The sequence below is a fragment of the Pseudorca crassidens genome, chromosome 2 (assembly GCF_039906515.1).
Source record: "Pseudorca crassidens isolate mPseCra1 chromosome 2, mPseCra1.hap1, whole genome shotgun sequence".
NCBI lineage: Eukaryota > Metazoa > Chordata > Mammalia > Artiodactyla > Delphinidae > Pseudorca > Pseudorca crassidens.
The window spans coordinates 90,581,381-90,653,469 of NC_090297.1; the positions used below are offsets into that span (position 1 = coordinate 90,581,381).

Here is a 72,089-nt window from a genome sequence, read left to right on the forward strand (position 1 = left end):
AGCTCTTAGGAAGCATAAAATAAATTACATTTCTATAGTTACATGCTCTTTACCATAGGGACAAATATACACTTAAGTGATGTTTTTCAAATCAAATGTACAACAGATAATAACATACAGCGATATGCAGCAAATTTGGGGCACTGAGGCCTATGTTAGTCCAGGTGAGAGAAACAAGATGGTTTAATGTAAAATGTTTAGCCTCATGAATCCGTCTACATTTCAAATTATGTGCTTCCTCATTTGTTCAGCCACAGAGGATGGTCTGACTAAAATTAGGTTCATGAGGTAAGGAAAAGTAGACTGTCCTATCTCAGATCTTCTCTGTTCTTGGGGTTCAGGGATATTAGGTACCATGCCCAGGATTACACAGTCAGAAATGTGAAGATCTAGCATGAGAGTCTAGGATTTTTATTCCAAACTCTATGTCCTTTCTCCCATCTCACATATCCCTAAAGTTATGATTCAATCCCAAATCAAGCCACTGACCATACTGAAATAAATCACATAGGCTTTAGGACTCTCCCACTCATCTCCCAGTTCTCACTAGACCAAGCATAGGTCAGATTATTGATCTTTCTTATGATTGGTCTCAAAGCCTTATGTTGACACATCAGCAGGCTGAAATCTGGTTTTAAATTCTATGAATTTACTTATTCCTATAATTAAGGCTCATTAACTCTACTGTGGACCATAAAACCAAAGAGAACAAGCCATGTGTCTTCCCTCAAAAAATTCAGAGACCAGTGCAGAGACAGACAATAAAATGGACAATTACAATTAACCACACTAATATAGAAACTATTTTTTTTAAGAAAAGGCAAAAATAAAACTCTACATAAGACTAATAAAACTAATATTTAATGGCTGGCAGAAAAAGGGTAGCTAATGATAGTCACTGCAAAGCACAGAAGAAAGTGCAGAGATGAAGGCAGGGCCAGTAAGCGCCCTGGGACACCTTCTGTGTCCCTTTCTCCATCTATAAAAAAGGAGAGTATGAAAATTCAGTGGGTATGTCTCATCAATGTGTTAATATATATCCAGTTCTTTACAAAGTGATCCATACTGTATTTTATTTACATTATTATTACTCTATGAAATAATGTCCACATGATTTGTATAATTGGAAAATTTGGAATAATGTTTAGATATTTGTACCATTTTAATTGAATTATATGTTAGCAAATAAAACAACTTATCAATATATTATTTTAAAAATAGTATATGTGCATATGTAATCTATAGCCAAGACTATCCCTCAATAGCTATCTGTATTTATTCTTAAGGAGATCACTGTTAAGGATTCTAAAAATGAATTTTCGAAGATTTTTGTTCCGTATCTTTGTATTCTCCTTCTTAGTGTGGCAGAAACCTGAATATTGTGCATATTACTGAGATGTTTATCCTATAATAATATTACCTGGCATTCTCCTCATTTGTCTTTCCAATACTTCTAGTTTTACACATTTGTGGATATATAATAGCTCAAGAGTGTGGGCCAGTGGCTTGCTGCAATGAAAGAGGGAGATAATGGAGACTTAGACTCTAGTCTCATCTCTGTCGATAACTTGCCTAAAATCTTGGGTAATTCTTGGATTCCAACCCAACATTCATTCAATAAATGAGAGCTGGAAGTAAGGCGCTATGATAGGCACTATAAGAGTTGGGCTAATGAGCTGTGGTATTGTCATTTATGAATTTGACAGTATGCAGGGGAGATAAGATTAGCATAAAATAACAAAAATATATATTAAGAGTTATAAAAGCTACAGAAGTAAAATGCCATGAGAGCTTTTTAGGGGTACTATGGTTTTCAGCCGTGGTTACCAGGAAAGGCATGTTAGAGTACAAAACAAGAACACCTCTCTTCATTGCTGAAACACAATACTGAAATATTTTAAGTAATAGAATTTTAGGTAGTGTTACAGAAAGTAGAATACAATTGTTATTTCTAACTACAATAACTATGAAATTGTAAGAATTACCATAAAATGTGTTTTTGTTCTTTGAGCTTATAGAAAGTACTGAATAATGAATGTCAGAAATCATTAGATAGTGTGGATTTCATATGCATTCAAATATGTACTCTCCAATATACCTTAGTATTTCACATTCATCAGCCTATAATTTTTGACCTAAGTATATATACTTTCAAATTATAGCTTGTAAAATAACCCTTTACTTATTTAAGACAAAATTATGATACTCCAACTAGCTATATCCTAGATCAAATTTTCTGCCATTTTTGCCACTTGAAAATAAAGCAGCTACCTTTTCAGAACTGAAAGAATACTTTCTTTTAAAGCCATAAAGCTGTATTAATAGAATCCCAAACATTCCATAGTGGTGGCTCAACATGCTAAAATGTAAGTTCAGAAAGCCCATTTTGATCCAAACTGTTTACTCTGATTTTCAGCAGGGGACACTGAACAAGGGTCCACAGTTCAGTTCTTGAAACTGTGGTCTAGGTAGAGAACCACAGGGAGGTGGACTGGCAACTTTCAGAATGCCAAGGAGACAGGGCAAAGGGTTGTTCCTGACATTTTTCAGATGACTTTCTAAACAGAACTCTTCTATTACAGTGTTTGAAAGGGGGTTTCAGTAGTAGCAGAGAAAGATTCAGAGGTGGGGAAGTTGCTATTAATATGGTGGAAAACTGCATTTTGGTGGATAGAGTCAAGAATGAGAAGGAAAGAGGGGAAAAGTAGACAGAAAGAAAAGGCATTGACTAGTGGACAAAAATGCAAATGGCATTTTTTTATCAAAGCATCTCATTTGATGTTTACACAAAAATCCAAAAATATAGTGGGTTTTCTAAGACAGAGAAAGAAAACTATGTCATTAATCCAAGTATCGAATTTCACCTATGAAACCGGTACAGGGCAGCCATATTTAACAAAATGGTACAGGTGAAGCTTTGGATAGCACAACGGTCCCTGGAAAAGCTGTTCTATTTATTAGCCCTCAATAATACTTCCTTTTCATAGATTGGCAAATAGTCTTGTGTGCAAATTTGATAAGAATTTAATTCTGTTTTCAGTGGAAGTTTGGATTGAAAAAACTTTCTTGCAGAAATACTGATTCTTTGAGAAGCAACAGGCACTCATGCAGAAATAAGTTCTGCCTACCTAACAGAAATGATTTATCTATCTCACCCACCACAAGGGAAGTTCCTTTAGAGAAGACCCTTCCTTACATTATCTACTTTTGACACTCTGATGCTTACCACAATATCTAGTACATAGTAAGAACCCATTAAGCTGGATGAATGGAATTGAAATGTCAATAGTGGAGCAGAAACTACCTCCGTTCAACAGTGACCAGTCACAGACATGGGACTCAACTCCTTGTCTGAAATGCAGAAGATTATAGCTTAAATATAGCCCTTTTGGGGAACTTTCTGAACAATGTTTTTCTTCACAGTCATATCACAAGTTACAAAGTTCAGCTGGAGAAAAATCAAAAATGAAACATCTTCCCTGCTAATTCAACCATGGAAATTCAAACATGGCAATTGAGTTTTGGAAAGCAGAGGCTCTTTCATCCACCTGACTGACATAGCATTATCAGTTGACAGACTCATTACCACATCGTTATCAACTTACTCAAGCAAATGAAAATTTCATGAATACCTAGCTGTTGTGGCAGATGTTAACAGAGGCTGGCAGAGAGATTTAAAACATATTATGTACAAGTTTCTCATTTCTTATTACAAATTGTTTTCACTTTACTGATATGAATTGCAGGAATTGTCATGCTTTTCTCCTTTTGTTGTTTAGATCAGTATTCACTGCAAAACAGTTCTTTGCATTCAGTCCTTGCCAATTTTGATAAGGTGCAAATATTTTTTTGGCCTAGGTGAAGTGGTGCAAAATGAACATTTTTATACTATTTCTGTCTAGAAATGAAATTACTAAAACAGGTCAAAAGTGAATTTAGAATAATATCATAAAGGTGTCCTAAACTAAATTTTTAATAGAAAATCTATTTATTGAGATCTCTGCTGTAAGGAAGAGTGGATATTATTTTGTCATTTTAATGACAAAAGAAATGTTTAGTCAAGTCTAATCAAGACAAGAAAGTGTATTGTTTTCTACATTATTTTGCTTTTTCTTTCTTTTGATTTTTTAAAGTATTTGAACCATCTTTGTTTGAGACAGACAGGTTGAAGGGTTGAGGATGGAGCAAAGGAACCAGAGTTTGAATACATTCAACAGTCATGTAATAAACACTCTGAGCACCTAATGTGGGTCAAGCACAGCAGACATAGCTTTAATTAACCTCATCATTTACGGTTTAAAATGAATAAGACAAACATCTGTCAAAATTCTTACATCCAGATTCTCATATCTCTCTTAGACCAATACAATTAAGATAAGGAACTAATGTGTCTTCATATGGATAGAACATTTCTATAAGTGACAGCTTTTAGTGACTAGCAATCCTATACAAAGAAGGGCCTCACAAAATAAAACTAAGGTTGTAATATTGGGTCCTTAGACCTAATAGTAATTCTGTTAAAGAAAGAAAATACTGTATTTTACTAAAAAAGAAAAGATTTTAAGTTAAATTTCTAGAAGTATATACTTCCATTCATTGAACAGAAACCAAACCATTGATGTACTAATAATGTACATTTTTCCTTTTTTTTAATTGGAGTATAGTTGCTTTACAATGTAGTGTTACTTTCCACTGTACAGCAAAGTGAATCAGCTATACGTATACATATATCCCCTCCTTTTTTGGATTTCCTTCCAATTTAGGTCACCACAGAGCATTGAGTCGAGCTCCCTGTGCTATACAGTAGGTTCTCATTAGTTATCTCTTTTATACATAGTAGTGTACATACGTCAATCCCAGTCTCTCAATTCATCCTACCCCCCTTTACCCTCCTTCGTGTCTATACATTTGATCTCTACTTCTATGTCTCTATTTACACAGATGACCAAGAGGCACATGAAAAGATGCTCAACATCACTAATTATTAGAGAAATACAATTCAAAACTACAATGATGTATCACCTCACACCGGTCAGAATGGCCATCATCAAAAAATCTACGAACAATAAATGCTAGAGAGGGTGTAGAGAAAAGGGAACACTCCTACACTGTTGATGGGCATATAAATTGATACAGCCACTATGGAGAACAGTAGGGAGGTTCCTTAAAATAACTAAAAATAGAACTACCATATCACCCAGCAATCCCACTCCTGAGCATATACCCAGAGAAAACCATAATTCCAAAAGATACATGCACCTCAGTGTTCATTACTGCACTGTTTACAATAGCCAGGACATGGAAGCAACCTAAATGTCTATCAACAGAGGAATGGTTAAAGAAGTGATACATGTATATGATAGAATATTACTCAGCCATAAGAAGGAATGAAATCGTGCCTTTTGCAGAGACATGGATGGACCAAGAGACTGTTATACAAATTGAAGTAAGTCAAAAAGAGAAAAACAAATGTCATTGTGGAATCTAGAAAAATGGTACAGATGAACCTAGGCTGGACACTATAAAACTCTTAGAGGAAAACATAGGCAGAACACTCTTTCACATAAATCACAGCATGATCTTTTCTGACCCACCTCCTATAGTAATGAAAATAAAAACAAAAATAAACAAATGGGACCTAATTAAACTTAAAAGCTTTTGCACAGAAAAGGAAACCATAAACAAGATGAAAAGACAACCCTCAGAATGGGAGAAAATATTTGCAAACTAAGCAACTGACAAAGGATTAATCTCCAAAATATACAAGCAGCTCATGCAGCTCAATATCAAAAAAACAAACAACCCAATCCAAAAATGGGTGGAAGACCTAAATAGACATTTCTCCAAAGAAGACATACAGATATACCATATTGTTTTAAAAGAACTGGTTATCAAGCAGTCCTTAATGTAGCTCTGCTATAATTGGTATTTATGGCATTTTTACACGTTCACTTTTAATTTTGTAGCCATTTATTATGTAATTAGATGCAAACCATAATGAGCTTTTTTATATTTCTTAAGTTAAGGAGATCTTTATTTTTCTCCCCCACTGTGGCAGGTAGAGCAGATGATAAATGTCTCCCCTTCCATCACCCCATGGCCTGGTGTTCACACTTTTGTGTGATTCTGTTCCCTTTAATGTGGGCAGAACCTTGGGCTGCTTCTAACCAACTGAACCGCCAAGGCTGATGGGATGCTACTCCTGTGATTACATCACAATATACAAGACTGTCTTGATAGCAGACACTGGAGACTCTCCTCGCTTCCTTGATGAAGTAAGGGACCATGATGGCACTGCTCATGTGGCAAGGAACTATAGGTGGTCTCTAGAAACTGCAGGAGGCCACCAGTTGCTGAGGAAGTGTTTCCAGCTGACAGCCAGGAAGAAGCCGGGGTCGGATATACAGCCATGGGAAATGAATTATAAAAGCCACCTAAATGAACTTGGAAGTGTGTTCTTCCCATGAAGCTTCCAAATGAAACTCTGTGTGAAATTCTTGAGAAGAGGACCCAGTGAAGCTATGCCTCAACTACTGACTCACAGAAATTTTGAGTTAATAAATTGTGTGTTGTTTTAAGCAGCTAAGTGTGTGGTAATTTGATACGCAGTGATAGATAATGAATACACCAACTATTCAATTCTTGAAGTCTAAGTAAGTATAGTAATTTCTATAAATAAGGAATTCATTTTTGTTTTCAATAAACATTACTTAGTGTCAGCTACTCTTCTAGTTACTAGGCACATGGCAATAAACAGCAAGACACAATTCATATGCTCTAATGGAGGATGTTTTAATGATATTTAAAAGTTATAGAATAATTTTATAATTACAGTTGTGTTAAGTGAATAACAAATGATCAAATAGGGTCATGGGAATTAAGCAAAACCCTTTCCATGGTGTGCTAGTAGACAGTTCACAACAGGCTCTTGGCAATGGTAAGGGAAGGAGTCATGAAGTGCAGAATTTGCCTATTTCTATGCTATAAGTATCCCCACCATGGTCAATTTTAAGATACTAACATGATATCATTGAACATGGAGTTGAGAAGAAATAGATAATCAACTTCTGCAACCTGGTACAGGCATGCCTCCATACACCAGTGGGGTTCACTAAACTGAGTTAAACTGAGTGCTGAAGAATGAGTCTGACTTAACAAACAATGAGGGGAATAAAGAACTATCTAGAAGAGCCAGCTTGTCAGAGGTTCTGAAGCTGGAAGAGTTTCTTTGTCTGAAGAACTGAAAGAAGAATGTGGCTGCAGCTTAAAGGCTAAGGAGACAGAAATTCAAAAGGGGAGAATAAAGAATCAGGAAGGGATCAGACTGTTCAGACTGCCAGACATTATTCTAGGCTCCGGGGTTATGAGAATAAACCGGAGACACATAATCTCTATCTCATGGTGCTCACAGGGACCTTTACGTTAAGAATTTTAGAGTTTGGCCTAAAGCAAAAGGAAATAGTTGAATTATTATTGGCAAGAAAATAACAATTTGTATTTTTAAAAGATAACTGTTCTTTGGATAAATTCATTTTAAAAAGCACATGAATGTGTGTGGAGAAACCAATTCAGACAATGTTACTCACTCATGTCAATTCCTTATTATATAAAATAAAAATAATAGTACCTTTGTCATGGTTGTTTGGAGATTAATTTAATACAGATAAATTGTCTATAAAGGTGGGAAGATCATAGTAAGAAGACAAAACATTTTAAGAAATTTTTCACCTTCTGGTTTTCTTCTTTTACTTTTATTTTTTTCTTATTGTTGTTAAAATACAGGATGAGGTCTGTGATGAAGATGCAAATTTGAAAGTGGTCATCATATGTCTGAAGTCATAGAAGACAATATTGCAGAGAGATAATGGTGAATGAGAAGAGAGAGAGGGCCCAGTTCAATGCCATGCAGAGCTCCAAAATTTAAAGATTGACTAGAAGCAAAGGAACATTCTTCCTCTGGCAGAAAACTTAATGTCATCACGTATGTAAATGACAGGTTCGGTCTGCAGAACTATGCTGAGCTCACATCTGGATTATGGGACTCATTTCTAAGATCATCTTTATTAGAAGTGTGTAGAAAAACTGGATAGAGTTCAAAGAAAAGTAATGAAAATGATTAACGACTTAAGGTTGATGGATTTATGAGGAAAGATTAAAAACCAGAATGGGGTCCAACAAAGGCTGTGGGAGAATGGCTATAATTAATCTCCTAGAGTTTTAAAAGAGTAGTAAACATGGAGGAAAAAAATATTATTTTCCTTAGATTGAGAAAAGAAAAAGAAAAAAAAATTAGTCTATTAGTTCAAACATTAAAAGAGGAAACTGTGACATTGAGAATATAAATTTTGTAGAAAAAAAATTTCAAGGACACTGAAATATTACATTTTGAGACAATAAAAAACAAAACTGGCAAAATAGAATTTAAATTGAGTTCCATAGAACATTTCTGTGTGAGTAAAAATAACCCATATATAACGAAAAATGTTTTGTTGTCTTTACTTCCAGATAAAACAGAGCCTCGGGCTTCCCTGGTGGCGCAGTGGTTGAGGGTCCGCCTGCCGATGCAGGGGACACGGGTTCGTGCCCCGGTCCGGGAGGATCGCAAATGCCGCGGAGCGGCTGGGCCCGTGAGCCATGGCCGCTGAGCCTGAGCGTCCAGAGCTTGTGCTCCGCAGCGGGAGGGGCCGCAGCGGTGAGAGGCCCGCGAACCGGAAAAACAAACAAACAAACAAAAAAACAGAGCCTCCATGAGGGCAGAGATTTGGGTCTTTCCACTCATGTATCATCAGTAGCTGGAACAATGCTTAACACAGAGAAGGTGCTTAAGGTATAGATGCATTAAAAAAAAAAAAGTATCATCAAGATTTAAACTTCAAGATTATTTAATAGAGTTAGGGATGGATTAATGCGTGATCTATGGATAGTAAACAGAACCAAATTGAGACAAATTCAGCTGTGGGTGATAATACTCTCAAACTTCAACCCATTTATTGTAGCAGGCTTGCTGTAGAAAACAAATTAGATTACATTTTAAACAATTTTAAATTCATATATTAATAGGAATCTACTAATGTTTTCAAATATTAATTTTCCACATATTAATAAAATGTTACCATCAAAATATCTTACAGAAATTTAGAATCATAGTAAAGAGAAGAATGCAATTAAATGTTATATAAAAATTTCTTATTTTAAAATATGACCCATATATACTAGTTTGATATACTATTTTTATGGTATGTGTGTATCATAACTCTTTATTATCCCCAGATATGATTATAGAGCAGTATCCAGAAGATAAAAATGTATAATAAAATATTTTCTGTTTATTTTGATGGTTCTTAAATGCATAACCGTTATTAGCCAAAATTAACCTAGATTCAGACTTTCAGCCTAGGTTCAATCTTTCATGATTTGATATAACTGATCAGCTATGTGACTCCAGTTGAATTGTACTGTTAACAATTTTACTATACGGTTGTCTGTGATGGTAGAAACTATTAATAAAAAACAAAAATTGACTTTAGTCTCAACAAATTGCTATTTTTCAAATTACTACCTTAATTTCATTTTTTAAATGTCATTTCAATGAATAAAAATGTCTGTAAAATTAACCAAGTTTTCAAAGTTATTATAGGATCAATCTACATAAAACCAATTGTTAGGGAACGGATTTCATTGGATTGCAGTTTTTATAATAACAAAAATTGTATAGAAAGTAAAAGCCTTGTGACTATTTTAGTAACAAAAGTAGTAAGTAAAGATTCTATAGAAGGAATAATAGGTGAGCCTGTACTAAGTTTCTTCTTGATAACCGGAAATAACTGTGATAGCATCTTTTATGAATTCATTACTAAAATTCTCTTATAAATTTGGAAGTATGGATCATTTTCTATTTATGCACTGAATTCTGTACCAGTCTCACAGATGCCAGAAGCAGAATTAGTAAGGAAATGATACAGTAGAAGAACAATTAACTGTGACTTTAGGAAAACTCTGTCACCAATTAGATATGTTACTAATTTGCAGAGCAAAGTATCAGAGAAAAAAGAAGTCAGTGGAACAACAGCCCCAGAAGTCTACACTGGGATTCACCATGGATGTGTGATCCAGGACAGGACTGCCTATGCACAGGGGGAAGACATGTACTTAGTAGAGGCCTGATATGGGGCTATGAAGTAAGAGGTGATTCAAGAGATTGTGCAGTGCTGGGAGATGTTGAGATCTTGTCCTGACAAAATGGAGACATGTTGCTGAGCACCGTGGGCATTCAGTCAATATATTTTCAGTTTCCTTTATTTTTTGTGAACGTTGTTAAAGTTCAGTCTATTCTCAGTGGGGCAGCCAGATTGATTATTTTACAAGTCAGCCAGATTATATCACTTCTCTAAACCTTCCAATGGACTCACTTCTAATTAACATGAAAATCAAAGTCCATATAATGGCTATATTGCCCTAATTTATCTGATTCTTGTTAGGTCTTTTACTTCATCTGCTCCTGTCACCTTCCCTCATTCTACTCCAGCCACAATTGACCAACATGCTGGCCAACACACTAGAAATGGTCCAGCCACAGGACTTGTGTTATTGTTCCCTCCTGGATTACTTCCTCCATATATCTGTACAGCTTGCACCCTCACCTACTTCAAGTCTTAGATCATATATTACCTTTCAGTTGATCCTCTCCCTGATGAACATAGTTGCATTTTCAAAGTTTCCCCTCACAGTAGTCATCTCTATCACCCTTTTCTCTATAGTACTGTATATTTTAAAGTTGTTTTTTGTTTCTTTTTTCTTACTAAAAATAGGTTCTACGAGGGCAGGAGGGCAGATATTTTAATCTGTTTTGCTTACTGATGTATTTTTAGTACCTAGAATAGTGCCTGTCACATTGTAGGGACTTAATAAATATCTGTTGAATGAATGAGTATTCATATGGGATCAACTGATATTTAAAGTCAAAATTGTAGTAGGAATTATTAGATTGGCTCCTAAATGAGACCCTTTCCTATTTGAAAGTGCCATTAATTATACAAATATCTATTTTTAATAATTTGATCTTTGGATTATTATTTATTATCCAAATAATCTTGTTTAATACATTAATATTAATATATGATTGTAGAGAATATGGAAAATATCAGGAAGTGTGCGGGCAAAATTGTATTACTTACAATATGTGTCATTCATATTTTAGTGTATTTTATTCTAATGTTATACAACTACTTTACACATAGTTATGTGTCCAGCTTTTTACACTAATATTTACATTGTGGGTGATTCCCACATTCTAAAAATAAATAATTGAATATTGAAAATATTTAATAAATATTTGAATATTGTAAATCTTTTTAATGTCTTCAAATTATCCAATCTAATAAATGAACATATTTTAAATTATTTCTTAATGATCTGACCTGTTTCCAATTTTTCATTATGATAATAATGCCATTTATTTAAATTAAAATAGGTTATATTAAGAAATCCTATAATTATGTTGTCATGGAATAAAAAAATGGAATGATTGTATGACACCTCAAAATAATGTAATGACATAGAAAGTTTGTTTTTCTAAACTGAAATGGACCAACACACACACACACAAGAAATGGTCCTTTGTTGTGCCAAGCACATTGTGTGGTCACTATATTTTATAGCCACGAAACAGTCTAGAAAAGATTCAGACAGATCAGCCCAGTAGTAGCTGCGGAAACGGAGACTGACCTTAAAAGAGACTGAACTTTAAATTTGGGAGCTAGACTCCTAGGTTGTTAAAAATATGAGACACACTAACAAAGTCTCAACTGATTGGAGAGAAAACAATCAAGCAGTAAATGACTTTAGTGGTCTATAACTGACTATGGTGAGAAATTAAATTAGTTATGAAAAAGATGGTGTACAAACAAAAGCATTCTACTATGTAGTATTTTATTTTCTCTGTGAATAATTTTTTCAGAGGAGTGAAATATTCATTCACTGCTGTACCCTGAACACCTAGAAGAGTCCTGGCATATTGGAGGTGATCAATAAATAATTTTGGACTGACTGATTCTATATATGTAATAAATATATAAACATAGGTCTATACATAATTTTATACTAATGATTTACTCAGTTTCCAGAGTTAGGATCTGCAAGTCTTTCCAGATAGAGAAATATGAGATATTAAAGAAATTAAAATGATTTTATTTTCTTGGTAATCAACTCTGTAAATAAGACAGAAAATTTCCACACAAAAAGCAGGCAAGGAAGTTTTGAGAATCAAATTGTTGATCTATACAGTTTAAATTGAAGAGGGACTTGCTCCACTTTCATTTGTTTGCTTCTGTAGATGTAGTCACAGACAGCTAATAAAATAATTTTCAATTGCTTTGGGAAAGAGTCAGGAATTTCTTCAAATTTGATTTGGATTTGTCCTCTGCTTTACCATCAATAAGTTACTTAAACTGTTAAGGAGGATTGCATAGCAGTCAAGTGCCATTTATGTGGTTGGAGTGCCTTATGTTGTGTTTTAAAAATGTCTTAATAGATTGAAATGTATTTCTCATGTTGAACAATCCCTAAAGATTTCAAGACAATTATAAATTCACTGGAATTTGTTTATTGTTTCAACAAGTTTCTTCTTTTTCTCACTCAACCATTCCAGTTTAAATGTTTCTTACGTATTTTATGTTTTTCTGTAAATTGCTTTAAATATTTTGGAACAAACTGAGTATGAAAAAAATCAATATTCATTTAATAAATTTTGTTTAGCACTTGCTCAGTGCAAGACCCTGGGATACTTTTAGCAATTTCAACAAAAATCATAAAATAAATAAATAAGTAATTACCTTATAAATCAACCTGAAATAATTCTAAATCATCAGGAATTATAAAATTCTAAGCCATCAGGAATCATAAAATTGGTATCATGTATTATCATCCTTCTGACATTAACTAAATTACTCTGAATAACATTGTTTTAATTCAGACCTCAGTGATTTACATAAAGAGTAAGAGGTAACATACAATAAGATTCACTAAAAACATTAAAAGATCATTTTTCAAAAGAGACCAAGAAAGGCCAAATTCATAGTTATGTAATTACTATAACTGAGCATGAGATTTTGGTTTCATCTTTTACTATTTATGGGAAAAGTATAAAAGATAAACATGTAGAAGGAAATGAGTCTGGATGATTTAAGGCAGGGAAGAGGATCAAAGGATAATGATACATTTATATTTAGATAAAATTTAAAATTATTTTAACCCACATTATCCTATTTATAATTCATACCAAATTACATATTATTGTTTCTATTTTATATGAGGACACTGAGGCTCAGAGAAGTTAAGTGACTACAACATCACTCAATTGTAAGCAGCATGACTGAGATTGAAAAACAAAATTATTTTTAAACTTCAAGCTCAGTTCTCTTTTCTCTACCAGAAAGGGTCTGATATCATTGTTTCAAATAAATATTGTTTAAAACAGACAAAACTTATTTACTGTCTACTGAGATTTTATTTCCATAAACATTTTAACTATGCTTAGAACAGACACAAAGTGACTCTCTTGGCTTAGAACAATTGGATGTAGACTCAAGCAAGGATCATTTACAGGGGTCAAGGCACTAGGCAGCTGGTAAAATCTTCCTGGTCCCTCCCTGCAGAGTTACCAGAAGAGACAACCACAATTTCTTCCCAACCTTGAAACACTTCAATGTCTGGAAAGACTGAATTGCTCTGGAAAGAGGATCTCATGCCTGAGATTTTGTCTTTGATATGGTCACTTGTATTCCCCATTACTTAGTCTAAAAAAAAAGCTGTTGTAGTCTCACAGAAAATAGAGGACAGAACAGTCATTCAGGACTGCTAGATAGCACTTTCTACTAAGGACTTTCTACTGATGTCTATTAAAGATTATCTTGTTGGTCTAGGAACTGGGTAAGTGGTTTGCTATACATGTAGGTGAGTGAAGAGAAGTAGAACATACACATACATATACATGCATATATTTAAAAACAATACATGTGCGTGTGTGTGTGTGTATATATATATATATATTTTTTTTTTTTTTTAGAAAGGGGAGCATATGTTTTTTAGGAAGAAGGAAGCATGGATTTAGCTTCAGGAGATCTGTTTGTTTATATATATATTTGGCATCCTTGAATTTTCCTGCCTTTCCCTATGAGAAGACAAAGCAGCACTGAAGTGCCCTTCTTATCAATGCTTTCACTGCGGTCTAAGGAAGAACCCTGAGTGTCGATGTCTCCATGCGTACACCTTTAATGTTAGTTGACACTAAGGCCTCATTACAGCTGGTTTGAAAGGGAAATTATTTAAAAATAATTCCCTGAGTAAGCGAAAGCTGATTCTTTTACAAGTAGCAAAATTTAGAGTTGACCTGACTCCTATTATTAGCTAGGAGTAGTAGGCCCAGCTGCAGCTAGGGAGCTGGCTGACCACAAATAAGGGGAGCCAGAGTGGCACAGCCAGTTTAAGCTGAACACACAAAGCTGAACTGAAACACGTTTTTGCTTACCTTGGCTGAGCATGAGGTAGGCACCATATGAAAACTCAAAAGAAAGCTTTCTGCTTTGATAAACCTTTGTCTGTGCCTATACCATGGGACTTGGCAGGACACTTCTGGAACCACAAAAGTTAACTGTTAGACCTGAGCAAAAGCCTACACGTAAAAACTAAAGCAAAAACTTAATACTGTTCTTTAGATTGTTCTTAATAGGACATTTATATTACACTAAAATGTTCACTTTAAATAAACACCCATTAAATCTATTAGGCATCACACTGAGTTTTGTAATTATTTAAACAAGTAATGAAATAATAAACAGCAAAAAAATTTTAAAGGTTCTCTCTAAATCAAGTGAATCTTTAATTTTCAACAGCTGATCTTTTTTTTTTTTTTTAAATGATTACTCAGCAGCAAGTTTATACTCCTGTTTCCTTAGACATTTTGGTTACATTTTTGGAAAAGAAAACTATGGTTTTCCAAGACCATTACACAAATCAACATAATTTTGTAAAATGATTTTATTTTCCTACTTCAAGTAAGATGAAATAATGGTAGAGATATTAATGACAGTGTGAATTTTCTCCAAAGTTGATATAATTACAGTATAATAAAAAGAAGTTATCTTTTCAAGTTACTACATGAAAATGTTAAGTAATTTAGCAATTAATACACTTTATTTAAATGTAGCAATACATATTATAATATGTTGACTTTACTATGAAGTTGCTGAAATTTTAACCTGTACATTTTTAATGGCTGCTTTTTACATTAATGGTTATTATAAGTCAATAGACTAAATAGAAATAATTAATAAAACTATTTTTAAAAGCTAACTTAGTACATAGGTAGTGATATTTAGTTCAAATTATATTGGATTACTTAGCAAAAGTAATGGGGTTTTTCCCACTTTTTGAATATTATAAATAATGCTCCTATGAATACACATGTATAAGTTTTTGTTTGGACATATGTTTCAATTATCTTGTCTATATACCTAGGATTAGAGGTCCTGGGTCATAGGGAAACTACATTTAACTTTCTGAGAAACTGTCAATTTTTTTTCTAAAGGCACTGCACCATGTTACATACTGACCAACAATCCAAGAGCATTCCATTTCTCCATATCCTTGTCAACACTTGTCATTTTCCATTGTTAGATTATAGCCATCTGATAAATTTTTGACTTTCATGACTTACAAAGAACTGATAAAACTTGCATGTGGGAGGATGGAAGAAGAAGTTAAAGATGACCGTGAAGTCAGTGACTGGTTTAGGCTGAACACAGACAGTGTTGAACTGAAACACATTTTGCTTCCCTTGGCTGAGTGGATGAATGAATGATGTTTTCATTACTGGAAGTGGAGCATCATGAAGAGCTGATTTCAGGGGAGAGACTAAATTGTGAGATTCTTGAAGTACCTCATCATTTACAATAGCAGGATGAGAACTTGGAACTATAACAGAGTTTATAATGAGTGATTTTCAAACTTGTAGAATTCAAGCAAAGACTCTGGAGCCACATGGTATCGGTTTATAACATTTACTACCTCTATGACCTGAAATACAGTAAATGCTCAAAATAAGTTAGCTATTAAGTTATTAATGTCAGCTATACTTTTTGATAGCCCAAGTATAACAAATCTAAATTATTATTAACAATTAAAATACCATTGATAATATCCATGATTGTCCATTAATGATAAGGAGACAGGTAAAGAACAAAGTTCATATTAGAAGGTTAAAGGAACTGTATTAAGATCCATATTAGAAAGTGAAATCTACATTTATTTAAATAAACCGGTTATATATAAAAAGCAAAAATGGGTGTTCTGTGGTGTGGGAATCAATGGTTTTTGTAATATAGTTACATTAGAAAATGTGGACCTGGATAGATCACTGAGGGATAGAGATAGCTTTGGAAATCAAGAGGCCATTGTAGAGAATTTGTACTCATGTGGCTTGAAAGGAGGGATGAGAACAGATCGGTTCTCATAAACATTACCTGAGAGGGGAGAAAGTGGAAAGCACCTGGTAACAACTTCCCTCACATTGCCACTTTGGCCAGAATGCTGGTGAAGACCAAGAAATGATCTTGCTACATATTTAGGGTGATGAACTTGCCACCAATGTGGACAAATCCTCTGTGCTCCACCTCAAATATTATAGTATTGGAGAAGTCTAGTTTTGGCACAAATTCACTGTGGTAATTATACTGAAGGCCACGTGTGTCAAGATGATGATGGCATAGTTGAGCCTATTTTATATGATCCTTTGAAAGGAAAATAGCAAATACAGAAAGTAGAAAATGGGTGATTTTTAACCATTAATTTTATTTTTGGAAGAATTAGAGTAAAATTTTTTTCTTTTTGTGTTATTGTTATATTAGTTACAGTAACTAGAGATAAGTTTGAACATATTTTTAAAGTTTCTAAACTCTCTGGCATATAATAGATTTTCAGCTAATAATTGACATATGTTCTTGAAATGCTTGCCCTGAAGATGATCTGTAGACTAAACAGAGAATCAGACTGGAATCATTGGTTTTGCTTAGTGAATTGAAGAATCAGGTCTTTGGAAAATCATTCATAAGAATAACAAAATGCTATAATATCTATTGTCATGTTCTTCTGGTTCCTAATGTTAGTTTGAATTGGGGAGAATTGAATTGGCAGTTCAAAAATTTTTGAATTTATATCACTAGAAAAGATATAGCAAAAGCAATACTTTCCTCCACTGAAGGATTTCAGCATGAAGGTTCTTTAGGTCTAGATCCAAGCAAAATAGTGAATTGAAAGTTTTTCTTTCATGATCTCAATTTTCCCTTTTCACCTTCTCTACATGAGTTCTTTCCTGTCTGTATTCCTCAGGTCAAGGAGACATTGCATCTAATCAGAAACTGGCGATATTTGTCTCACTATGTCTCCTTTTCCTTCTACAGTTTATATATTTATACATTAGTTTTAAACAAAAGGACCCATGAAGAATAAACTAAAGGTAATCAGTTCTAACTAGTTGTGCCCAGTATGATGTTTGCTACTCTGGGAATTCTGAATAGATATTGTTAAAACATTAATTTTTTCATTTGTTATCTTATTTCATTATACATACAATTAGCAATTGCTTCTTCTCCAATACCAAACTCTTGAGAAATCAGTGTGTTGTTTATCAAGGTTTAAATGCAAGTTTTATTGAAGCAGATTTTGTCCAAGTCTGTCCCTGTAACAGATTCAAAGCAAACAAAATTATTTTAGAGATACTAGACTTTGTGTTAGATAAACACAAAATAGGTGACACATGCTGACATTTCTCATGGTAAGAATTCTAAGAATTTTTTAATATAATTTTTAACAGATTTGATGAAACAGATTTTAACATCAATGAAACAGATTAATATATGCTCAGAAATTCATCCAAATCTTATAAATTAGATTTATAAATAAACTGATTATCTACCAATATTAGAATTCAGCCTTCATGTACTTACTGGTTGTTAGTGTAGTTTATTGACTATAGCAATCGTTTAAAAAATCATTCTCAGCCAGCTAAACCTTGTAGGAAAGCATCATTTCATATGGAGAAAAAAATGAAGATGGTCCTCTGGGGTTCTCAAGAAATGTTAACAGCTGTTCTCCCCCTCACCTTCATCAGGAAGGTGGCATGGGCAGGAGCCTCCTGAGGTTGAAGGTATGAGAGGGAGGAAGTGATGTGACTGATAGGCTCTGTGTCTCCACTAAGTACACCTAGTGACTATGATTTTTTGTTTCTCTTGCACTTCATAGGCCCAAGGGAAGTCCTGCTTTATATGTAAGTTTATTTAGCATAGAAAATTCTACACTGCTTGTATAATAACTGTCTTTACTGAAAGATCAAGAATAATTAAAATTAATACAACCTGGATACAAATAGTAATCAGTGTGACTCAGCGAAGTATATTGGTATACACTGTTAAAAGAGGCCAATCTGTTGGCACAGCAATGCTATGACCAAAAAAACCCCAAAACAAACAGCAACAAATCACCAAAAAACCAAGACACATACTAGAACCTGTACAGTGAAATCTGTCGTAGTTGGTCCAAGCTAAACGTTTTACCAGATTTTTAGTAAAGCCATGAGTGTCTTTTAGGAAGTGTACTTGCTGAGCATTTCTCTCTGATGTTTTGTCTCAATTACACTCCACCTGCAATGCACTGCTATCATTTTTCCCTTCCCCCATTAGCCTTACACACCACATACTTCATACTTCTGAATTCTCCCTCCTCAGAACCTTTTATTCCATCTCAAAGATTTTAATCTGAGCCTACATTCCTTCTTTAATCTAGCATCTACTAATTGACTTTGAAGTTGAGCTTTTCTCATTCAGGCTTTGGCACTTTCAAGAAAATATTTGGCCACATTCAACTATTTATCTCTTTTCAATCCAGTAATGTTTTATTAAATTATAATGAAATAATTTTAGAAGTTTTAAAAATTAAATGTGATCATTTATTATAGGGAGTGAAGATATCAAGATATATTTTAGTGGCATTACTCTCATCCATATTTATGCAGAGTAGTGTCAGCAGAAATTAGCATTAAATACATAGTGGAATATATTTCCTAATACATCTGTAAATGTGTAATACACCCAAACAGGAATAAACCTAAATAAAGCAGCATTTGGTATTGCTTATCTCTTCCACCTATACTGAATACCAGAGCGTTAAGTGGTTTCTAATGCTCCTATCTATAAAAACATCTAAAAGGATTCTTTGTTTTAGATTTCTCTAGAAAGAAAATGATTAAAAATGAATTATGAAATAAACTATACAATTGAACAGTTAAATATAATTCTTGGTTGTTGTTTTTTTTTAATGCAATTGAAAGGTATTTCAACAAAAGTCTTTTCCAGATTTATTTATAAATTCTATGATCTGTGAACCTGTAACTTGTATAGTGATGTAGGAAATATAAAAAAACAGAAGAGATACTCTTAATTCTCATTTGCACTTTCTGCAAAAGCTGACATTATTGTTCTCTGTTCTTCCTGAACATCTCTTGTTTTTACATCTCCCCAGCATTTGTCTCTCTCTCTCTCTCTCTTTCTGAAGCTTTAAGGAGGAATTTAATGTTCTTTATTGTTTAGAAGGAAAAGAATTACTACTGGATAAATACCTTTTCAAGAAACTTCCTGTTTATGTGAAATCGTTCATTGATTTGTGCACCTGTGAGTGTGTGTGTGTGTTACAATATCAGACATCTTGGATGACAGCACAAACCCATATTTTATCTTTTTCTTGTTTAAACTTGTTATTTCAGTATGTTGAGGTTACTTTGAAGCTTATTTTTTCTTCTATGGCATCATAAGTACATTAACTTTGAGTTTATCATGTAATTATTTCAACTGAGAACACTAGCTTTGCCTTTTAACTTTCTCTCAGGTATTTCTTTTTTTTTTTTTTGATTAATTAATTCATTTTTGCCTGTGTTGAGTCTTTGTTGCTGTGTGCAGGCTTTCTCTAGTTGTGGTGAGGGGGGCTAATCTTCGTTGCAGTGCGTGGACTTCCCATTGTGGTGGCTTCTATTGTTGCAAAGCACCAGCTCTAGGCACGTGGGTTTCAGTAGTTGTGGTATGTGGGCTCAGTAGTTGTGGCTCGCAGGCTCTAGACCGCAGGCTCAGTAGTTGTGGTGCACAGGCTTAGTTGCTCCAAGGCATGTGGGATCTTCCCGGACCAGGGATCGAATCTGTGGCCCCTGCATTGGCAGGAAGATTCTTAACCACTGTGCCACCAGGGAAGTCCTCTCAGGCATTTCTTACTAACCACATTTACTGTGTGTGTGAATTTGGAAAATAAGATGCTCAGTGGACCCTGACAGATTTCTAACCTTTGCTCCAGAAACTTAATGTTCCTTGTGCCTCCCACTATTCATGGAGAGACAAAACCAAATAAGGTATGACATATTCTTAAAAAGTTTAATATATGGTTGGGGTATGTGGAAGGGGTCAAGAGAAGAGAGATAGTGACATTTGAGCTAGATTTCAAAAATTGCTGGATATCCACAGGTGGGGACCATGGGAAGACAATTTTAAATAATGTGCACAACATGATTATTTCTGACGGCACTAACTGGAAACAATCTAAATGAAAAAAAAGAGAGTAATGATTATACATTATTGTATATTCTATTGTAATTAAACACTAACTTAATGACCCAAGAAATCACTCAAAGATATAGTGTGTTTACTAAAGTTTGTAGGCAACTATGAATATTATATATATAAAACATACATATTAATTGCTTTAAAAAGACTTGATTAAAAAACATTGGAAGGTAGGATTGTACAGAATTTTATTTCTTTTTAACACATGAATGTATCTTTAAGTTGTACCTTGTAATTTTTTAAAAGAAAAAATATATGTCTATAAAGAGATGTGTAGACATTTATTTCTGTGAAACTCTATGTGCAATCGTGGAACTGGTGTGAACCAGAATTGGAGGGGAAAATAGAAAGCAGGGAGAGACTACTGTGCTTGTCCAAGTGAGACAAAATGAGGGTAGCAATACCTGGAATGAAATCAAGTGGACAAACACATCAAATGCTGGGGAGAAAATGGAAGAAAAAACAACAAAAATACTTAATTGAAACTAAAAATGAACAGTAAAGAATCAAGAGTACTTGCAAGGTTTTTAGTCTAAACAGCAGGAAGTATGGAAATTCTAGAGATGTGGGCACTACAAAGAGAAGAAAATTAGTGAGGGTAGATGGAGGATTCTCTTATTTGAGATTGTTGGTAGCATCATCATGCAAAGTCTGGCAGAATGTTGAAAATAAGATTCTAGGTTTAGGAAAGGGCAGAATTCTAGATATGTATTTGAGTTGCATCATTATAGGTGCAATTCTGCAGGGTAGAAAGGACAGAGAAGATGTAAGCATAGAGAGGGTTGGAACAGAGGTTTCCAAGTTATTTTGTGCCTTGGAGCACTGACTGTGGACCCCTTCTCAGAATAATGGCTTTACATACATAAAATAATTTATGAATTAATATAGGTAACAATTAGTTTGAAATAGAGCTATCAAAATATTTTTTAAAAAATAATTTAAAATGTGATATATTAATATGAATTGTACTTATTAATATATTAGATAATATATTAATATACTCAATTTAGTGGGGTGTGATAACTGCCATAATTCAAATACAATGATGACTCTAAACAACATTTAAGGAGACCTGAAAAACTTTAATGTGATATAAACTGTCTATGTTTTCCAGTGGTGCCAAAGTCACAGTACTGCTAATACCACTATGCTTTGTAACTACAGTAATATTTTATGGAAATACTAAACTTATGTTTGAAGTTAGTTAGATGCCCTTTCTTATCATGCAAATTCACGGACTCCCTGAATTGAATGCACTGACTCCTTGGTGGTCCATGATTAAGAGCTTCTTTAGAACAGGTGCATGTGGGAAGACATAGATTCCTAGAGATGGTTTGGGACATAGCAGAATATATTTGGTTGTGGAAACTTCCCAGCAAGGGCATGTTTGTGTTAATGTGCAGTAATGCCAAAGAGAGCATTATTTTTAAGATCATAGACTCCAGGCGAGAATGCCAGTTTAAACACTACTTAAACCTTCTGTGCCTCAGCCTGTCTATTTTTTAATCCTCAAAGGGTTATTGTGAGGATTAAATGTATTAGTGTTTGCAGTATGGCCTTGTGCATGTTAAGCACTATATAAAAAGTATTTATCAAATAAATAAATATGCTCAGGTTAATCCTCAAGCTGACTGAGCCATGCAATTAATTACAGGTTGCTTCTAGCGTAAAGGTCTTCTGAGCCAGTGAAATAGACAAAAATTGAGAAGACAGAGAGATAGGAAAAAACAAAACAAAACTAGGAGCATGCAAGTCAGTAGGAAATGAGTTTTTAAGGGAGATAACTCAGAAGAACAGATGCTACTTGGAGGTCAAGTACTAAGCCTGAGAACAGATATCTGGATGGGTATTGGTAATCAGTAATTAGGTCATTGGTAGTCTTCTGGAGAGGATCCAATATATGGACAGAAGCAGATGCCAGACATCAAGCCATTTATTGAATAGGTTGATAGGAACAAACAACCAGTGAATTGGATTACTTTGCTCAAAAGTCAGTTCATGAAAGAAAGGAGATTGAAAATTTATCAGATTTAACAGAAATGACCTAGATGGTACAGGGGAAGTAGTCAATGAAGGGAAAGATTGTAATTGATGGAGAAAGAGAAGGAGCAAACAATTACTAGAACCAGGTCCTGATTAATGTAGGAAAGAATGAGACTTATGTAGAAAGTTTTACCTTGGACTAAAAAAGAGGTCAAATCCTTTTGAAGCTGGGGGCTACAAGGAGAAACAGATGAAGGTAGCCAAGTGTTATGATCAAATTAAAAAGAACACCTAGGAGGCCTCTATGCTGGAGGATCCTTCACCCATAACAGTTGTGGAAGAGATATTCACAAGAATAGAGAGTGTGGAGAAAGATGGAAACCCCCTTAGGGTGAGTGAGAAACTTTTTTTTTTTTTTTTTTGTGATAAGTGGGCCTCTCACTGTTGTGGACTCTCCTGTTGCGGAGCACAGGCTCCGGACGCGCAGGCTCTGCAGCCATGGCTCACGGGCCCAGCCACTCCACGACATGTGGGATCTTCCCAGACCGGGGCACGATCCTGTGTCCCCTGCATCAGCAGGTGGACTCTCAACCACTGCGCCACCGGGGAAGCCCGAGAAACATTTTTGATTGATTGCTACAGGAAATGCAACAAACATCTAATTAGAGATTAATATAAATATTGTCAAGTAGCTATGGGGACTTAGTTGGGCTAAAGAGGATAGTTAGATTTCATCCTAAATATCACTTCCCTAGGTAAATCCACATTGATTAAACTCCCAGCATATGTTTAATTATCCCTGCTGTGTGATTTCATTGTGCCCTGCATTTATATAATTATTTTTTGTTGTATGGCTAGAGTGTAAACTTTTTAAGGGCTCCATTTTGTTCATTCGTATACACATATTCAAAACATGGCACATAAAGGATATTGAATAATTTTTTTGCTTTTAATAAGTGCCTCTTGGGAGATGGGTCCAAGATGGCAGAGTAGAATGACATGCACTCACTCCCTCTTGTGAGAGCACTGGAATCACGACTAACTGCTGAACAATCATCAATGGGAAGACACTGGAACTCACCAAAAAAGATACCCCACATCCAAAGACAAAGGAGAAGCCACAATGAGACGGTAGGAGGGGCACAATCACAATAAAATCAAATCACATAAGTGCTGGGTAGGTGACTCACAAACTGGAGAATGATTATACCACAGAAGTCCACCCACTGGAGTGAAGTTTATGAGCCCAACATCAGGCTTCCCAACCTGGGGTTCTGGCAATGGGAGGAGGAATTCCTGGAGAATCAGACTTTGAAGGCTAGCAGGATTTGATTGCAGGTCTTCGACAGGACTGGGGAAACAGTCACTCTTGGAGGGCACACACAAAGTAGTGTGCACCTCAGGACCCAGGGGAAGGAGCAGTGACCCTGTAGCAGACTAAACCAGACCTACCTGCGAGTGTTGGTGGGTCTTCTGCAGAGGTGGGGGGTGGCTGCTGCTCACTGTGGGGACAGGACACTGGGAGCAGGGGTTCTGGGAAGTACTCCTTGGTATGAGCCTTCCCGGAGTCCACCACTAGCCCCACCAAAGAGCCTGTAACCTCCAGTGATGGGTCACTTCAGGCCAAACAACCAACAGGGAGGGAACTCAGCCTCACCCATCAGCAGACAAGTGGATTAAAGTTTTACTGAGCTCTGCCCAACAGGGAAACACCCAGCTCTACCCACCATCAGTCCCTCCTATCAGGAAGCTTGCACAAGCTTCTTAGATAGCCTCATCCACCAGAGGGCAGACTGCAGAAGCAAGAAGAACTACAATCCTGCAGCCTCTGGAACAAAAACCACATTCACAGAAAAATAGACAAAATAAAAAGGCAGAGGACTATGTACCAGATGAAAGAACAAGATAAAACCCCAGGAAAACAACTAAATGAAGTGGAGATAGGCAAACTTCCAGAAAAAGAATTCAGAATAATGATAGTGAAGATGATCCAGGACCTCGGAAAAAGAATGGAGGCAAAGATTGAGAAGATGCAAGAAATGTTTAACAAAGACCTAGAAGAATTAAAGAACAAACAAACAGAGATGAACAATACAATAACTGAAATGAAAAATACACTAGAAGGAATCAATAGCAGAATAACTGAGGCAGAAGAACAGATAAGTGACCTGGAAGACAGAATAGTGGAATTCACTGCCGCAGAACAGGATAAAGAAAAAAGAATGAAAAGAAATGAAGACAGACTAAGAGACCTCTGGGACAACATTAAATTCACCAACATTCGCATTATAGGGGTCCCAGAAGGAGAAGAGAGAGAGAAAGGACCTGAGAAAATATTTGAAGAGATTATAGTTGAAAACTTCCTTAACATGGGAAAGGAAATAGCCAGCCAAGTCCAGGAAGTGCAGAGAGTCCCAGGTAGGATAAACCCAAGGAGAAACATGCCAAGACACATAGTAATCAAATTGACAAAAATTAAAGACAAAGAAAAATTATTAAAAGCCACAAGGGAAAAATGACAAATAACATACAAGGGAACTCCCATAAGGTTAACAGCTGATTTCTCAGCAGAAACTCTATAAGCCAGAGGTGAATGGCATGATATATTTAAACTAATGAAAGGGAAGAACCTACAAGCAAAATTACTCTACCCTGCAAAGATCACATTCAGATTTGGCAGAGAAATCAAAAGCTTTACAGACAAGCAAAAGCTAAGAGAATTTAACACACCAAACCAGCTCAACAAAAAATGCTAACAGAACTTCTCTAAGTGGAAAACACAAGAGGAGAAAAGGACCTACAAAATCAAACCCAAAACAATTAAGAAAATGGTAATAAGAATATACATATAGATAATTATCTTCAAAATAAATGTATTAAATGCTCCAACCAAAGGACATAGGCTCATTGAATGGATACAAAATAAAGACCTATATATATGCTGTCTAAAAGAGACCCACTTCAGACCTAGGGACACACACTGACTGAAAGTGAGAGGATGGAAAAAGATATTCCATGCAAATGGAAATCAAAAGAAAGCTGGAGCAGCAATACTCATATCAGATAAAATAGACTTTAAAATAAAGAATGTTACAAGAGACAAGGAAGGACACTGCGTAATGATCAAGGGATCAATCCAAGAAGATATAACAATTATAAATATATAAGATCAGCTCAATACATAAGGCAAATGCTAACAGCTATAAAAGAGGAAACCAACAGTACCACAATAATAATGGGGGACTTTAACACCTCACTTACACCAATGGACAGATCATCCAGACAGAAAATTAATAAGGAAACACAAGCTTTAAATGACACAACAGACCAGAGAGATTTAATTGATATTTATAGGACATTCCATCCAAAACCAGCAGATTAAACTTCTCAAGTGCATATGGAACATTCTCCAGGATAGATCACATCTTGGGTCACAAATCAAGCCTTGGTAAATTTAAGAAACTTGAAATCATATCAAGCATCTTTTCCGACCACAAAGCTATGAGATTAGAAATCAATTACAGGGGAAAAAAACGCAAAACAAGCAAACACATGGAGGCTAAATAATATGTCACTAAATAACCAAGAGATAACTGAAGAAATCAAAGAGGAAATAAGAAAATACCTAGAGACAAATGACAACAAAAACACGATGATCCAAAACCTATGGGATGCAGCAAAAGCAGTTCTAAGAGGGAAGTTTATAGCAATACAATCCTACCTCAAGAAACAAGAAAAATCTCAAGTAAACAATCTAACCTTACACCTAAAGTAATTATAGAAAGAAGAATAAACAAAACCCAAAGTTAGTAGAAGGAAAGAAACCATAAAGATCACAGCAGAAATAAATGAAATAGAAACAAAGAAAACAATAGCAAAGATCAACAAAACTAAAAGCTGGTTCTTTGAGAAGATAAACAAAATTGATAAACCTTTATCCAGACTCATCAAGAAAAAGGGGGAGAGGGCTCAAATCAATAAAATTAGAAATGAAAAAGGAGAAGTTACAACGGGCACTGCAGAAATACAAAGCACCATAAGAGACTAGTACAAGCAACTCTATGCCAATAAAATGTACAACCTGGAAGAAATGGACAATTTCTTAGACAGGTATAACCTTCCAAGACTGAACCAGAAAGAAACAGAAAATATGAACAGACCAATCACAAGTAATGAAATTGAAACTGTGATTAAAATTTTTCCAATGAACAAAAGTCCAGGACCAGATGTCTTCACAGGTGAATTCTATCAAACATTTAGAGATGAGCTAACAACCATCCTTCTCAAACTCTTCCAAAAAATTTCAGAGGAAGGAACACTCCCATACTCATTCTGTGAGGCCACCATCACCCTGATACCAAAACCAGACAAAGACACTACAGAAAAAAAAATTACAGACAAACATCACTGATGAATATAGATTCAAAAATCCTCAATAAAATACTAGCAAACAGAATCCAACAGCACATTAAAAGGATCATACACCATGCTCAAGTGGAATTTATTCCAGGGATGCAAAGATTCTTCAATATACGCAAATCAATCAATGTGATATACCATATTAACAAACTGAAGAATAAAAGCCATATGATCATCTCAGTAGATGCAGAAAAAGCTTTTGAAAAAATTCAACACCCATTTATGATAAAAACTCTCCAGAATGTGGGCATAGAGGGAAACTACCTTAACAAAACAAAGGCCATATACAACAAACCCATAGCAAACATCATTCTCAATGGTAAAAAACTGAAAGCATTTCCTCTAAGATCAGGAACAAGACAAGGATGTCGACTCTCACCACTATTATTCAACATAGTTTTGGAAGTCCTAGCCATGGCAATCAGAGAAGACAAGGAAATAAAAGGAATACAAATTGGAAAAGAAGAACTAAAACTGTCACTGTTTACAGATAACATGACACTGTACATAGATAATCCTAAAAGTGCTACCAGAAAGCTGCTAGAGCTAATCAATGAATTTGGTAAAATTTTAGGATACAAAATTAATGCACATATATCTCTTGCATTCCTATACACTAACAATGAAAGATCAGAAAAAGAATTTAAGGAAATAATCCCATTCACCATTGCAGCAGAAAGAATAAAATACCTAGGAATAAACCTACCTAAGGAGATAAAAGACCTGTACTCAGAAAACTGTAAGACACTGATGAAAGAAATCAAAGATGACACAAACAGATGGAGAGATATACCATGTTCTTGGATTAGAAGAGTCAACATTGTGAAAATGTCTATACTACCCCAAGCAATCTACAGATTCAATGTAATTCCTATGAAATTACCAATGGCATTCTTCACAGAATTAGAACAAAATATTTTACAATTCATATGGAAACACAAAAGACCCCGAATAGCCAGAGTAACTCTAAGAAAGAAAACGGAGCTGGAGGAATCAGACTCCCCAACTTCAGACTATACTAGAAAGCTACAGTAATCAAGACAATTTTGTTCTGGCACAAAAACAGAAATAAAGATCAATGGAACAGGATAGAAAGCCCAGAGATAAACCCATGCACCTATGGTCAACTAATCTATGACAGAGGAGGCAAGGATATACAATGGAGAAAAGACAGTCTCGTCAATAAGTGGTCCTGGGAAAACTACATGTAAAAGAATACATGACAGCTACATGTAAAAGAATGAAGTTAGAACACTCCATAACACCATACACAAAAATAAACTCAAAATGGATTAAAGACCTAAATGTAAGATTGGACACTATAAAGCTCTTAGAGGGAAATATAGGAAGAACACTCTTTGACATAAATCACAACAAGATCCTTTTTGACCCACCTCCTAGATTAATGGAAATAAAAACAAAAAATAAACAAATGGGACCCTAATTAAACTTAAAAGCTTTTGCACAGCAAAGGAAACCATAAACAAGATGAAAAGACAACTGTCAGAATGGGAGAAAGTGTCTGCAAATGAAGCAACTGACAAAGGATTAATCTCCAAAATTTACAAGCAGCTCAATATCAAAAAAACAAACAACCCAATCCAAAAATGGGCAGAAGACCTAAACAGACATGTCTCCAAAGAAGATATACAGATTGGCCACAAACACATGAAAGGATGTTCAACATCACTAATCATTAGAGAAATGCAAATCAAAACTACAATGAGGTATCACCTCACACAAGTCAGAATGGCCATCATCAAAAACTCTACAAACAATAAATGCTGGAAAGGTTGTGGAGAAAAGGGAACCCTCTTGCACTGTTGGTGGGAATGTAAATTGATACAGCCACTATGGAGAAAAGTATGGAGGTTCCTTAAAAAACTACAAATAGAATTACCATATGACCCAGCAATCACACTACTGGGCATATACCCAGACAAAACCATAATTCAAAAAGACACATGCACCCCAATGTTCATTGCAGCACTATTTACAATAGCCAGGACATGGAAGCAACCTAAGTGTCCATAGACAGATGAATGGATAAAGAAGATGTGGCACATATATACAATGGAGTATTACTCAGCCATAAAGAGGAATGAAATTGGGTCCTTTGTAGAGATGTGGATGGACCTAGAGACTGTCATACAGAGTAAAGTAAGTCAGAAAGAGAAAAACAAGCATCATGTATTAACACATATATGTGGAATCTAGAAAAATGGTACAGATGAACCAGTTTGCAAGGCAGAAATAGAGACACAGATGTATGGAACAAAAGTATGGGAAGGGGGAAAAGTGGGGGTGGGGGTGAACTCAGAGATTGGGATTGACTTACATACATTAATATGTATAAAATAGATAACCTGCTGTATAAAAAATTAAATTAAATTTTAAAAAAGAAAATGAGGAAACTAAATTAAAAATAAGTAAATAAATGTCTTTTATTTTCTGGACTTACTGTGTATTTTAGAAGAGTCTACACTAACCTAGTAGCTTTGACGAATTTGAAGCATCCATTTCAACTCTAGCAATACCAATTTGTTAAAAGCAAATTAATGAAACTTCTTCCCTCATTCAGTCTTACATTTTCCTCACATGGTCCTCCATTAACTATCCTGCTCTTTACATCTCATTTGTTTCTTGTTTGTGGCTTACAATTATCTCTTCAGCTTGACCATTACAGGAATTCTTCTTTACTGACCCTTTGCAATTACCCTTGAGTGCAATTCTGTTCTTGACGGGCATCTTGTTCTGTTCCCTTTCCCACCCCATGTGATTCTAAGTGTTCTCAGGAGCTCAGCCCAGTGTAAGGCAATCTGCTTAGCTAGCTCTTCTAATGCATGAACACTGGGTCTGGCAACAAAAGATAAAAAAGAAAAAGTAATTCACATGGTTTATTAAGGGTCAGGAATTACCTGCTCTGATGCAGCAAAACGTCTAGAAGGTGAAGGATTCAAGTGGTATGTAAAGTTGGACAGGAAGTTGAGAGATGTCAAAAGATAAGTGGTCTTCTATAAGAATATATATAAGTGGAGGATCTAATTGTTACTTCCTTTGAACATTTACTGAATAACCACTGTAATGCATAGCTGCCATGAAGAAAAGAAAGTTTAATAAGGAAGTAAAACTACAGATCAAAGCAGAAGCTTCTAGACTAGACTTTTCCAGGTCTGGTTTTGGATCTTTTAAAACTAATTTTACAGAATTAGTTCAGTATGATATCACTTATATGTGGAATCTAAAAAAGAAAACAAACTGCCCTTTACGCGGTCACGCTGAGCTAGCGCCTGGGCCTGGGATGGGGCCGCAGCGTCCACACACTCACTGCCTCCTGCTGTCTCCTGCTGCTTCCGGACCATGGTCACCGGCAAAGTGAGCAAGCTTCAAGCCTTCGTGAAAATGTGCAAGCAGGACACGAGTGTTCTGCACACCGAGGAAATGCACTTCCTGAGGGAGTGGGTGGAGAGCATGGGGGGTAAAATACCACCTGCTACTCATAAAACTAAATTGGAAGAAAATACCAAGGAAGAAAAAACAGATAGTAAGAAAGTGGAGGAAAACATAAAGACAGACGAACCATCAAGTGAGGAAAGTGATCTAGAAATTGACAATGAAGGTGTGCTTGAACCAGGCACTGATGCCCCTCAAGAAATGGGAGATGAAAATGTAGAGATAACTGAGGAGATGATGGATCAGGCAAATGATAAAAACGTGGCTGCCATTGATGCCCTAAATGTTGGTGAACTACAGAAAGCCATTGATTGTTCACAGATGCCATCAAGCTAAATCCTCGTTTGGCCATTCTGTATGCCAAGAGAGCAAGTGTCTTCATCAAATTACAGAAGCCAAATGCTGCCATCCGAGACTGTGACAGAGCTATTGAAATAAATCCTGATTCTGCTCAGCCATACAAGTGGCGAGGGAAAGCACACAGACTTTTGAGCCATTGGGAAGAAGCTGCCTATGATCTTGCCCTTGCCTGTGAACTGGATTATGATGAAGATGCTAGTGCAATGCTGAAAGAAGTTCAACCAAGGGCCTAGAAAATTGCTGAACATCAGAGAAAGTATGAGCGAAAACGTGAAGAGCAAGAGATCAAAGAAAGAATAGAAAGGATCAAGAATGCTCGGGAAGAACATGAGAGAGCCCAGAGGGAGGAAGAAGCCAGACAACAGTCAGGAGCTCAGTATGGCTCTTTTCCAGGCGGCTTTCCTGGCAGAATGCCTGGTAATTTTCCTGGAGGAATGCCTAGAATGGGAAGGGGCATGCCTGGAATGGCAGGAATGCCTGGGCTCAATGAAATTCTTAGTGATCCGGAGGTTCTTGCAGGCATGCAGGATCCAGAAGTTATGGTGGCCTTCCAGGATGTGGCTCAGAACCTGGCAAATATGTCAAAATATCAGAGCAATCCAAAAGTTATGAATCTCATCAGTAAATTGTCGGCCAAATTTGGAAGTCAAGCATAATGCCCTGCTGACAAATAAAGCCCCTGCTGAAGGAAAAGCAACTTAGATCACCTCATGGATGTCATAATAACACAAACCAGTGTACCTCTGACCTTCTCATGAAGAAAGCTGGGGTGCTTTGAAGATAATCTCTACCCCTCTGCCCCAAATGCAGCTGAAACATTTTACAGTGGTTTTCCATTAGGGTATTCATTCAGATAATGTTTTCTTACTAGAAATTACAAAATTTAAACCTTAAAAATATTTAAAACAAATTAAAAGGGAGTGTTAATCCCTACATTTTTCTTTACTAATCATTTTGGTTTTTTCCTTTGAATTAATTAGGCAAGGAAGATACTTCAGTATGGAAGATTTATTGTTCAAGTTTGAGTGAAATAAGATTTATTAGTGGGAGGCAAATGTAACATTTAAATAGATAAAGTTTGAGCTGGATATATGGTTACTGAAGCATTTTGATTTATCTTTTTAATTGCTTTATTATTATTTTTTTTAATGATTTGCTTCCATGAAACTATTGGGACCACCAGTATTTCAGTAGGACCTGGGTAGGGACTGGAAGTACTTGGCAGGGCAGCAGTAATCTTCCTGCATTTTATATAATGTGTACCCTTGTGCAGATGCATTTAAATCTTACACTGTGGTGAAGGGATGATTTTTACACTGCTGCAGTAAAATCAGATTACTTAGCTCTGTTCTTATCTGATATTTAAAATAAATGTTTCATATTACCACATATGGGAAATAAGGAAATATTTTTCTTCTTGTATTTCTATGTTTAAAATGTTCTTTTCAGATCAGAAGATGCCCAACTCTTTGTCTGCTTTCTACTTGTTTTCACATTTTTTTTCCTCTTACTCTTCTTGGGCTAAAGATGATGTTTTTTCACTAGCATCATACTGCTATCATCATTCACAGCATAATTAATGCTGGGTTTAATTTAATATGTAATACAAATAGTGGCTACGTAGGGTAATACCCATAATAGATGTAGTTTCTTACTTGGCCAAGAGATTTCATATTTAAGTGTTAGATTTCCTCTTTGGTGAAATCTTAACATACCAAAAGATGTTGGAAGAAGGGATTCACTTTGGTGTTTGGTCTCCTACTTAGGAAATACCTACGGCAGTTAGAGTTTATCTTGTAGTATTAATTTTTGGAGAAGTTTGAATTAATTGATACACAAAGAGGGGAACCTAAATTCCTAATCCAGCATGAACTAAAAAAATTGATGAGATTCATGGTGTTTCTTCATTGTGGAGTTGTCAGCATTATGAAAGATGCATTGTTCTATTCAGCTCTTAAATACTGCAGCCATGTCCCCACCTCTCCTTATTCCTTCCCTCTCCTCCAAGGATAAAGAAAATGATAAATTTTCTGTTGTACATACAATCCTTATATTAAATGAGGCTAAGTCCAGGCACTGTACCAGGAATTGTTAGGTTTCTACTTATTATCTTTCAATGTAAAAAGTGCTAGTTTAAAAGCAATTTCAAGGGATGAGAGCCTCTGTACTTTGCTTATTTGAAGAATCAATGGTAGGAGCAGTGAAGTAAATTCCATGGAATACATTTCTGAAATCATAAGTAAGTTGATTCAAGTTTTTACGCTTTGCTGTACACAAGCAAATAGAAATGCATCTGTTAGGTGAGAAAAAGCTGTATGCTGATTGAGTATGCTTTTTAAAACCCTTTAAAAATACTCAACATTAAAACATGAGTTTGAGCTTGCTGGTGTTCTTTTTGTTAATATGTGTTCTCCTCAAAATTTCCAGTGTGTGCTGTAATTCAGGACCAGCTGCTTCTGGATTTTTCATTTGATTTACACATTACCTAAGTACCTTCTAACATTGCACATATTACCATAAACAGGTAAAAGTAAAATTGGTCTGAAAATGTATCCTGTGCTTTTTAGACTTTTAAGTTAATACAAAGTATGTCTTCAAACAAAAAAAAAGAAAGAAAGAAAACAAACTAATGAATATAACAAAAAAGAATCAGACTCACAGATATAGAGAAAAATTAGTGGTTACCAGTGGGGAAAAGGATGGGAGGGGGGGCAAGATAGGGGTAGGGGATTAAGAGATACAAAATACTACATATAAAATAAATAAGCTACAAGGATCTATTGTACAATATAGGACTATAACCAATATTTTATAATAACTATAAATGAAGTATAACCTTTAAAAGTTGTGAATCACTATGTAGTACACCTGAAACTTACATAATATTGTACATCAACTATACCTCAATTAAAAAAACAAATTTCTGGGACTTCCCTGGCAGTCCAGTGGTTAACACTCCGCGCTTCCACTTCAGGGGGCATGGGTTTGATCTCTGGTTGGGAACTGAAATCCCACATGCCTCATGGTGAGGCTAAAAACAAACAAACAAATTTTGCAAAATTATTTCAGTGCAACATACATTTATTGAACATAAAGTAAAATTATGTTTGTTATTTTTGCATGATAGGGAATCTACTCTGTGTTATTTGTGTTTTTCTTTTATCATTCTTGATTGTGTACACAAGAGTATATGCAGACTATTTCTTTTTTTTTCTTTTTTTTTTTTTTGCGGTACGCGGGCCTCTCACTGTTGTGGCCTCTCCCGTTGCGGAGCACAGGCTCCGGACACGCAGGCTCAGTGGCCATGGCTCATGGGCCTAGCTGTTCCGCGCATGTGGGATCTTCCCAGAAAGCAGCACAAACCCGCGTCGCCTGCATTGGCAGGAGGACTCTCAACCACTGCGCCACCAGGGAAGCCCAGACTACTTCTTCAGTGAGCACAGAGATCCCTTAGTGATCTATTTCATTTAATAAGCTCTTGTCTAGTACTTGCTATGTGTCAGGCACTTTTTTAAGCGCTTTACCAATGTTAACTTATGAAATCTTATGACTTCATGTAAATTTATTTTTCCTGGTAACTTATGTGAGGATCCTAAACAGTGACTCTCCTGGAACATTCCTGTTAATAAATTTATTTAATAAATCAAACATACTAAGAATAAATACATTTAAGTAGTAATCAAATGCTACCATGACGAACATACTGATGTCTATATTTGCAGTCTATTTGATCTCTCTTAACACAAAAAGGACACATATGAGTAGATTCACCTATTCATTTATTCATGTATGTATGCATATCTCCTTTTATTCAATACACTTTTACTAAGTATTGCTGTGTAAAAGCAACATGTTCAGTGATTTAAAAAAAAAGTTATGAATAGGATCACTTCATATTCAAGAAGTTTATATACTGGGGGCCGTATGTTGGGGCAAAGAATACAGATAAGACAAGAAAGCAAATATGTACACAGAATACATGTTAGCTTGAAAAAAGAAGTTCTATAATAAAGATAAAAATAATGCCCAGGGTGGACTATGTAAAACTAGAGATGGGAGCATTTAAGCTGAATATGTGCCATTTTAGTGATGGAAGTCCTTACTATGACACAGGCCAAGAGGGTGTAGAAATATGGATGGACTTCAGCTGGATCAAGATTTTCCTGGGCTACAGTGATGTGTTGACAATTGTTAGGGGAAAATCATTTGCTAAATTATCGAGAAAATGCAGCCTCTCCAGTAAAAGGAAATTTTTCTACTAGTTTCCAGTGGTAAAATAGTCTACCAGTTCTACATTTTTTGTTTTACTGTTTCTGAATTTTGATTGCTGTAAGAACTAGAAATATCTTTCATCTCCAGCTGGCAATAAAGCTCTACTCCATTTTCCAAGTTGGACTGCTATAATCTTCTTTAATGAGTCTACCATAGCTCACTCTCTCCAGAGCCTCCAACTGGATCAAAAAATAATCCTTAGCCAAAGGAGCAGCAGAACAGCATGGTTTCTCCATCCTGATGCAATGCTTTTTACAATAGTTACTACTTGATTTCTGTTCCAACTAAGAGGTGTTTTGACAGATTAAATAAAAGATGAGCCTTGAAAACTCATGAACCTTGTTTCCTTATCTCTACTTTATCATAATAAAAACATTAATTCTGTTCTCAGAGAGGGAAAAAATTCAAAGGTTCCCCAATTTTTGCCTGGTATAATCAGATAACAGCAATCAGATTTTTTAAAGGTGACATCATGTAAAGTCTTTTCAGACTACAGCAATACTTGCTGGTCTAAAATATTAAAACTACTAATTAATGAATTTTTGAATGAGGAAGCAGTAAGTGATCAGCTGAATTGCAAGTTCTGAAATTTTGTAACATCTGCTACTCTTGAAACAATAATATACGAATGAAAATTTCTTCTATACTTTTGGAAATGTTGTTAATCTTGCATTACCTACAAGCAGATTCCATACAAACATCTTAATAAATGTCTCATGAAAAGCTAGTTAAGATAGGTAACGATAGCCTCATTTAAAGAAAAACGTAAGACAGTGTTTGCATTTGCCTGTGTTACCAAAACTGATTGAATATTTTCCATGTAGTTAATGACTGTAGAAGAAATTAACTCACACATTCATTGTGTATAATTGTACTTATTTTCCTTATTCAATACAAAAGGTTGTTGTCAAATTATGCTGTTTGTAGCACCTATGGCAGCTAACTGGGTACAGAGAGAGGAGGTCAGAAATATCAGGTAAAAGCTGGCTGTTGATATGGACATGACATCTCATTTTGGAGCAGTACAATTTATGCTGTCTGATATTTCAAGAACTTTCTATGCATTTTTCTTCCATACGAAGGGAGAAATTATATAGAAACTATGATTGTTTGTGGTGTTTTGAAACAATAAAGAAGTAAGTTATGAAGGGAATGATTTTACATTTTTGACACATTAAACCAAATATAGAAGACAAATGTGCCAAAGGTCACCTCAACAATATTACAGACTCTTGCAATCTGATTCTTTAAACCAAACCTAGCAAAGCACAAGTTATTTACTAGAAAACAAAACTAAACCAAAAACAAACAAAAAACTCCAATCAGCCTGAATTTCACTGGAAATTTGTAGGGCTAATGTGACACGAACTTCAAGTTGTCCATGAATGGTCAGTTGAGAAGGACACTTACATTGAACACATTTGCAATTTTAGTCCACGCTCTTCATAGCTTTTGAAATTTCAAACTTACTCATACAGATACAGCACATCAGCTGTAGCCAAACTGAATAAACACACTCTAAGTGTTTTAAATCAGTCCTTAAAACAATTTTCAATCTTGGGTTATAAGGGATGAAAATTTCCTTATGCACATTGCTTAAAAACTTCTCCTGGTTGGTTTCATTTTTGTGTGTGTTTAATTTAGCCAGCTCATTTTCTTCAGATTTATTTTCACCAATTACATAGCAGTCAATCAAATATATAAGATTCATGCCATTGACGTTTTCAAAGTTACATAGCTACTAATCAATAGGCTAAAATATTATGCCTCATTCTCATACCCACTGGGTAAATGGTGGATTAGAGAAGATATTTTAACAAAGAAATAGAGAGAGATAAAAAGAGAAACAAGAGTGTGCCACAGTTCCAAGATCTTTATGGACAAGTAAAATTAATCCATGTATTGAAAAGAGGCTTGGCAATAACTTGTCAGGGCCCATGTATGTGGTAAAGCAGTAAACCAGAGGCAGAATTGAGATTCAGGAGGGATATCACATTTTTTATTAGACATTTGCAATATTTTGGTAATCATTTACCTTGAAAGCCTTGGTGGGAGTCAAGATCATCTCTCCTCGGAAAAGCTGAACATTCTGGCTTTCCCAGCTAGGGTATGGTCCTGTGACTCAGCTCCACAAACCACGCGATCTAGACTTGAATTTGGACTATGTGTCTCTCTCTCTCTTTCTCATGACTGTGGTGGCAATTTCTACAAGGCCAAGCTCCCTGTGAAGAAAGTTTTGTGATTTATTTTTTAGCTAGGAGCTCACATTCCTTGAATCTTTGTGGGAATAATTTGAGGCCTGGGTAAAGGATGTGTTCTTCTGAGAGGATACAACACAGACTGTTTTCACAGGCAAAACTTTGGTAATAACACTCTGGGAACTGCCGAGAAATCAATTTGACTAGTCCATTAAATAGTGCCTTAAATAGGCTTGTATTTAAAGAGCCATTAGCATGTCTTTTTGGCACGTGTGGTGCTAGCTGGTGAACATTATTAAAGGTCTAGAATTAGGCTTGTTTAATAGTATTCAGAGGTGAGAATGAAAAATATTGGGCAAAGGGGAACTACAGTTGCCAGTATGCACTTTCTGATTTTTAATGACATTTGATGTCTAGCTGAAGTCTTTTGCTACTCTTTTTTTTTTTTTAACATCTTTATTGGGGTATAATTGCTTTACAATGTTGTGTTAGTTTCTGCTTTATAACAAAGTGAATCAGTTATACATATACATATGTTCCCATATCTCTTCCCTCTTACTTTTTTCCTTCAGTGTGACTTTTCAGATTGAAGCAAATGTAATCTCTAATTGAAGGTATTTGGATATAGATTGTGATTCAGAAACCGTAGATTCAAGTTTCATCTTTTTTTGAGAAACACATTTTTGGTTCTTATCTTTTGGTGAAAATATATAAGAATGTATTGTGGATATTTGCTTACGAATGGAATTGCTGGGTCATACTGTATCTTTATGAAAAAGCTTTCCTAAATAGTTGTACCAATTTACATCCCAGGCAGTCTATGATAACCCAGGCATACCACATCTTTATCAACTTGTCAATCTTTTTCATTTTAGCCATTCTGATAAGTAGTAGTGTCTCACTGTGATTATAATTTGCATTTCCCTGATGAGCTTGAGGACCCTTAATATGTTTATGGTCTTTTGGATAACTTCATTTGTAAAGTGCTTATTCATTTCTTTTGCCTATTTTTCACTGGGCTATCAGTATCTTTTATTGATTTGGTGGGAGCTCTTTATGTATACTGGATACACGTTTTCTGTTGATTATATGTACTATGTAAAATTTCCACTGCTTTATGACTTGATTGTGATCAACAAAATTTTTTATTTTATTTTAGTAAATTGTTTGACACAGATTTTAAGCTCAGAAGTTTTTATGTTAGTATTTAAGAAATCTTTGTCTACCCCTGAAATCTTGAATATATTCTCTCACAATCTGCCAACTGGTTTTGGGTAGGCCATAATGGAGAAGTAAAGATTCATTTTATTTCACACATATATCCCATTGACCCAGGACCACTTTTTGAATAAAACTGACATATCTATACTGTTCTTCAGTGCTGTTTTTATGTTAAATCAAGTATTGTTTAATGCCCTTTTTGTTCTGTTCTATTACTATATTTGTACCAATACCACAATGTCCTAATTTTTGGAGTGTTGTAATAAACCTTTTATCTGTTACTGTAAGTACTCCAATTTTTTCTATAAGATTGTCTTTGCATTTGTATATACATTTTAGAATCACCTCAATTACTGACAAAACCACCTTATGAATTTTAATGGGGATTGTTTTGAATCTGTAGATCAATTTTGGTAGAACAAACTGTAAGGTCGGATCTTAACAAACGGCACCACGAAACAGAGGAAAGCTTCAAGTGAGCTTTATTAGGGAGCGCTCCCGGGCGAGGTTCACTGGTCCGAGAGAAAGGAGCCAGAGAAGTCGCACCCGGGCGAGGGTTGGGCAAGATTTTATAGGGGAAGAAGGGAAAGGGGTGTGGTGAATCTGGGAGGGCGCAGAGTATTCCTTATTTGGTGGTCTTTTCGGGTATCCTGGGGAACCGTTAGTCCCGCCCCTCGAAAGGCAGGAAGGCTGGGCCGGGTTCAAAGTCCCCAGGTCAGTTCCTGGAACTGGGTGGTCCGGAATGTCTCCAGGGCAGTTTCTGGAACTGGGTGGTCTGGAGAATTTCGGTCTGATGCAACCTGTGAATCTGATTGTGTTCCCCTGCCTCGGGCCAGTTGGCCTTACACAAACATCTTCATAATATTGAGTCTTCCAATAATTAGCATGTTAAATTTTGATTGATTTGAGTCTTTTTAATTTATCTCAGTAGTATTATATAATTTTCTAAATAAAAATCTCACATCTTTTGTTAGAGTTGTTACAGTGTATTTGTTATTTTCTCAGGCCATTGTGAATTAAACATATTTTTTAAATGTTTTCTAAATGGTTGCTCTCAATGTAGAGGAATACAATTGATTTTTCTGGTAGAGTTATGCAAGCCAGTAATATTCTAAGACTCAGATATTAACTCTAATAGTTTATCCTTAGATTTTTTTTTGGACTTTTCTATAAATACAATCAGGTCATCTTCTAAAAACAAAAATTAGAAGCTTAATTATTTTTCCTATTCTTACACAGTTATTTTTCTTGTGTAATTGTACTAGTTAGGATCTTCAATACAAAGCTGAATAAAAGTGGTGGTGACCAGTATTTCTATCTAGTTTCTGATTTCAGAGATATGATACAATATCTAAACATGAAATATGATATTTGTGTAGCATTTTTGTAGATACAATAGGGGAGCAAAACTTGCCAACCAAAAAATGCCTCTTTGGTATGTGGAGTACTTCAAGCTGAAATCAATCAAGGAAGACTCAGGAAGAAACTTTGACCTTCCCCCTAATATCTAAAAGAATATAAATAGAGGACCTGTTCCAGGAAGGGAGCTATCATCATAGATAACAATAGTATGTAGTATGAACTGCATGTGTAGACAAGTAGGAACATAGCAAAGTCTGTTAAAATTCCTCTCTGTGTCCCATTGTCTCTGCATGGTCCAGCAAACATTTATTTACCAAACATTTGCATTTCCATCTCCATGTCAATTGTTTTCCTCCATTTTGAAGTCACAAACCACTACTCCTGACATCCTCTTTTGTCTTTAGTTGAAGATGACATTTCAGTTGAGCGCTTTGGCCATTTTGACAAGTTACTCAGTTTTTCTGTGTCTTTCAAGTATACATGTTATTAAATTATTTGATTTTTCTTCTTTTAATCTGTCTTATGTTGGCCAGAAGAACACAGAAGGGGAGAGAAAATTTTCGTCCTCCCTGACTATGCCCTTTTTCAGACTAAGAACATTCCCTTCTAGTTCCTAGATTGCTAAAAGTTTTTTGTTGTTGTTGTTGTTTTTTGCGGTATGTGGGCCTCTCACTGCTGTGGCCTCTCCCGTTGCAGAGCACAGGCTCCGGACGCGCAGGCCCAGTGGCCATGGCCCACAGGCCCAGCTGCTCCGCGGCATGTGGGATCCTCCCGGATCAGGGCACGAATCCGCGTCCCCCTGCATCGGCAGGCGGACTCCCAACCACTGCGCCACCAGGGAAGCCCTCTAAAAGCTTTTATTATGAAAAAGTATTGAATTACCGCAAGTTATTTTTCTGCTTCTATTAGGTTAATCATATACTTTTGCTTATTCACTTATATGGTAAATTAATTGATTTTTTACAATGTTAAACCAATGATGCTTTATTAGAATAAATTTTACATTTCTGTAATGTATTCTCCTTTTATATAGTACTGGATTTAGTTTGCTAACATTTTGCTTAGAATTTTTATATCTATGTTTGTGAGAGAGATAAATTAACCATATTTATAATCTTTCAAATTTTGATGCCAAGGAAATCTGATTTAGTAAAATAAGTTGGGAAGTCTTTATTTTTCTTCTTCTTCATCTTACTTTCTAGGATATTTTGGATAAATTGTATTTATATATTATTTAGTGTTTGAAGTATTTCACCAGTGGCTTGGAGTTTTTGTTGGGAAGTTTTTAAATTAAGGATTTGAGTGCTTCAATGGAGTTGATACTCTATTTTTTTCATGTCAGTTATGGTAAATCTTATATTTTCTAGATATTTGTCAAGTTTACATAAATTTGCAAAATCTGTGGCTTAAAGACATTTATAACATTCTATTATTATCTATGTAATGCTAATAAAATTTGCAATGATACCACTTTTTTATTCATTATATTGATTATATAGGCCTTTGTCTGGGTTTACAAAATGTATTAATCTGGGGCTTCCCTGGTGGCGCAGTGGTTGAGAGTCTGCCTGCCGATGCAGGGGACACGGGTTCGTGTCCCGGTCCGGGAAGATCCCACATGCCACGGAGCGGCTGGGCCCGTGAGCCATAGCTGCTGAGCCTGCGCGTCCGGAGCCTGTGCTCCGCAACGGGAGAGGCCACAACAGTGAGAGGCCAGCGTACTGCAAAAAAAAAAAAAAAAAAAAAAAGTGTTAATCTGAGCTTAACTGATAAAGAATATACTCTGTGTGATTTTAGTGCTTTGATATTTATTGCTACTTACTTTATGGTACAGAATATCATCAAATTTAATATATGCATATATCCCATTTATACTCAAAAAGAATATGTAATCTTCAATATATGGAAACAATTTTAATATTCCATATCTTTATTGATTTTGTGCCTATGTGACTCACATAAAGATGTTTTAAAATTTCTAACCTAAATTGTAGATTTCTCTATTTCTCCTTTTAGTTCTATTTTTTATATATGGTAAAGCTATAATTAGGTACATATATATCTAGATTGTTCTTTTCATCATTTTGAATCGTCATAAGGATGTATGGAAACATAGAAGAGAATCTGAAGAAAACTTCAAGCAATACAAGAAGAGAGGCAATTTCATTGCAATATATGGTAAAGATTTTGAGCAATTTCTTAGATGGGAAGATGGACAATGGGAGGTCTGTATTAGAACCTTACTATGGATAGAATATCCATAACTATGCAACTGTTTTCGGCATAGCAGGTTACATATAGATTCTATTCCATAGTGTTTGTTAGTGTAGTCATTTACAAATAATCATTTCACTGCCTTCATAAGTTAAAAATTAATGAACCAAACCAGGTTTATGGGGTTGAGGCAGAAAGGAACTACTACGTTTGAAAAATATTATTTTGTGTGATTGCTATACACTAAAAACAAAAAGAACTATACACAAATGCAATAACACCAATGTGATATGCACTAACATTTATCACCTTATTTTTTACAGATGGTAAAAGCATAACTTAATTTTGAGGTATGAGAAGCAAATTATAACTCTTGACAAGAGAAGAAATTGTTTAGAAAACTTCAATTAGAAATTGAGTGACGAAGCCAAAAAAAGGTATCCACGGGATTTGACAAAAGTCACTGATGATATTGGCAAGAATTGTTTCAGTGGAGGAATGGGGGAAAAGTACGCTCACAGCTGAAGAGCGAATAACAGATGCAGAAATGGAAACCATGAGATGAGTCAAGAGGCTCAAGAAACTTGAGAATGAAATGAAGGAGAAAGGTAGTGTAGAAACCAGAGGGTGACACAGTTAAGGGAAAATTTTGCAATTTCTTTCTAATTGGGGGGCCCAATTTTACATATATATATATATATGTATATGATATATAGGAGAATAAATCAATATAGTAGTTAAAGGGGGAAAGGGAATAAACTGATGAAGCCAAATCACTTATCACTGAGAAGACACCAGGAGAGAAGTGAGTAGAGAAGGATGGATGTGGATATTGTTTCTAAATTTGGGGGGCTAGTAATGGGTCAAGCAAGAGATAAGAAAGTTCCCATCAGATTGCCCCACTCTTCTTGGTTCAGTAAGGGAAATGGTCATCCACTAAAAGGAAAAAAGAAAATAGACATGAAAAAGCCCTGAAGATGGTTACTAAAGTTTGAAATACCTGTTGAGAAAATAGAGGATTAAACTGAATAAAGATGAAGGCAAGAATTTCCATGCAATACTGAAGGTCTAAGTGAGGTTGAAATCCAGAATTCTAAAGAAAGTAGCAGTCTTCAAGACTATGTACCTTCCCCCAGCCATAGAGGATGAAGAGTAGAAGCTAAATAAAGTAAATGCGGAGGAGAAAGAACCATAGTTATGTATGTGTAGATATTTATTAAGTTGTGCAACTAGAATTTGTCCACTTTGTAGTTTATATGTAACACCTCAACATACAAGGGTATTAAAAAAATAAAATAGTGAGTGGACCATTTCAGGTTCATTACAGTCTGGATTGGGTGGATGCTATTGACTAGATTCTTACACTCACAGTAGCTTTGAGATTCTTTATCTTAGTACTTCTTGAATTTGAAGGAGCAAGCAGTACACTGGGGATCATGCTAAGTCATAGACTCCAATTGAGTTGCTCTGAGGTAGAACTCGAGATTCTGCCTTTCTAAGACTCCCAGATACTGCTGCTAGTCCGTGGGCCACACTGCTTATAATCCTATATGATACACAAGAATATTGGGTGAAAAATAATACAGTTTGTTAAATAAGTGCTTTTCCTACATAGTAAATGGTGTGATTGATTTTTTAACTTAAATTTATTTCAACTAATAGTGATGTATTATTTTCTTCTAGATATCTGGCATATTAGGTTATATGGCTATACATCAAAGGCAGCATTGACATTCACAGACATGTCACCCATGTGTTGTTTATGAACAATGGTAGATGGAGTATTTTTCCAGTACTCCTAGGAGAGGTGATAATTCTGCCTCTTTTCCCCTCTCCCCAGTCCCCATCCGGGATGTTAAGCAGAGCTAGCTTAAAACAATTGTTCGGGGGAACCAAAGTGGACCACATCATAGATTTATTTTGCCATATAAAAGATCAATTTTATTAATAATTTATTTCTACAGCACATTTTTTTTTCTCTATAAACTTGTGAAATGAGAGAGCATGCCTTTTTTACGGAAACTTCTTCAACACAAAATCTCTCTGTCCCTGCCCCCACTTCCCTCCCACTCCCCCTTAAAGCTAAGGCCCAAAGACACTGAAGCCCTTTTTAGTTTATGTTGCATCCCTTCGATCAGGTGGAAAAGTTACTAAACTGGGAGGTGTGCTTTAGTTATATGCAATTTTCTGAAGGATTTCAAATTTCAGTGATTTGTGAATGGGATAAACTAAAACTTGCATTTCACTCTCACTTTGGTTCAGGAAGTACATTTTCTGTTGATGAGCTTGTGAACATTCATATTTCACCTGAGATCCTAGTCAACATACAGAGATAATTGAAAATGGGCTAAAATTTTCTGTGCTTCTGAATGGTAATAGTCTTAGTGGAGAATTTGTTACAAAATGAATGGCAATTTCAGCAGGTATCCAAGTATTTAATAAACATTTCAGTATTACAAAAACATAAGGGAATTCTCAAATTTAGAGATGTAGAGTCATTTATTCTACTCATTTTAAAACACAACGGGAGGTATGGAGGCATTTAGGATTTAGGAAAATAGGTTTTGGAATCAATAACCTACAGGGCTTATTTTGATCTTAATAACAGTGGTTTATAGATCTTGTCATATCAAATAACCATAATAAACATCCATATAATGATGCTTGACATTTTGTGTTGAGAACATATGTTACATTTTCTTATGTATATTGTTTTGTTGAGCTCTCTCAATAAAATTAGGTGGATACTTAGATTTTTATCTTATAGTCAGAAAACTAATCCAAAATGTAGCAGTGTCAGAATTCAAACCCAGGTTTTTCTTAACCTAAAACTGATACATATTTCACTTTACCACATCCCCATACAATGAAGATTAGATTCTCAACTCAAGCATTCAAATTCTGATGTTTAAAAGGGACCTTAGAACATGAGATTCTTAAAATATTTCTCCACTTTCGATATGTAAAACTAGTATTTCCCTATTAATTCATTGTCATTAGCCACTGCCTGAACATGCTGATTTTCTTGTCTGCTATAACATATTCAATCCCTACCAGAATATTTAAACAAGCAGGGTTATGTTTTAAATTTTCAGTCAATGTGATCATTGTGATGCAGTTAACCAAAACCATGAGACCTAGTCATTGATGGCTCAATACTCTAATGACAGTGCAATTTCTGCCGCAAAACTACAATTGGGGCAATAGAACACAGGATATGAGGAATATACACATGAAATGCCTTCAACCAGACTTTAAAAAATTAATGAAAAGTAATCATAGAAGGAACATCCCAGAAATTTCTTTATAAGTTTCTGTCATCATCAAGTTAGCCATTGAAATTTTATTCCATAGTTGGAATAGTAAATCTCACTAGCAGATTTCTCATTCACTTGGGTTTACAAGGAAAAAAAAATCTATATTTGGAAAAGTTTTCATTGTATTTAATACAAATCAGAAAAACGTGCTTCCCTTTTAGAAGAATATACTATTTAGGGTAAAAGACTAAAATAAAGAAAAAATATTCTAATGCACTGAATGCTTTGAGATATTTTAAATGGTCCCATAAAACAAATAACTTATTGACCAGAATTGATTTGAAGAAACTGGCCTAAAAATAAAACATATGTACTACATGATGCATGGGTCTATTTTTATCATTTGTTAATAGGTTAAGTCCTATACATTTTATTTTTTCTCTAAACTATCTTATATATTTCTTTATTCACATATAATTTAACAACATCCATTTATATAAGCAAAATTACTAATATTTTATTCAGTTAAAAACAGAGTACATTCTTTATTGCAAAAATATATTGTCAAACCATAATATCTCCCTTCCTTTTCAAAAGCAATAACCAACATTTACCTACTTAATTACTTTAATACCTTTAAATTTCAATTAATCTATAGTGTTCCATAATGCTAGCAGTGCACAACTTTGGATTGTTGAAGTGTTAATGGATTAATTCATCATTGCTCTTCTACTAACATAATTTTTTATTTTCTGAATCTATTTTCAAAATTTTGCTAAATATCAGACTTGGTCCATAAATTACCTATACCTAATTGCTGAACAAACCCAGATCTTGATTATTGGTAAAAACTAATAATTGGTCAGCTATATGTCTGAGTCAACTTTGGATAGCCATGCTAATTTTGTGTAGGGGAAATAAATTAGCAAATAATCCATTTTACTGGAATTAGGAAGCCTTCTGAGACAGGAAGAACATGAAGATCCACTGCTGAGCCAAATAGGAACCTGTATTTGGAAATTCCAGGTAACATAGTCTAAAAGTAAACATAAGAGAAAAGCAAAAAAATAAAACAAACCAAAGGAGAATCAAGAAAAAAAAAAACGAAATAAAGACCCTGTGTCCAACTAAAATAATCAAAACCTACTAGCAAATTAGCATCTGCAATAATAGGAATGGAATTTTTTGATGAACGAATTTCTTAAAACACTCTCTATAGGATTAAGCTCTTCTGAGACAAGGTTCACCTCTCACGCCTGGTAAACCAATGAGAGAAAGCCTTCATGGTGGAATTAGAGGCATACGCCTCAGACAGGAAACAAGTATAGTGTTCATATCTGGTAAAACAAAAAAACAGAACTGAAAAGAAGAAATAGACATGCACAGCTTGCTCTCCAGACTTAGTATAAACCTCTAAGACACAGTATAAACCTCTAAGACACTACTCCAGTTAGGCTCCTCAGACCAGGGGCTGTGCACATTCTCATAAACCAGCTAGTACAGAATTGCTTCTGGTGCCTCAGGGCCCTGCCTTCTTTCAAATAGCACCTCTCCACCTTGCATGCCAATTACAGCCACAGGTTTTGATTGCTTTCTACAGGAAACCAAAAGCTCTGGTATAACAAGACTGGGAATAAAGATAATTTCTTTTGCATTGCCAACAGATGGAGAAGAAAGAGATTAGTAAAAATATAAAAGTCTGAAAATGACTTCAAGCATGAAGGTAACTGGTTTTCTGTTCTTAATTTAATGCAAGACTTCAGTCAACAAATATTTGTTGAGTGTATAACTTGTGCTAGGCACAATCTTTAGATGTGAGTATTCAGCAGTAAACAAAAGAGACACAAATCCCTGCATTCATGGTGCTTACATTTTGTTGAACTTGTCTTATTTTAGGTCTGTTTTACACAAGGCTAAAGCTATCTGTGTTGTGGGGTTTTTTAAGCTTTATTTTGATATATTTCATATGTATACAATTCACCCATATAAAATGGGCAATTCAATAGTTTTCAGTATATTTACAGACTTGTGCAACCATCAGCACAATCTAATTTTAGAACATTTTCGTCACCCCCCCTCCAAAGAAACATAATACCCATTAGAAGACACTCCCCTTTCCTCATCCAGGGGAAGCTTCAGCTTCCCCTGAAGCTTAGCTTAAGGCAATTGATAATACAGTTTACATCTAGATACATTTGCCAATTCTGGATATTTCCTATGAATGAAATAATACAATATGTGGCTTCTTTGATTTAATGTTTTCAAGGTTCATACATATTGTAGCATGTATCAGTACTTCATTCCTTTTTGAAGCTATCTACTTTTACAGTTATTAATTTAAAATAAGACCTGTCTTAGTTTATGCCCTTTTCAGATTTTCCCATACTCCACAGAACATTTTCATTTCCAATTGAAAGTAAAGCTTTAAAAAGGATGCTTTAATTTTAGAACTAGAAAACATTTGGAAAGTATCCAGTCAACTTGCAGATAAGTATCCAATCAATTTGTAGATGAGTAGATAGAGAACTACAAAAAAGAAGTGGTTTGCTGAAAGCATCATAGAAAGATAGGACTGGAACCTATCTCTCCCCACTCCTCTTAACTCTTTATCACAGGGCTTACTTGGTATGGACTTTGATAGTTTTGTATTTATCTGTAGGATTCTGCAACCTCTTTATTGGAGAAAATAATTTTGATTACTTCAGTTTATAGACTATTGGATTTTTCTATAAAACTAGAGTTTTTTTTGTTTTTGTTCTACAATATGAATAAAGAAACTATATAAATCAAGCAAACACGATTTTCCTTGATTACAACCTAGAGACCCATTTTATGTTAGTCTTCCAAAAAAGTATTGCAAAAATTACTCATCAAATTGTACAGCCTATAATTTTCACTAGCACTTTCTCTAACTCTCAGTTTAATTGACTTCCCATTGTATAAATTTTTTAAAGGACACAACCAGTAAAATATCTCTTTATCATCTATATCTATCTATTCATCTATTTTCCTAAACTGCATAAAATCATTCAGAATACATCTTTAAAAAACTCATAATGAACAGTACTTGATATTATGATGTTGGTAAACAAGATTAAAATTTTTCAGTCTTTTCAGAATCCACACTTAAGCTCATTAGCTTCTAGATGAAATGAATATAGCAGAGTACATGTATTCTAACCAGCACCTACCTCAGCCTTTTTAAAAGTATTTAGCCTCCACTTAAGCCTGCATTCCAAAGTAAAAGATTCATTTGAACAACTACATATCAAATTTCTCAGAAGTTTCTGCAGAAATACCTTCAAAATTTTCTGAACTCCATTTATTCTTATCCTGAAGTTTTCTGATGGTTCTCATATTTATTTTATATTTTATTTCCTGTATGGCTTCTGGTATTGCAGCATTTTACTGCCATTTGATTTCTTCCAACTGAAACCCTCTTTTCTTTCCCCAACAACAACCATTAGAATCCTTAGAGTATTATGTTTTATGTTTAGATTTTCCTACCTCTGATTACTGTAATTTATTGCAGGTATCATGCTCAGAATTTGTATTTCAAAATTATACCAATTTCTACAGAATACTGATAAGTGACTAAATAAACATGTACTCAGAATTATTTTGTAGCATTCATTTTAACTGACTTCCTATTTTACTACTGAAGGTAGAACTTGAAAAATCACATAAATTCCATCTAAACATTTGGTTCTATTCGATAAATGTAATACTACAGGAATCTCTTACCTATGTAAGAAATCAACTGTAGCTATTATCCAAGTTGGTTATTTTTCTATATTTAATATACTCTTAAATTCTAACTTATATCCTAAGACCTCTTTTTATCAGTCCTTAAGGTATATATTAAGGTATATATTAAGAACAAGAAAATTTGATGCAGGCTGAGAGAAGTAACAGTAAAATATTATCTCAGAGAGAGACCTGAGAAAAACGTCTCAGAAGGACACCTGAATGCACATTTTGAAAGAGCTGTCTCTTAATTGCAGCATGATTTCTCCATATCCCGAGACCTCAGCTCTACTTTTTCTCTAGCCTTTCTATCAAGGCCTCAAGTTTTTGCACAAATCTCAGGCCTAAGGTGTAATGAAGAAGGAACTGAGGTTCCTAGGCCAACTGAGCTGTCTGGTGCTGAAAGCTTGGAAGGCGTATGAGTCATAGAAAATGTTATTTTACAACACTAACCTTTTCATGTTGAGTCCAGCAAAAAGCAGCACATAACAATAAAATCTATTTTGATTGGTGAGCTGAGAATGAATCAAGGATTGTTTGCCTGCATTCTAAAGTCATCTCTTCTGCACACCTGGAGGGTCCCCTCCCTGTTGTCTCTAGGTGTGCAAAGTGAATACTTGGGCCCTACCTTCCTTTCTCAGTTCAGCAATGTTCTAATTATTCTCTCTCCATTGTTCCCAAACCTGAAGCCTTCTGCAGCCCCTTTAGAAACTCCCACAAAGATCCTGTAGTTCTGTAACCTCAAAACTAGAGGTTATAATTTTATAAATAAATGGATTGGATTCTCATGGTTCTTTTGTTTTCTTTTTTCAATCACAGCACAACAATTACATTATTTTATTTAGGTTTCTTTAAGGAATTTTTGTATTAATATTTTACACATCTTAAATTTTATAGCATATATATAGGAACATATTTATAGAAATATATAGTAGAAAATATATAACCTGGAGGGACAATTCTGAAACACCAGATCCTAAATGATACAAGGCCATTTGTGGACAAAAGTCTTACCTGCTATTTTTCTGGTTACCAATTCTGATGTGTTGCAGAGCAGCAGGGGGTTTCCCTATGCCACTAAGAAATTCTTAGACCCTGGCTGTCCTACAATTCAAATCAATTCTGACCTATCTACCCAGAGATAGCATCAGATTCCATAGGTTAAGGGCTCAGTCTTATATGGCTGTCCTCCTCTCTACTTCAGAGGATAGCAAGTCCAGATTGTCACCTGTGCTCCTCACCAACAGGCTGCAAATTGCAGGTTCCAATGACTCCCTCCAGAGATTCAATAATTTGCTAGAGTGGCTCACAGAACCCACAGAAACATTTTACTTACTGGATTATTGGTCTATTATAAAAGGGTATAATTCAGGAACAGCTAGATACAAGAGAGGCATAGGACAAAGTATGAGGAAAGGGTGCAGAGCTTCCATGCTCTGCCTAAAATGTGACTTTTCCTGAACCTCCACATGATCACCAACCCAGAAGCTCTCCAAATCCCATTCATTTGGAGGCTTTGTTACATAGGCATGATTGATTAAATCATTGGCCACTGGCTATTGATTCAACCTCCAGCCCCTCCCCACTCCCAGGAAATCAGGGGGTGGGACTGAAAGTTCCAACCCTTTATTCATGGTAGGTTCCCCTGGCAACAAGCCCCCATCCTTAGGTGCAGTCCAAAAGTCACCTCACTAATGTTGAAAAGTAGAATTCAACCAAGTAAATTTGGAGATCTAATTATTAGGTGATTCATGAATCAGGCGGCATCCCATCTAGTAAATAGAATGGCTCTCTGAGGGGTTGTACAAAATGGAAGGTTTTTATAGGCGGAAGGAGGGTGGGGATGAAGGTGCTAGCTAACAACAACAAGAGCAACAAAGCAAAAGAAAAAGAAAAATGAAAGAAGGGATTGATTCAGCCCAGGCCATCTTCTTTGGCGGGACGGGGTGTGGGGAAGGAAACAGAAAGGGTCTTTATCATGCAGATTACCTCACTAGTGTAGATCAGGAAATTTCAGATTGACTGTTTTAAAGGTCAATTCCTGGGAGAGGTTGAAACTGCTATTAAGTCTTGGTTTGCTGCACTGGGGGCAAATGAATACCTTTGTTGTTCTCTTCACTTAGGAAATTCCAAGGGTTTTAGGAGCTCCATCCCAGAAATGGGGCAAAGAGCAAATATATATTACTTATTATAAATACCAATATCACACCTGAAAATTATTGATTTCATAAACTTATTAGATACTTGAAAACAAGTCAGATCAAGTAAATCCTCTCTTATAAAAGTCACAGCAGCTTCCTATCCCCCCTCAGTATAAAATCTAAAATTCTTACCATTGCCTATAAGGTTCTATATCAGGAGTGGGCAAACTTTTCCCGTAAAAGCCTAGACATTAAATATTTTCTGTAGCAGCTACCAAACTTGGCCATTGTAGCAAGAAAACGGTCATAAATAATGCAGAAACAAAAGAGTGTGGCTTCATTCCAATGAAACTTTATGGACAATAAAATTTGAATCTCATACAAATTATAAGTGTCATAAAATATTGTTTTATTTTTCATATTTTATTCCAAACATTTTAAATTGTAATAACCATTTATAATCGTTCATAACCCATATAGAAATAGCTAGTGGGTCAAACTTGGGCTGCAACAACTGCTCTGTAAGATCTACATTCTCCCTCACAGATTTCATTCACTCTACCACACTCCCTCTATTCATGGACCTCTCTGTACTCTGACATCCTTGCACTTACTTGCAAACAAGAAGCACATTCTCACCTCAGTGCCTTTGCACAAGCTGTGTCCTTTGTCTAGAACACACTTTCTCCCAATCTTTGAATAGCTCCTTTCCTTCACCTTTGAAGACTAATTATTCTCTAATCATCCAATCCAAAACATCCTTTTTTATACTATTACATGCAGTGCTTTATTTTTCATTTTAATACTTATTACCCACTGAACTATAGTATGTTATACTTGTTTATTTTTTGTCTCTTCTCACTAGAATGTAAGCTTCAAGAGAGAAGAGACTCGGTTTCCTTCACTGTTTCATCCAGAATAGTACTTGGCACAAAATATGTACTCCAATGAATATTTTTCCATGAATGGATTATTGTTATTCATAATTGCCAAAATTCCTCTTTCTTCTGGTCTTCAATTCAACTATCACTTTGAGGTTCTATGTGATTGGGAGCTAGTGCCAATCTGCGAATTCTCATCATTTGAGAGTTTGTTTAATCTCTAATGTTTATATATTGTTCTGAAACATGATTGTTCCACAAATCTCCTCTCTGCTAATGGTGGTCTTTAATCTGGTTGATCTGTATTCAGCATAATTCTACTCATTGATACAATGTTATAATTCTGAAGCTAGGTAATCCTTACCTAATCTTTCTATTTCTCGTGGCTTGTAGAGGGCACTATGGCGCCCTGGCCAGCTTCCATTACTGGGTCTGTTGTGTTAGATGCTAGGAGCTCACAGCTGCCCAATGTCTCCAGAAAACTGCCCTCACCTGATGGGAACCACTTTGGTAAGGAAGCCCATACCCCTGGAAATGGCCCATAGTTTATAACTAATGACTAATATGGAATAAGTATAAAAGGTTATTTCTTTTTCCTCAAGAGGAAATCATTCTAAGGTGCAGTTTATGCTCCAGAGCCTTGCCCCTGTGGCTCAGGCCAACTCTTCCTAAGACCACATCCTTGTTCATCCCTTTTTCCTTTCAACCCTGCTTCACTCCTTCCGTTTGCATTTTTCCCTATGAATACCTCCTCAGTAAATCATGTACACCTGGATCTTCACCTCTGGTTCTGCTTCTAGAATAAAGTTCCTACTGTAGTAAACCCATCAACTCTTACCCAATTCCCACTAAATAGGTCCACCAAAACCAGTCTTTAACAAAACTCAAAACCATAGCATTATGTAAGAGTCATTTTTAGGTATCTCACTTTTAGAGTACAAAGTAGGACACCTTCCAACTACTGACAAGCCTCAGCTAGAATGTGGCAGCATCAAAAGTTTACTAAATTATCATACGTAATTTATGAAATACCTTGTGTTTAGCGATGTGCAAACTCATCTCCCATTAAATGATTTTGCTAAATGAATAACATGCTTAAAATCAAATTCAGTAATATAGACACAGATATATATACAAAAATATCTATGGATACATGTATATTCTCTGGTTAGTATACATACATTTATTTCCTGGTTCTGTTACCTAAGAGATTACAGAAGCAATGACACCTCAGTAGCAACAAGCACACCTGGTCCCCAGATCTTAGTTTCTAATATCATTCTCCAATAAAAAAAATCTGGACTTCATGAGGAAATGGCTAATTCCAGGACTGAGGACAAGGTGATCCTGGAGCATTTTGTAGTGCAAAAAGTAAAACAACAACAATAATGAGGTATGTGAAAGCAGCATATGAGCCAAATAAAAAAGTACCAAATGGCCAAAGTTGGAATAATTTGAACAACAAAATAAATGAAATAGTTTTGGATTATAACCCAAAGTATAAAATAAATATCTATGAGTCTGTACTGACATAAAGAATAAAATAAACAAATAAGAGAGAATAGACAAATCTCTCCTGCAGAAGAATTTCAAATATTTTATGTAGATACCCTGTCCTCAAGGAGGCAGAGTATAGCTCTCACCTTTAAGTGGGAGCTACTCTTACTGTCTTCTTTCCAAAGAGCACTGTATGGAAAAAGAGTACAAAATAGGTTTATAGTGAAGCAACCTGGCAAACGCTATCTCAGCCAGATGCCAAAGTTAACATCAGCAGTGTTGTCAGCTGATTGTCAGCTTGATATGATTTGATGAGAATAACACGTAATTTCCGTAGTCTTTGTCCCCCAAAGCCCATAATTCCAGTCTCAGGAGAAAACAATCAAATAAATCCTGATTAACATTCTACAAAATATCTGACTCCTCAAAACTATCAAAGGAAATAGGAGGAAAGTCTGAGAAGCTTTCATAGCAAAGAGGAGCTTAAGAAGACATAACAACTAAATGTTATGTGCTATCCTAATGGGATCCTGGAAAAGAAGAAAGATGTTAGGTAAAACTTAGGGAAATATCAGTAAGTATGGACTTTAGTTAATAATAATGTATAAATATTGATTAATTGTGACATGTATCCTACTACAGTAAAATGTTAATTATAGAGGAAACTACGTATGGGGTATATGCGAACTCTCTATACTATCTTTGCCACTTTTATACAAATCTAAAATTATAAAGTTTATTTAAAATTTTTAAAATTAAATTTAGAACTGCAACATTATATATTGACAACCTTATATACTGTTCAAAGATTTTTAAATTCAAGAAAATGCCTAATCCACAGTAGGCTATCTTAAATATCATTCTGATAATTACTGGAGGAAATCCACTTTGAAGCTTCTAATGGAATCTTAATATCATGGTATACACCCAAAGAATTTAAAGGTAAAATATTTTTGGCATGAACATTAAAAAGATTTTTCATAGAGTGAAGTTATTAATCTTTTCAACAATACTTTGGAATTATTTTTCATATTATCTACAACAAAGTCTCAAAATATTTACTATGATACAACAAATACATAAGATTCTATGACTATAAAGGCTTTACATTGGTATTTAACTTATCTTACCTAAATATTTTATGTGTTCCTTAGGAATAGAACTTACTGGGATGCAAATTAACATTTCTTGAACCTTTATGTTCCATCATGCATTTACTACTTTAGGGCCTCATATCTGCTATCCAGTTCACTCTTCACACACCCTAAGAGATCCATAGTTTAACACATTCAGAGAGGCGGAAATAGACCCAGTGACTGTAAAGCAATCCCACTGAAATGTAAGTTACTGAGTAAAGGCACATTCTTCATCTACTGTGCTCACTACTGTATTCCTAGAACCTAGAACAGTGACAGGAAAATAGAAAACCTTTATTAAATATGTATTGAATAAATGAATGAGAATAAGTGACCTTGTCCAAAGCAACACAATTACTTATGATAGAAACAGGATGAAATCTGTTACTATTTGTTTCCTACAAGGCCCTGTCATGAGCTCATCTCATGGCAGTTGGACCCTAAACTATCTGAAGGAGAGGCCCTAAAGGAAAAATATATGTCTAGGCGTTCATGGCCACCAGTGCAGCGCCCTGAACATAGTAAGTATCAAATCATAGAATCTCCACTGAGCTCATTAATGGGCAACAAATAAAAGAGAAATTTAGATAAATTGGGAAAAGGGGTATAGACTTTCTTAGATTTGATTTTCATGACCATATTATTCTATTCTTTCATTACATGAAAGCTCTGATTTTATAACATATTCAAACTCCTAAGAAACTCTAAATTGTATAATATATTCAAACTCCTACTTTTCAGAAGCTTATTAGATCCATTCATTGCATACTTTTCCTTTTTACCATATTGTAAAGTTTTTATGCTGACTGTGCCACAAGAAAAAGAAAGAAATAAAGCACTACACTATCAAGCAACTTTATCTACAAACAGCTTAAAGGGAAATATAAAAATAAAAACTCAAATGCAGATATATTTTGCAGCAATACTACATAATTACCAATGAATGCAAAGAGGAGAAAGTTTCTCTGATATACATCAAGCAATAAAAAAACTAAGTTCTGTCTGGAAACTCCATTTTATTATGTACTATATTTGGTGTGTGGTGGGAAGAGTCAATTGTAAATCTAGAGCCAAGGTACAAGTGCTACAATAAATGGAATTTTCATTACTGTGAAATCACTGCTTTAGCACTTTCCTACTTTAAAAATAAATCATAGGAAAAAAATTTCTTTGCATTAAAAGTTAGAAATTTTTAATCCCCCAAATTATCCTTCATTTTTAAGTTTAAGTCCATGTTCTGAAGTCATTTTAAATAAGTACAAATATAAAATTCATTTCTTTGAAAATACTAAGTTAACTAATTGTCAATAGCAGTGGTGTTCTTATTTGTCTATTTATTTAATATACTTATTGAATAGCTATTCTGTGCCAGACACCACATTAGGCTGGAGACACCTCAGATTTCATACTCTTATAGAGTTTGTATTTTAGTGGGAAAACATAAGAGACTGACTAACAACAATTAGTCAACGGTACTTGAGAATAACAGTACAAATAACAGTAATTTCAGAAAGTATAATAATAATAATTACCATTTTTGAGTGTCTACCCTGTCAAACACGGTACCATAATTTTAATCTTATTGATCTCACATCAAATATTGGAGACAGATATTTACAAATGAGACAATGAGGTCAATAAAGATTTAATTATTTGCCAAGGATGTGAAAAGTAATAAGTGGTAGAGTAGGATTTGAATCTTGGTCTGTTTTAGTATAAAACCCTGGCCTTTTAGCCTTCTTACTCTGCCTTTCAAAACTAGCTAACACTTTGCAGTGAGAATCAAACCCCTTCATAAAAAACAAAAACATTATGTTTCATTTTAGAAATATAATATTTAGAAGGGGGATGACTGTTGTACCCTAGGATTCTTAACAGCATAGTGGTTAATAACAAAAATTCTGGAGTCAGACGTTTCAAGTTAAACTCTAAATCTGCCACTAACTAACTGTGAATCTCTGGACCGGTCCAATATTTGACCATATACTATTTAAAACATTTTAAATTCAATATTTAACCATTCTCTGCCTTAGTTTTCTCATCCATAAAGTTTGTATGAATATTGAATGAGTTAATGTATGTGAAGTGCTAGGAAACAGTACCTAGTTATATAAGCAATAAATAAATATTAGCTATTTTGTTGTTATTAATCTTTATTCTCTGGACTGATCAGAATAGACCTGAAGTTGGCACCTCATTTTAAAGGACTCTTAACAATCCTTCTACCTCTCCCTGCAAATTTCAGGTTCCCCTATCCCTATGTTTCCTATGGAACCAGTAAATATTGGTCACTTATCTACATATCTCTTTCTCTTTCTTCATTTCAATGGCTTCTCTACATGCTTTAATCTTCCATTCTTATCTTTCTCTTGTTATATTCTCTATATTTTCTCTATATTTCTCTATATTTTCACTCTTCTTGTTTCTCCATTTTGAACTTTTAAAATTGATTTATAATTTACATTGCAACTTTTACATAATTTTCCTTACATTGTCCTTACTCTACAACTCCTGCTGTTCAATTAGAATTTTATAATGTTCCTTTCTTCCCTTTTTTGAGGCATCAGTGCAGCGTCTAACAGAGTGTTGTGCAGACAGGCAGGCACTGACCGTTTCTCCATAAGGTGAATGAGCCTTGTCTATTACCACTTTGTAACTTCACATCCCTTATTCAGAAGAGTATTAATAGCAAGGTGAGGAACAGTAAACTTCTATTTGCTACCTTCATTATTTTCTTAATTTTATCTTTTAGATTCAGACTTTTTCTATAAGAGCTTTATTATATTGTATTAAGTCATATCATATCATCATATTATATTATATTTTATTTTAAGAAACATTCACTTGGATTTGTATGAACTCTTTCCAACTTCAAATCTCTCTCTTTCACTGTCCTTCAGACACATTACAAATGGACATGAACATTTTCTGAACTGTAATCAAGTGCCAAGGTAGAGTGGGTTCCTCTGACCACTACATTGTTATAAACAAAACTCACACCGTAATTTTCCCTTAAATGACATCACAGGATTTTCTATCCAAAGCATAAATATCTTTGGAAGAGGGAGGCAACCAGAAGTGAAAATAGATGTAGGAAAATTATATATTATACTCGGTAAGGTTTTTATTCAGCACAATTTGAGCCAATATCTGTCCCTTAGATGTAGTCATTCAATCTCCATAAATGCTTAATGATTGGTATCCAAGCATAAAATACTTTGAAACAATTGATTTACAATTAAAACCTTTTGCAATTCCATGGAAATAAACAATTTTTACTTCAGATGTAAACAGCCAATTATAATTTTACTTTCAAAATGGAATGAAAATATATTCAATGTATATCTAGGTGATTTACACTAAATCTGAGAACATTTTTCTCCAAAGTCAACACGAAAATCTTCTCTATAACTAAGTCCTCTCATAAGTGCCAGCTTTGAGCACTGCTTTTGAAGAAAGCTATGAGCATTAACCCCCATCTCAATAGTATTCCACGAGAAATGTAAATGGGGGAAAAAAACACTAGGGCCTCCCCAGGCTATCTACTTAAAGTATGCTTGCTACTTAAAGCATGGTCCTCAGACCAGAAGCATCAGTATCTCCTTTCGAGCAATGCTTCTCAAACTTGAACGTGTTTATTATTTAACCTTGGCCTGGGATGGCTAAGATTCTGCATAAGGTCCCAGGTGATACTAAGGCTGATGGCCCATGGTCCACATTTTGACTAGCAAAGATTCTAAAAAGTCAAGGGTAACTACTGTGAATGATGTACTTTAACAGCCTACCCGTGATGATATTTTATGATGGTACAACCTTCAATATGTATCTTGATGAAATAATTTGGAAATAGAAAATATTTATTGAATATACATTTATGAGATAAAATTTAGAGGTAAAGACTTATGATAGGAAATAATTAAATAGCAGATAAAGTTTTCTGAGGCATGAAAATTACCATGGAAAGAAGTCAGAAGAATTTTATCAGACTAGTATTGAAAAGGGAAATGTATGTATTCACTGAAAAATGGCCCATATCATGTTGAAGCCATGATTTAATTCAACTTTTCACTTGATAGTCACATCCTCCTGATGAGTGAAAAAAAAATATATGATTTCTTGAAGAGTTTGCAAAGAAGCACTTATTTTTAATGGTGTACAAACAGCCTATTCTTTTTCATAAGGGAAAAATGGTAAAATCGGGATGTTTTACATTATTAAGTTGTCAAAATTTTTGAAATCTGTATCTTAATACATTAAGAATGTGCAATTGTTTTTGACATTTCTTTATTCTGAATGAAATAGTTGTTTTTACTACCTGATTGACTTAATTCCTAGTAGATATGGCATATCCTGCTTGGGCAGCCTTTTGAGAATATTGCTATGTATATGAAATATTTGTAATAAATTCACATGCTAGAAATTTTAGAGCTTTTAGTGCTGCAAAAGTCTTTGGGAATCATCAAGTACAATTCCTTCATTTTAAAAAGGAAAAATCAAAGGTCCACTGAAATGAACCTACGTGATTTATCCAAGGTCCCACACAGCTAGTTAGTGGCAGAACTAACCCAAAGCTCATGATGCCTAAGAGGTTTTGTTTTGTTTTGTTTTCTCATAACAGTCTGAATATTTGGCTTGTTTATCTGAGTCCAGCTTTTCAAAAGCTCAGAAAATAATAATAATGATGATAATGATAAATGTGTGCAGTATACAAGTGGTCCACCCGAGAATTATTTATTTGGTCAATTTTTTGTTGTTTCTGTTCAAATTAGGTAAATATTTGCTAACACATACATTGGCTGTACAAGAAACAATTTTAAAGGCAAGTTATCAAATAAGGACTGTTGTATTTGTTGGAAGAAACTTATCTTCAAAATTCGAGGGTATGGGGTTTAAATTGAATAACAAAATCAGAAATTCTATACACATATTTGAAATATGGATAATACTTTTCTTGTTCTAAGTACAAAATAATGTTATAATTAAAATATTTTTCATATTATGACAACTCTGGATTCTCATCTCCCCCTCGTGAACAGGAAATCTAGGTTTCCCCAATATCCTAAACTATTTCTAAGGACCCCACACTTGCTTGCCCTGGTTTGTTGAATTCTTCCTCCTTTCTGCTGACCTGGCTAACATGACCAGAGACTGAGAACTCAAGTGTACCTCATTAAGCCAAATTTCTGTAAGGGTTGGCCTTCTCAACAGCCTCCCTTTGTGGTTAAAAGTTCTCCAGTACCAAATTGTTCTCCTGGCTAAAGTTCAGAGCAGTTCAGCTATCTGGTGCAAGGCCATAAGCAATAGAAATTTGCCACAGAGCTGAGGCTCTGTGTTAGGTAGAAATGAAAGAAGCCCAGAAGTCACTTTGGCTCTGAGGTAAGGGCTTTTTCAGTGCAGTTGCTCATCCTTTGGGGAAGGATTCCTCCCAGGGTTAGGTCTATTAAGGAGGTCCTACAGTAAAATTAATTACCTTGAGCCTTAACTATGACAGCTTATTTATTTTATAGCATTTCTTTTTTAGAGCAATTTAAGATTTGCAGTAAAATTAAGTGGAAATTACACAGATTTACCATATATCCCGTCCACCACCCAGCAATCATGGCCTCTCCCATTATCAACACCACTCACCACAGTAGTACAATTGTTATATTCAATGAACCTACATTGACATATCATTATACCCAAACTCCATAGTTTACCTTAGGGTTCATTCTTGATGTTGCATATTCTTTGGGTTTGGATAAATGTGTAATGTCATGTATCCATCATTATTGTATTATACAGACTATTTTCACTGTCCTACAAATCCTCTGTGCTCTGCCCATTTATTTCCCTCACCCCCAACCCCTGGCAACCAGTGATTTTTTTTTACTGTCTTCATAGTTTTACCTTTTCTAGAGTGTCGAATAGTTGGAATCATATAAGATGTGGACTTTTCAGGTTGGCTTCTTTGTCTTTACATGACTTGATAGTGCATTTCTTTCTAGTGCTGAATAATATTCCATTGTCTGGATGTATCACAGTTTATTTATCCATTCACCTACTGAAGCATATCTTGGTTGCTTCCAAGTTTTGGTAACTATGAATAAGGCTGCAATAAACATCCATGTGTAGGTTTTTGTGTGGACATAAATTTTCACCTCCTTTGGGTAAATACCAAGGAATGTGATTGCTGGCTCACATGGTAAGAGTGTGTTTAGTTTTGTAAGAAACTGCCAAATTGTCTTCCAAAGGGGCTGTACCATTTGCAGTTCCTCCAGCAATAGAGTCCCAGTTGCTTCATAGCTTCACCAGCATTTGGTGTGGTCCAATGTTCTGGATTTTGACCATTCTAATAGATATGGAGTAGTAGCTCACTGTTGTTTTAATTTGCATTTCTCTGATGACACATGATGTGGAACATTTTTTCATACATTTATTTGCCATCTGTATATCTTCTCTGGCAAGGTGTCTGGTAAGGTTTTGGCCCATTTTTTAATGGGGTTGTTTGCTTTCCTATTATTGATTTCTAAGTGTTCTTTGTATATTTGGGACAACAGTCCTTTATCAGATGTGTCTTTTGCAAATATTTTCTCCCAGCATGTGGTTTGTCTTCTCATACTCTTGATATTGTTTTTGCAGAAATCCAGCTTATTAATTATTTTTCCATAGATCATGCCTTTGATGTTTTGTCTAAAAAGTCATTGCCATATCCAAGGTCATCTAGGTGTGCTTTTGGATTTTCTTCCAAGAGTTTTACAGTTTTGCATTTTACATTTAGGTCTGTTACCGAACACAAGTTTTTGTGCCCGACACACAGTGAGACCAAACAGTACCGAAATGTCAAAGTTTGGAGTAGAGAAAGGTTTACTGGAGGACCATACAAGGAGAACAGGTGGCTCTGGCCCCAAAAACCCCAAACTCCCAAAGGGTTTCGGCAAAGCATTTACAAAAAGCAAGGAGAGGGAGGTGCAGTCACAGGGTATGTGATCAGCTCCTGCACAATTCTCCGATTGGTTTTTGGTGAGGTAACAGGGAGGTCAACATTATCAATCCTTAGGCACCAGAAGGTCTGGGGGCTATGCACTCTTGATCATCAAGTAAATAATTTCTTCCATTTGGAGGAGGTTTTTAGCAGCTGAGAAACTCAGGTTAAATTCATGAGATATGTTCGTTCGTAAGAGGTTACGGAAAAACCTGAACAAACTTTTTGGCCAAGGCAATATTATCTGGCTACTTCAGAGAGCAGCTATAGCAGAGGATATGGGGGAAGGGTCTGCCTCAGAAATGTCCCATAGGGTCCTGCTCCATTACAGGTCTTGATCTATTTTGAGTTAATTTTTTGAAGGGTGTAAGGTCTATGTCTAGATTCACTTTTTTGTATGTGGGTGTCCAGTTGTTCCAGCACCATTTGTGGAAGAGACCATCTTTGCTCCATTGCATTGCCTTTGATCCTTTGTCAGAGATCAGTTTACTATGACATCTGTTAAGAACACATTTTTCAGTTTGCTTGCATTCTTTTTAAAGTACATACCTAGTTGTACGTATGAGTAGATTCCAGCATAAACTATACACTGTGCTCAAATCCAACCTTCCCTAAGTCAATATCAAGTTCAAGTCATCGGTCCGGAATGTTTCCTCCATACCGGAGATTGTCTTTTGCACATGAGAACTTCCTTTACATCAAACCTTAATGGATACCACCCTGAAATTTAAGATATTTTAATAATTCTCAGTCTCAAAGATAAAAGAGTACAGTTCCACTTCCCTTATAATTGGAAGTCTCTTTGGCTCTTATGTAAAATTTTGGCTTCCATAGGAATACTGCCAAAAATCAACATAGCACCAAAATGGCTCTTGACATGCTGAAATATTACAATATACTCCTTTCAGAAAAGTATAGATATATAGTTTCCTCACATCTTTCTACATAACTAAAGGGGAAGGGGAAATCTGTTTCAAAGGTGATAACATGAACATTTGAACAAAGCACATTATTACTAACTTTTACACATCAGCCCCAAATCTGAAAAAAATAATTTAGTGTCCCATGCCCACTTGAGGTAGATACAGACAATGATATAGCTATAAATAGTTCTTTAGAGCACTGAAAATAACTAAATTTGAACAATAGAAAACACATTTTCTATAATGGAAAACACATTTTCTTCTTTGTTTCAACTTATCTATGTGTATACATGTAACTATATATAACTGTATCTTTAAGGTGTACTGTATATTTTAAATTCTCATTATTATCTTTATACAATTTAGGAAAACAGTGTCTATTGACCCTGTGTAATAAACTAGAGAATGCAATGTGTACCCTTGAATGAAAAATTTCTGTTAAAACCTCAAAATATTTCCATATTTTTGATAGTTATATATATGAAAAAAATAAATTTGATATCTGGCTAATAATACCTTTCACCAAAGACTTTAGACCTCAGCTAACTGGCCCATCATTCATGAACTCATCCTTCAGTAAGTATTTACTGAGTATCAACTATGGCCATGCACTGATCTAAGTGAGATACAATACTGAATAAAACACAGGCAGGTAGTGAGATTCAGAGACTGCTCCAGTCCTCATTGATCTCAATGTTCTAAAGGACTTAGTTTATCATGCAGCTTTAAAACTAGTCATACTCATTCAGCAATTTTGCATGGGTTCTTTTTTTCCTCTCCAACAACACCATTCTAGCACTATCTAGCAAGAGCAAAACAATTAAGTAGGTAAATAATGAAAGACAATTTAAAAGATATTTTGAACCTGGTTTGGGACCTAAATCATCAGTTTAATACGTTTAGCCTTTATCCTCTAGCAAATAAGGAAACTTCTTCAGCTGAGTTAAACAAATGTCCTTACTATGTCCACAATGGCTAAGAAAAGGAGGCTCCAACTAGAGTCAGAAAAAATTGTTAGAAGTTTACAACACACAAGATGAATGATGATTAGGGACTGACCTGGGTGATAATGGAAGAGATAAATAGAAAGTAATGGATGTGAAGTATCTACTTGCCTCCACCTCCACTCCTTTTAGCTCCCTCGCTCAGCTCTATAAAGCAGGGGACTGACCCTTAGAGGCTCCATTTCCCAGGCTCCTTTGTTCACTGGACTTCTAATTGGGGTAATCCAACAGAAGGCTGAAAATCTTCCCTTTTTCACTGGTATCACCAACAGGAGCTGCTTATCTTCTGTGGTTCCAGCATCCTTGGACAGGTCGCAAACATGCCAGCTTCTGCCTGGGGACTTAGTCCTGGCTGTAACAACCCTGCCTTCTCCTTTTGTCCCCTCAGACTATAGGTAAAAGCAGCTTCCTGCTGCTCCTAATCTCTAGGTTCCCTCACTTTTCCCTGGTTAGCTTCTCAGCCTCTTCCATTAGCCATGAAACCAATACCCTGCATTAAATTCCCTCTATTTTTAGAACTTTGAATGATGTCTTTGTTTTTCTGTTTCCTGAATGGACCCTGACACACATATGCAGTGTGTTCAGTGTTTCTGGACTAATATGTTCATGTGCTGATGAGGTATCCATTTAACTCAAGGCCATTGTTACATTCTGTCAAAAGCAGCTGCAAATGGATTTTTCTAGTTTGTACATCAACTTTCTTTGATTAAAGCTCTTTTGGCCAAATAACAGAAACTCACTCCTATTAGTTTAATTCACAAGTTTGTGGGTGACAGTTACTTAATAGAAAAACTGAAGGCAGGAAATAAAGCTAACAACTTGAAACTGTAACATCCTGCATTAGTTTCCTAGGCCTATGGTAACATAGTACCACAAACCAGATGGCTTGAAACACCAGAAATGTATTTTCTCATAGTTCTGGAAGCTAGAAGTCTGAAATTAACTCTGGAGGCTTTGAGGAAGAATCTGTTCCATTCCTCTCTCTTTGCTTCTCACGTTTGCTGGCATTCCATGGTGTTTCTTGCCATTCCTTGGCTTTTAGACTTATCACTCCAACCTCTGTCTCCATCTTCATATGGCATTCTGCCTTCCTTCTTCTTAAAAAGACAACAGTCATTGGATTAACGCATACCTAATTAACCTGAGAATATCTGCAAAGACCCTATTTCCAAATAAGGTCACATTCTGGATTCCAGGTGGACATGAATTTGGAGGGGACATTATTCAACATGGTACACACTGGAAACCAAAGTTACATGTGTATTGCAATAAATTTCAGTCACTGAAGGTAATATGGGAGGGTCTTTTCCATGGAACTTTAACAAACACAGTTGTAAAGAAGTACACTTAGTCAATCAGCTGGCATTTACTGAACATTCCAATAGTGTAAGTGTCTACTGAGTATATAAATATATGTTGGATATTAAACATGATCCCTATATTTTACTTTAATTAATTAATTTCAATTTTTATTGTGATAAAACACATAACACCTTAACATGAGATTTACCCTCTTAACATTTTTCAGTGCACTTTAAAGCTCTTTAAAAATAAAGTGCACTGAAAAATCCCAGAAAATATTTTTGTAGAAATTGACAAGTAAATTCTAACCTTTATATAGAGTTGCAAGGGGCTTAGAATTAACAAAACAATTTTTATAAAGAACAAAGTTAGAAGATTTACTTTCTAATTTTAAGATTCATTATAAAATTAGAATAATCAAGGCAGTGTGGTTTTGGCATACAGAACAGAATAGAGTTTAGAATTAGACTGATACATATATTCGATTTATTTTTGATTACATCGCCAAGACAATTTAATGGGAAAAGCAAAATATTTTCAACAAATGGTGCTAGAACAATTGAATAACCATATATAAAATAAACAAAAATGAGCCTCTATTCTTACCTCACATTATATATAAAAACTAACTTGAAATGGTTTGAGGAACAAAGTCTGGAAAACTTCTAGAAGAAATCATAGGGCAAAAATCTCAATGATGTTAAGTTTGACATATATTTCTTAAACACAGTGCAAAAAGGACAAACTGTAAAAGAAATAAATCACTAATTTGGACTTTATAAAAACTGAAAATTTTGCTCTTCAAAAGACACTGACGTGAATATGAAAAGGCAAGCCCTTCCTAGGAGAATATATTTGCAAAATATGTCTGTACAATAAAAGATTAATCTTGTTCCCCCAAAATGTTAGGCCCTGTACTGGGTTAGTAGTGTCCCCTGCACCAAATTGACATCCACTCAAAACCTGTAAGTGTTACCATGTTTGGAAATAGGGTTTTTGCAGATATAATCTAGCTAAGTGGAGATCATACTTGATTAAAGTTGGCCTAAATCTAATATTACTGGTGTTCATATAAGAAGAGGGAAATTTGGACACAGAGACACAAACACACAGGACACAAGGCCATATGAAGACACAGGCAGAGAATAGAGTCATTCACCTACAAGCCAAGGAATATCAGAAATGTCAAGGAATGCCAAGAAATGCCAGAATGTAGAAGAGGAAAAGAAGGAGTTTTCCTTACAGCCTTTGGAGAGAGCATGACTCTGCCAACACCTTGATTTTGAACTTATAGCCTCCAAAACCAGGAGAATCAGTTTCAGTTGTTTTAAGCCACCCAGTTTGTGGTACTTTGTTATAGCAGCCCTAGAAACTAATACATTACTCCTAGGTATTTACATAGGAGAAATTAAAGCATATGTCCACACAAAGACTCGTATACAAATGTGCACAGCAGCATTATTTGTAATAGCCCCAAACTGGAAACAACACAAATGTCTATCAACAGGTGAATGGATAAACAAATGATGGTATAACCATACAATGGAATACTACTCAAAAGTAAAAATGAATGAACTATTAATACATGCAACATTGACAAATCTTAAAAATAATTATGCTGAGTGAAAAAAGCCAAAAATAAAAGACTACATTTTGTAAGTTTCCATTTATATAAAATTCTAGACAATCCAAACTAATCTATCATGATAGAAAACACATCAGTGGTAGCCTAGGTATCAGGGAGGGTAGAAAGGGAGAGGAGGAAATACAAAGAAACATGAAGACATTTTTGTGGGTGATGGAAAAAGTTCATTATCTTGATTTGAAGTGATGGTTTCATGGCTGTATACATATGTCAAAGTTCATTAAATTATACACTTTAAAATGAAATACACATATATTGATAGAAAATGATTGATATAAAATGATATACACATTTATTGTATATCAATTAAACTTCAGTAAAGTTAAAAAATGAATTCAAACAGGAATGAATGCCATGAGAAAGAAAACCCTGAGATATTTGGGGATGTGCTGGGAAAATGTCTAATCCAGGTTGATGCTTGGGGGCACAAAAATACTACCTAGAGAAGACGTCTTGATTTAACAGTGAAGGAGGAATAAAACTTATCTGGGAAAGTGGAACTTGGTGGGGAGAAGTTACTAGCATAAGGAAGCAAACTGTACAAAGACACAGAGGCAGATGACTTTGAAGGTCTGCCACAACATGAAGACTGAAGTAAAGCACATAAGGGGAGAGACGGGGAAGATGAAGTTAAAGAGGGAATTAGAAAGGGTATATGAGACCTACACTCCATTTAAACAAGCTTGAATTTTCTCTTGAAAGTTTATGGGGAATTTTGAGGGTTTTTAAACATGACATATACTCTATTTATGCTACTTCTTTAAAACAGTTTTGAGTAGAGAAATAAGAAAAACAGCTTTCTAGTCATTGGTAATATAGGCATTTTTGAGAAAAGAAAATTCAAAAAATTCTTTCACCAATTGTAATTTGGTCTTGTTTATTCTCACTGTAGTTCTTTGAAACCATTGTATTGGTTTACAGTAGATTCCATTGCAAGCTTGGAGTCATCCTTTCAGTAATATAAACATTAACTGGTATCACATTACAACAAACAAAATTTTTATTTAGAATAGTTTTCTGTAGCCTGATTTTTAGGTTAAAGACATTTTTCTATTTCACTTTAAATCTCAAGTGCCCCCTCCAAAATTACAAACTTTATATCTCTTAACCTCAACCTGGAAAAACAAACAAACAAACAAACAAAACCCACTAGAATAATAAAGAAGAATAATGGTTCTTTTAAACCCACTATATTTACACTCCTGCTAAATTTTCCTTTCTACTAGTCTCACCCTATAATAATTAATGTTAATACCTGTTGTATATCCTTCTTCACCCTCAAATATATACAAACAAATACATACACACGTAAAGGATTTTGATACCATTTCCATTTATAAAAATTATATTATACAATAACAAAGAGAATGTACCATATTGCACAGGAACTCTACTTGCACTGTGGTGATGTAAATGGGAAGGAAATCTAAAAAAAAGGGGATATATGTATATGTATAGCTGATTCATTTTGCTGTACAACAGAAACTAACACAATATTGTAAAGCAACTATACTCCGAAAAAAATTAATTTAAAAAATAATAAAATAAAATATATAAACAGCTTATAAAATAATCAAATTATACATATATATGCCACTTGTTCTTACTTACCAATACATCATGGACATCTCTCCATGATGTGTGTTTCTACTTCTACAATACAAAAAATACAAAATATATACCTCCTGTTTTATGTAAGAATTATATACAGTTCTGACTTTAAAAGGCTTAAAGATTAAACTTCTTCCCAGATTTGGTATTTATCAATTACTTGCAATTCCAGCCAACTCCATCTGGAAAAGTCCAAAGTAAATCTCTATCTTGGATATTGTGAGGATAATGCCACTTCCATCTTGTAATTCTTACTTTATTGGAATGATGAGTTTTCATAAACTTGATGAAATTATACTTGGTTGTGCTCTTGAGCTCTTTCAGACCATCTCTTCCAAAACTCAAGGAGTTTTATGGTGTCATGTCTTATATGTAAGTCTTTAAGCCATTTTGACTTTATTTTTGCATATGGTGTGAGGGTGTGTTCTAACTTCTCTGATTTACATGTGGTTGTCCAACTTTCCAAACACCACTTGCTGAAGAGACTGTCTTTTCTCCATTGTATATTCTTGCCTCCTTAGTCAAAGATTAATTGACTCTAGGTGTGTGGGTTTATTTCTGTGGTCTCTATTCTGTTGCATTGATCCATATGTCTGTTTTTGTGCCAATACCACACTGTTTTGATTAATGTAGCTTTGTAGTATTGTCTGAAGTCTGGGATTATGCCTCCTGCTTTGTTCTTTTTCCTCAGGATTTCTTTGGCAATTCTGGGTCTTTTATGGTTCCATATAAATTTTAGGATTATTTGTTCTAGCTTGGTAAACAGTGTCATGGGTAATTTGATAGGGATCACATTAAAGCTGTAGATTGAGTTAGGTAGTAGGGCCATTTTTACAATAATAATTTTTCCAATCCAAGAACATGGAATACCTTTCAATTTCTTTAATCATCTTCAATTTCCTTTATTAATGTTTTATAGTTCTCAGCATATAAGTCATTCACCTCCTTGCTCAGGTTTATTCCTAAGTATTTTCTTTTATGTGATTTTAAAAGGGATTGGGTTTTTTTACATTCCCTTTCTGATATTTCATTGTTAGTGTAAAGAAACGCAGCCTGTTTCTGTGTGTTAATCTTGTATGTTGCTACCTTGCTGAATTTGTTTATCAGTTCTAGTAGTTTTTGTGTGGAGTCTTTAGGGTTTTCTATATATAGTATCATGTCATCTGCATAGAATGACAATTTTACCTCTTCCGTTCCAATTTGTATACCTTTTATTTATTTATTTTTGGTCTGATTGCTGTGGCTAGGACTTCCAATACCATGTTGAATAGAAGTGGTGAGAGTGGGTATCCTTGTCTTGTTCCAGATTTTAGTGGGAACACTTTCAGCTTTTCACCTTTGAGTATTATATTGGCTGTGGAGAAGAGAACATAGGAAAACACTTTCTGACATAAAGCGTACCGATGTTTTCTTAGGTCAGTCTCCCAAGGCAATAGAAATAAAAGCAAAAATAAATAATTGGGACCTAATGAAACTTACAAGCTTTTGTACAGCAAAGGCAACCATAAACAAAACAAAAAGACAACCTACAGAGTGGGAGAAAATATTTGCAAATGATACGACTGACAATGGCTTAATTTCCAAAATATACAAACAGCTCAATTAAAAAAAAAAAACCCACTTGAAAAATGGGCAGAAGACCTAATAGACATTTCTCCAGAAAAGACATACAGATGGCCAACAGGCACATGAAAAAATTCTCAACATTGCTAATTATTAGAGAAATGCAAATCAAAACTACAATAAGGTACCACCTCACACTGGTCAGAATGGCCATCATTAAAAAGTCTATAAATAACAAATGCTGGAGAGGGTGTGGAGAAAAAGGAATTCTCCTACACTGTTGGTGGGAATGTAAATTGGTGCTGCCACTATGGAAAACAGTATGAAAGTTCCTCTAAAAACTAAAAATAGAATTGCCATATGACACAGCAAGCCCTCTCCCAGGCATATACCAAGACAAAACTGTAATTCAAAAAGATACATGCACCCTGTGTTCATAGCAGCACTATTCACAATAGCCAAGACATGGAAACAAATGTCCATCAAAAGATGAATGGATAAAGACATGGTATATATACACAATGGAATATTACTCAGCCATAAAACAGAGTGAAATAATGCCATTTGCAGCAACATGGACGGACCTAGAAATTATCATTCCTAGTCAAGTAAGTCAGAAAGAGAAAGACAAATACCATATGATATCATTTATTTGTGGAATCTAAAATATGACACAAATGAACTTATCTACAAAACAGACCCACAGACATAGAGAACAGACTTGTAGTTGCCAAGGGGGGTTGGGGAGGATAGATTGGGTGTTTGGGATTAGCAGCTGCAAACTATTATATATAGAATGGATAAACAACAAGGTCCTACTGTATAGCACAGGGAACTATATTCAATATCCTGTGATAAACCATATTCGAAAAGAATATGAAAAAATGTATATACATATATAGATATATATATCTGAATCACTTGGCTGTACAGCAGAAATCAACACATTGTAAGTCACCTATACGTCAATGAAATATTGGGTTGGCCAAAAAGTTCATTCGGGTCTTTCCGTAGGATGTTAAGGAAAAACACAAACGAACTTTTAGGCCAACCCAATAAATTGTTTAAAAATTAAAAAAAAAAGAAAAACAAGGAGAAAAATCTCTTTAGTTTATATTGTTGCAAACTGCAGGACTTGACTTTTCTCTGTATTACTTGAGTTCCCTATAATGTAAAAGAGCATTTCATGTAGAAAGTTACCTGGTGCTCTATTAGGATATACACATATCAATTAGTGATGACTGAGGACTGGGCAGAAGGAGAAGCTGAAATGCAGTCCAGTTGCATCTCAGGCTTCAGCCAATCCAATGGGGAGCTCTAAAGTTGAGATGGGCCTTTAAAGTTGTCCCAACTTGAGGCAAGGTAGCTGTGCCTTTTTATCCTTTCATCAGCCAGATATTGGTCATGGGCTGATCCTAGTCCCATTTGGCAAGGCAGTTCCTTATAGCTGAGGACAATTCTTATTGAGGCACTGAGCTGTATGTGGTCAAGAGCTATTACCTGTAGCTGGGGGATGGTCTTGAGGAAGGAGTCTAGGAAAAGTATCATAGCATCCATAGTATCCAATAATCAGCTGCAGAATGATAAATCATAAACCAAGGTTTATTTTGGTCTTTAGCCAATAAAGTTAGATTGTGCTGAAAAAAAAGCTACTATTTGGCCACAAATATAATAATGAGTGAGTATGTGCATGTGTGTAAAAGTGGGTTATAATCCATCTACTAAAATATCCTTCTTAATATAGGCAGGTCATCCAAGCCAGTTTGTATTTAGAGAACCATGTATTATTATTCAAAATCAAATTTCCAGAGCCATGAGTAATGCTGATGGGACATCACTGCTGAGTAGGAGTAAGTAGAATTCACACAATAATAAATCTTTTATTTTACATGACATTTTTGTTTTGAGATTCTTTTTTTCCTGAATCTGAAAAGCAAGAGAAATAGTTTTCAACAGAGAAAAGATTTGACCCCACTTCTTTTCTCATTAGAGCTAGGAATCTGTGTCAGCGAGGTTCTTCTGGTTCCATGGAAAATTGGAGCACCTTGGGTAACCCAATTAATGGGAGTTTTATTGTAAAGGTATACATTGAAATAAGAAAACAAGTATTTCAGCTATGGGTTGAGGCTTCGCAGAACCCAGGAAAAGCTCAACAATTATGCCTCTTGAGTAAAGTATAGTATAGCAACCATATATAGTAACTAGGTAGTCAGGCCCACCAAAAAGGAAAATAGGAAGTGGTTCATGTTCAAGATTCATTTCAGTCTTAGTGAGCACAACCT

General features: G+C 35.1%; 1 long non-coding RNA gene and 1 pseudogene across 3 annotated transcripts; one reads left to right on the top strand and one right to left on the bottom strand.

Moving 5' to 3' along the window:
- Window positions 1-12,594: 12,594 nt before the first annotated feature.
- LOC137219053 (uncharacterized) lies at window positions 12,595-37,491 on the bottom strand. 3 transcript variants are annotated; one of them, XR_010940963.1, is made up of 5 exons: window positions 37,177-37,491; window positions 33,772-33,900; window positions 18,000-18,187; window positions 17,624-17,731; window positions 12,595-14,628 (listed from the first exon to the last, which is right to left on the bottom strand). It is a non-coding gene; the product is annotated as an uncharacterized lncRNA (long non-coding RNA). The 3 variants fall into 3 exon arrangements; XR_010940962.1 differs by lacking the exon at window positions 18,000-18,187 and having other exon boundaries at window positions 37,177-37,483; XR_010940961.1 differs by lacking the exons at window positions 18,000-18,187; window positions 33,772-33,900 and having other exon boundaries at window positions 37,177-37,473.
- Window positions 30,390-31,752, top strand: LOC137219051 (hsc70-interacting protein pseudogene; annotated as a pseudogene).
- Window positions 37,492-72,089: the final 34,598 nt, after the last annotated feature.